Source organism: Pectinophora gossypiella, chromosome 5 (genome assembly GCF_024362695.1).
Source record: "Pectinophora gossypiella chromosome 5, ilPecGoss1.1, whole genome shotgun sequence".
Lineage (NCBI taxonomy): Eukaryota > Metazoa > Arthropoda > Insecta > Lepidoptera > Gelechiidae > Pectinophora > Pectinophora gossypiella.
The window spans coordinates 4,662,333-4,723,269 of record NC_065408.1 but is presented as its reverse complement, the minus strand read 5'-3'; the positions used below and the strand labels follow the sequence as shown (position 1 = coordinate 4,723,269).

The 60,937-nt window shown below is 36.0% G+C and overlaps 5 protein-coding genes and 1 long non-coding RNA gene across 8 annotated transcripts; 2 read left to right on the top strand and 4 right to left on the bottom strand.

Moving 5' to 3' along the window:
- Positions 1-855: 855 nt before the first annotated feature.
- Positions 856-4,091, bottom strand: LOC126366596 (mucin-2-like). The gene is made up of 3 exons (XM_050009760.1): positions 3,993-4,091; positions 3,093-3,614; positions 856-2,998 (listed from the first exon to the last, which is right to left on the bottom strand). Exons 1-3 carry the CDS (start codon positions 4,042-4,044, stop codon positions 1,731-1,733), a joined length of 1,842 nt encoding a protein of 613 aa, XP_049865717.1. The 5' UTR covers positions 4,045-4,091; the 3' UTR covers positions 856-1,730.
- A 5,817-nt stretch (positions 4,092-9,908) lies between these two features.
- Positions 9,909-20,026, bottom strand: LOC126366588 (mucin-2-like). Of its 3 annotated transcripts, XM_050009747.1 has the most exons (6): positions 16,760-16,873; positions 14,026-14,271; positions 13,645-13,827; positions 11,733-12,905; positions 11,368-11,572; positions 9,909-10,061 (listed from the first exon to the last, which is right to left on the bottom strand). In XM_050009747.1, exons 1-5 carry the CDS (start codon positions 16,809-16,811, stop codon positions 11,382-11,384), a joined length of 1,845 nt encoding a protein of 614 aa, XP_049865704.1. In that variant the 5' UTR covers positions 16,812-16,873; the 3' UTR covers positions 9,909-10,061; positions 11,368-11,381. The 3 variants fall into 3 exon arrangements, with proteins under 3 accessions (XP_049865704.1, XP_049865703.1, XP_049865702.1); XM_050009746.1 differs by lacking the exon at positions 16,760-16,873 and adding an exon at positions 20,007-20,026 and having other exon boundaries at positions 13,645-14,271; XM_050009745.1 differs by having other exon boundaries at positions 13,645-14,271.
- LOC126366616 (uncharacterized) lies at positions 19,453-27,963 on the top strand. The gene is made up of 13 exons (XM_050009792.1): positions 19,453-19,555; positions 20,533-20,565; positions 21,203-21,412; positions 21,879-22,091; positions 22,540-22,605; positions 22,717-22,782; positions 22,917-22,982; positions 25,811-25,882; positions 26,088-26,297; positions 26,813-27,022; positions 27,268-27,375; positions 27,491-27,601; positions 27,898-27,963. The coding sequence occupies exons 1-13, from the start codon at positions 19,498-19,500 to the stop codon at positions 27,909-27,911; spliced, it is 1,437 nt and encodes a 478-aa protein (XP_049865749.1). The 5' UTR covers positions 19,453-19,497; the 3' UTR covers positions 27,912-27,963.
- A 1,937-nt stretch (positions 27,964-29,900) lies between these two features.
- On the top strand, positions 29,901-31,128 carry LOC126366677 (uncharacterized). Its single transcript, XR_007566369.1, has 2 exons — positions 29,901-30,034; positions 30,382-31,128. It is a non-coding gene; the product is annotated as an uncharacterized LOC126366677 (long non-coding RNA).
- Positions 31,129-31,561: 433 nt separating this feature from the next.
- Positions 31,562-42,251, bottom strand: LOC126366644 (elongation of very long chain fatty acids protein 4-like). Its single transcript, XM_050009840.1, has 5 exons — positions 41,931-42,251; positions 35,590-35,780; positions 33,792-33,863; positions 32,630-32,926; positions 31,562-32,301 (listed from the first exon to the last, which is right to left on the bottom strand). The coding sequence occupies exons 1-5, from the start codon at positions 41,986-41,988 to the stop codon at positions 32,023-32,025; spliced, it is 897 nt and encodes a 298-aa protein (XP_049865797.1). The 5' UTR covers positions 41,989-42,251; the 3' UTR covers positions 31,562-32,022.
- Positions 42,252-46,743: 4,492 nt separating this feature from the next.
- Positions 46,744-57,553, bottom strand: LOC126366929 (uncharacterized). The gene is made up of 11 exons (XM_050010273.1): positions 57,239-57,553; positions 56,905-57,092; positions 56,652-56,729; positions 55,345-55,434; positions 54,315-54,524; positions 53,513-53,681; positions 51,462-51,649; positions 50,398-50,478; positions 49,412-49,501; positions 48,307-48,516; positions 46,744-46,917 (listed from the first exon to the last, which is right to left on the bottom strand). The coding sequence occupies exons 1-11, from the start codon at positions 57,315-57,317 to the stop codon at positions 46,750-46,752; spliced, it is 1,551 nt and encodes a 516-aa protein (XP_049866230.1). The 5' UTR covers positions 57,318-57,553; the 3' UTR covers positions 46,744-46,749.
- Between the last annotated feature and the right edge of the window lie 3,384 nt (positions 57,554-60,937).

Genomic DNA, 60,937 nt, shown 5'->3' with positions numbered 1-60,937 from the left:
CAAGCTATCAGTTTGAGAAATCCCAAGGACAAAGAGATAATACAACCGTAAATATCCTTTTCTATAAAATGAAATAACTCTTTCGACGATGCAGTTCACGATTCACGTTTCGGGTAGGAACAGGAATATGCTGCATTCGTTAGCACATGACGTAGCAAAATGCGAAGATTGGACCTTCCTTTGTCGTGTTACTTAATACATACCTACTTAGCTAATAAGAATCTACATCCAAATATGTTTTCACTACCACAGTTGGCTCGACCACAATAGACGGCGATACGGCTCACCACCTATCACGTTGGTCTAACAGAAAGTTCCATGAGGTGTAGGTACTTAGTTCGTCTTACGGTGGATGTACCTCTGACAACCCTATTTGGATATAGTCGTGAGCTGATGTTGTTGATGTTGTATTTAATTGTGCTTGATTGAGATGTATTTTTAATAATAAGGGAAACATCTTAATAGTAATGAAGGTGACTAAATAAAGTATTTATACAAAAATATTCATATTTTAAGTGTAACTAATTTACTCTGCAAGTAAAATAACTGTTAAACCAGTAAGGTAAGTAAACGCATTTAAAAAAAATATTTTTAAAGTTGATAAGTTGAAGCGTATAGAAATTGATTAACTTTGGCAGTAGTTTTAATAATATGACTATAAAATAATAAAATGTAATTATTATTTATAAAAAAGTAATCTATTCTCCAGATATTACGTAGATTAATATATTCAGCATAACTGGAGAAGCATAATGTACGTATCATTATTTATGATCTTCTGTATAGTCATTACCAGGTGTGCAAACATGCGTAATTTACGAAGAATCAGTAAAATAACCAATAAAAATGATTAAATGTGTATATAAATAAATAATTTATTTTCTACAATGCATAGATTAACTTAAGAATAAGTAAGCACATTACAAAGGATATCTACGAGTGAAGACTGGCGTCTGAGATAAGTCAGATCCTGTTTTTCGCGAACACCAGTTTATTTTTTCAAATAGTATTAATATAATTTCTTACGTACGGTCCCGAGCATTAATATGTTATACACTTTGGTACCATGTCACATTAACTTTTTTGACAAATTGAACTGTAAGTCTCACAAAATGTCAAATATGTTAGTGCGACAGAGTCCCAACGTGGGTACATTATATTGCTCATGACTGTACACACATATTCAAATTCACGCCAATAGCCAAAAGCTAAATCTTATTAGTGATATTTATGAGGATAAAAACTACCTATTTCTCCCATCAGGTGTCGCTACTGTTGAGTGTTCTTAAATTTTGATAGTTCCCTTTACTATTTGGGTAGATAAACATTGTTATTGTTATATTTGTACCCATTGTGTTTAGCTGCAAAATCATAGTGTTATATTTATTCCATAGAGATCGCAAAGAAGAGACCTTAGATTTTTTTTCAATCAATACAACCTTTTTCTAATGAATGGTTGGTTTTCTTTTTCGTAATTCATCCTTTAGACGGGATACACTGCACATAGGTCCACATTTATAGCAATTTTTACTTAACCTGAATTTTAACTGGATAGTATGGATAATTGACTAAATTTAAGAACACTCAAGAGTACTGCCGCCTACATTTGACGCTACAGTTTCTATCCTCATCGTATTACCTTCAACTACCCGATGATATTGAAACTTTTCGAACCATCTACCACCTTTTCAATAAAATAAAATAAAAATCATTATCGTGAGGTAGATTAATTACTCGTCTTCATAAAAAAAGTCTGGTAGTTGCTCTGCTAAATCAGAAGGCAATATCATTCGAATAGCAGGTGGAACCGGAGAACGTGTTCTTGGTTTAGATGTAGTCGTTGCAGTTGCGTTATCCTTCGGAGTTGTCGTTGGTATGGGACGAGCCCTAGGGGTTATAGGGGTTCTTGAACGCGCTGGTGTAGTTGAAGAAACCGCAGCAGTTGTTTCTTCAGGTGTTGTCGTAGATGTAGGTGTAGATATCGTAGTTGTAGCGTTAGCTGGTGTTGTCGTTGGTGTGTTAGGGGTAGTTGTAGGAGACGTTGTCGTAGAGTTAGCTGGTGTTGTCGTTGGTTTGTTAGGGGTAGTTGTAGGCGACGTTGTCGTAGCATTAGCTGGTGTTGTCGTTGGTGTGTTAGGGGTAGTTGTAGGCGACGTTGTCGTAGCATTAGCTGGTGTTGTCGTTGGTGTGTTAGGGGTAGTTGTAGTAGAGGTCGTTGTCGTAGGGCTATCTGTAGTTGCCGTCGAGTTGTTGGGAGCGGGAGTAGAATCAGGATCGCGCAACTCATCCAAAGCATCAGCGAGTTTCTTTAACGCATCTTGAGCTGCTTTAGAAGCGTCTTCTGCTTCTTTGGCTTTATCTTCAGCGTCTTTTTTAGCTGCATTTACAGCTGCTAAAGCAACATTTACGTCTGGATTTGACGAAAGAGGTGAAACTGTTGTAGTAGTGCTGTTTACAGTTTCTAGAGAACTAACCGTGGTAGTGTTAGAAAGTTCAACAGTAGTTATTGGCGAAGAAGAATTTGTTGGATTCGGTGTTGGAGCTGCAGTTGTAGCAGTTGTTTCATTTGCAATCGCAAGTTGTAGGGCTGCTTTGTTGATAGCAGCAATCAAATTTTTTTGCGCTGTTTGTGCAGCATTGTCGGCTGCCGCTTCTTTTTTAATGGCATCGTTAGCTGCATTGATCAAAGGAATCAAAAATTGGGGTAAAGTAGGTATAGGTACAATTGGAACCGGAGTGACCTGGGGAGGTGATGTGGGATTAGTAACAGGAGATCCAACAATTGGTTGGATTTTTATGACTGGGACATTTGGATTTAAACGAACAAGATTTCCACCTGATTGGCTTGGATTGGCAGATCTGACGACGGCGTTTGCTTGTGCAACAGCAGATTGGACTGGGAGATTATGTGCAATTGAAGAAATTTTGATTCCATATTTACTCAAATCATCTCTAGAAGCATGTATCACATGTACATTTGACGGATATTGATATTGCCCTGAAAACAAAATGAAAATTAGTAAAGGAGTACATCAAAAGCATTATCTTATAATGTTCGGGTGACAAACTTACAGCATAGAAATCAATATTACCTAGCAGTTGCTGGACATTGTTAACTGGATACTGTACTCGAGGTGTTAAATATTGTTGTGTGTTGTAGATTTTATTGGCCGGCCATTGATATTGACCGCCACCACTATTTGCGTTGGCTACTGCTGTGGCAGTTGCTCCCTGTTGCTGATACTTAACAACAGGACGAACTTGCTTCCACATATTTCCTGCGGTAGCTTGTGCATTTGCTCTTGCCTCTGATTGCTGTTGATAATTATTCACAGCAAGATTTTGTTGTTGCTGATTATTCAAATAGTTTTGTACATTACTTTGAACACCATTTGCAGTTTGAGCATAATTATTGGCCGTGTACTCATTTTGTAATTGTTGCCAATTATTTTGATAATTCGTCGGTGAGACACTAGCTTGAGCGTAAGATGTTTGTGCTTGGCGAGGTATGTTTTGCCATTCACTCAATTGCTCCAAAACTGGATTATTTTGAGGGTATGATGATCCATAGTTTGTACTCTGCGCGGCAGAGTAACTCTGGCTTGGCAAGGACACTGAAAATATAGAAATAAAAGATTTACGCATTAAATACCGGCACTAATATGCGCTGATAAGGAGAATATATATATATTTTTTTGTATTTGTAATATTTTTATTTGTTTGAAGAAATTAATATAACATAAACATTATTATAATAAATAATTTTGCACGTCAAAAACTTCTTTGAAACGTGATAGATAATGTGAATAAAAATGCCCAAATGTTTGTTTTTAAAAATACTAAATTCATTTATAAAACTTTCTTAATAATATTTGTAATTAATATAAAACACTAAATGTTCTGGAATACACACTTCGTCAAAAATACTTCACTCAAATTTAATAACTCTTAGTAAAATAATAATAAACTAATTGATTTGCGTAAAAACTTACCTGCCAGCTGCAAATAGAGACTTAAAACCCAGAAGGCTGTTACTCTTTTCATTTTTGCACTCACAACTGATAAAATTCATGGATGCTTTTACATTTAAGGTGCCATTGGAAATAAGCCTGGGTGTATCAATAAAGCTGTGTCAATAATCATCCTATATTATCTTATAGTTACATTCATGACGTCAGTAACTACGCAGATCGATTTCTGCACATAAAGTAAAATAAGTAATTTTGCAAAAATTACCCACAATATTTACTTCACTTTTTGCTAATTATAGAGATAATTAGGTACGTAACTATTATAAGAACGCAACCAACTTTTCAATATATTTTTTTTCTATGATGAAGAAAGAAAATTATATGTTTTATTAAACCCCTTTTTTTTTGTAAATACGTTATTTATAAAAATATTTTAATGGTTTCTGGTATGGAACTCTCCAATCCCAATTCGTACAAACTGGACGGGTTCAATTCTTCAGGAGTTTGAGGAGTAAGTTTCAATGTCAATAAAAGTAAGTACTTGAAATTTTGTATAACGGCATAAAAAAGGCACATTTTAATACCTCAAAGTCATTATTCATACTTGCATTATAACATACTCTATCGAATGTGATAAAACTTATATAAAAATTCCATGATGCCTGTCAATTTGAGTTATGTATTGTGAACGGTTAGATATAGTGACTGTTTCAACATTTCTGACAAGCTTCTTATCGTAGAAGCGGAGGTTCGTGTTGCTCTATGCTATCGTACAGTTCAATAAGGTGGTGGTGAAAATGTGATTGCTAAAGATCGCTTACAGTAGTTTAATGATACATGTAGCGACATCTAGTGCACAAGTATAGAATCAACTTCAATCCGTAGAAACTCAAACCTATTAGATTAAGTAACAGTCGTCGTAGTATTACTCGTAATTGACAGATGGCACTAGTGTCGAATTTGAGAGAAGCGTTTCGGCATGAAAGTTTCACCTTCTTTTGTGGCTTAGGTCAATCCTACTATTGATATAATATACTCTTCTCCCTACCCATCCGGGGACATGGGCACGATGCTTTGTTTTGTTGATATATTTAAAAATAATGACCTGAAAAAAATATATCTGAAGCTGGAATAAACTAAATGAAATATAAATTTATTTACGCCACTCTGTGTATCATTCATTATGTGTATCAGTCATATTGTAATAGGTAATGAGGTTATTCTAAGTATAACCTTGAGAGACCTTAGAGAGAGTCTACTACGTAAAAGTATACTTAACAAAGTATTGATATTTTAATATCTTGCAAATAGATGCATCCACAAACATTTTTAACAAAGTGATTTGTCACGGCTTGTAACCTTCTGTAACAAAAGACCGACCATGAAGTAAACATGGATGATAAACTCACATCCATAGTTCCTAATGAGGTGGCCAGAGCCCTACAAAGTCACATTTAATCAGAAAAAAACTTATTGTAGCCTAATTAGATAATTATGATGAACTGCATAGTCACTGATTAAGTAATCATGTTGAACCAATTCATCTTAAAAACAATATTGCTATTTAGACATTTGATCCGCCAGGTTTATTCATTCATTCAATCCGTCCCTTTCCTTTTCAGCGGATAAGAAAATGACAGTTATAACTTTAAATAAAATGAAGAGGTGTCTGCAGGAGTCGGGTTAATTTTATTTACAGCAAATCTACAATAAGTCACGTCTAAAAACATGTTATCTTAGTCTTCTTCTATCGTGTGGGTTGTGAGGCCCCTGATATGACTCATGTAACGACTACGTACATACGTAAGTAGCAACCGGGACTAACGGCTTAACGTGTCTTCCGAAGCACGGATCGTCTTACTTTCGGAGAATCAGGGATCACTAAGTGATTTTTGTGATATGTCCCCACCGGGATTTGAACCCAGGATCACTGGACCACGGAGGCAGTTAATTGACTTAGTGAGTTTCTGATCTTATTTAAGGGTAGATGTAGTGACGTGCTTTGATTAGTTTCTCGCTCGCACCTATGCAAGAGCCCATGCTAACATTAGCTAAAGGTATCGCCGTCGACGGATACATCTGGGAGGATATCATCATCATCGTCATCATGACTAAGGTAAACGCTCCTATTACCGCCAGGTTAAGCTATGCTCTGATTACCTCTCAGAAATTAAGTACTTCTGTATTTGCTAGTGCAGCTTAATTATTTTATTTGTATTGTTATGACTGTCTTCTGCTAAATACATCAAGAATTTTTAATTTTGAGTGAATATTTTGGATAAAAAATAATTTTATGTCCGAAAACTCACTTGCCTCTATTACCGCCACATGAATTGCGGTTTCTTTCTATTACCGCCTTTGCTGCATCGAATACCGCCAACGAGATATCTAACCAACTATTCAGGTACAATAAAATACTTTATTTAAAAAATAGGTTGTTTTAATACCGTATTTTTACCACTGTTAATGTAGTTAATAGATACATAAATTGGGAAGGCACTGTCTCTCAAAATACAGGTTCACCTAGTTTGAAAGACAGCGTTCCATCCAACAAAAACTGTAAACGAACTGTTTTCAATAATGATCATCATCAACAGCCGTATGACGCCCACTGCTGGGCATAGGCCTCCCCCAAGGATCTCCACAACGATCGGTCCTGTGCTGCCCGCATCCAGCGGCTTCCCGCCACCTTCACCAGATCGTCGGTCCACCTTGTAGCGGGCCTACCCACTGAGCGTCGTCCGACACGTGGTCGCCACTCTAGAACCTTTCCGCCCCAGCGGCCATCGGTTCTCCTCGCTATGTGTCCTGCCCACTGCCACTTCAGTTTTGCAATTCTCCGAGCTATGTCGGTGACTTTAGTTCTTCTGCGGATCTCCTCATTTCTGATTCGATCAAGCAGGGAAATACCAAGCATAGCTCTCTCCATTGCCCGCTGAGCGACACCGAGCCTCCTCGCGAGACCCATAGTAAGCGGCCACGTCTCACTGCCGTAGGTCATCACTGGCAACACGCGCTGGTCAAAGACTTTCGTCTTGAGACACTGGTATTTTTGACGAGAAGATATTCCGCAGCTTTCCGAACGCTGCCCATCCGAGTTGGATCCGACGAGAGATCTCTTTCTCGAAGTTGGACTTACCTAACTGGATTATTTGTCCTAGGTAAATGTACTGGTCTACAACTTCGAATGTAACGTTCCCAACCTGAACTGGAGTGGGTGCGACATGGTCGTTGGACATAATTTTTGTCCTTGCCATGTTCATGCTAAGACCTACTCGTTGGGATGCGTTACTGAGATGCTCGAGCATAGTGTTCAGGTCTTCCAGGGTCTCAGCCATTAGGACTATATCATCGGCAAATCGAAGGTGCGTCAGGTACTCGCTGTTGATGTTGATGCCAAATCCTTTCCAGTCCAGAAGCTTAAAAATATCCTCCAATGCAGCAGTGAACAGTTTCGGAGAGATGACATCTCCCTATCTCACTCCTCGCTGCAGTTGGATCGGATTAGAGCTCTGGTTCTGTACTCGAACTGACATAGTGGCATTTTGGTAGAGGTCCTTTAGCTTTTCGATGTACCTATGGTCCACTTGGCACCTCTGAAGAGACTGCAACACCGCTCAGGTCTCGATCGAATCAAAGGCTTTCTCATAGTCCACAAACGCCAAGCAAAGTGGCAGATTATACTCTTCGGTCTTGTGTATAACCTGCCGCAGCGTAAGGATGTGGTCTATGGTGCTAAGCCTTTTCAGAAACCGGCTTGTTCGGGAGGCTGGAAGTCGTCAAACCTGCAAGCGAGACGATTTGTAATGACCCTCGAAAACACCTTGTAGACATGGCTCAGAAGCGAGATAGGTCTGTAGTTCTAAAGTAGGGCTTTATCACCTTTCTTGAAGAACAGGATCACCTCGCTTCCGCTCTATGCCCTCGGTTTTGCCCTGAAATATGACGGAATTGAAGAGCCTCTGGAGGGCTTTGAGTATTGGCGTTCCGCCCGCTCTCAGAAGTTCTGCTGTGATTCCGTCATCTCCTGCCGCTTTGTTGTTTATGAGCTGTTTGAGGGCCATCCTAATCTCGTACAGGCTGATGTCCGGGATATCTTCAGTGTAGTGTCGGGTAAGCTTGGCTCGAGGGTCTCGAGCCATGCTTTCGCCTGATGTTTTCGTGGAATATAGCTGTCTATAGAAACTCTCAATCTCCCTCAGGATTTCGAGAGTCGACGAAATGATTCTGTATGAGGAGTTTTCAATAAACTTTATTATTATTGTTATTTTTTTATTAAATGAATTATGACATAAACTACACAAAAATCTTTTGGTTTCATAGATTTATATACATAATAATAATAAATTGACGTCTGTCTCTGTCCGTCCGTCTGTCCATCCGTCTGTCTCTGTCTATCCGTTTGTCTCTGCCGGTCCGTCTGTCTCTGTCCGTCCGTCTGTCTCTGTCCGTCCGTCTGTCTCTGTCCGTCTGTCTGTCTCTGTCTGTCCTTCTGTCTCTGTCTATCCGTCTGTCTCTGTCCGTCCGTCTGTCTCTGCCTGTCCTTCTGTCTCTGTCCGTTCGTCTGTCTCTGTCCGTCCGTCTGTCCCTGTCCGTCCGTCTGTCTCTATCTGTCCGTCCGTTTCGGTCTGTCCGTCCGTCTGTCTCTATCTGTCCGTCCGTCTCTGTCAGTCCGAAGAATAATGCATCACCCTATAAATCATAAGAGGGAATCTATGGTGGCGGTAATAGAAACATGTATGTAATTTCTGTGTTTCAATTTCCGCCACATAAAAATTAGCCTTAAGAAAACAAATAAATATTCAAAATGTGAGCTACGTATGTAATAACCAGTTTCAAAGCATATTTTAATAAATATATAAAGTATTTAAATTAGAAATTCATAATTACTTCAACTACTTGTTCATACATTTCTTAAAAAAATACATTAACTTATATGCAGCACACGATACTTGAATTCCACCAAATGTGTGGCGTTAATAGATTTTAATATAGTTCATGAACCATACTATAAAATAAGATGATAACATTATGAATGATTGGGCATGTTACCTTAAATAACTAAAAAATACAAAAATCATACAAATATCGATCGCCGCCATAGGTGGCGGTAATAGTAACCAAACTGCAAATGTATGCTTCTATCACCGCCACATTTTAAAACTCAAATTAATCATTTAAAACTAACACAAATGTCAAATATAGCATGCTTTCTCAGTTCTTAAACGTATTAACAAGTAGTTATAATTACTAAAATGAAGAAAAATATGTTTCATCGGACACAAAACCTTAAGAAAAATATGTTGTATGCTTATGCATTTCAGTAGTGGCTTGTATGGAGCGCGTTGCTTGCGCGGACACTGCACACTTACAGACCAATCACAAATTAGACTGTTGTTGCCCACGCTCAGGGGTATGTTCGTTGCATGGTCAATTAATACATGTATCTTTTAACATTTGAATCAATTTTCTATCTCAGACACAATTCGAAATATCCGCAATTTAAAAAAGGTGGCGGTAAACGATGTCGATTTTTGGGTGGCGTTAATAGGAGCGTTTACCTTAGCTTGTATAGCACTAGCTCGCGCGTAGAGAAAAAAAAAGAAAGGATCACAAAAAAAAGGATCGACAAATTCTGGTCTTGGGCGGAATTTTTCGATTCTTCCTTTCTTAACCATAAAATTACTGATGCAAGTACGTAGTCGTTACATGGGTCATGTCAGGGGCTTTTGGCGGTTCAATAATGACCCTGACACCAGATAGAAGAAGAATATAAAATTCTTAATAATACCTGTTAATTGTAGCTATTATTTATTATTATATTAACAAAACTATTACAAAATGATTCGAGTATTTATAATTTTGCGTAAGTTAAAGAAGTCAGTTGTAAGTACATAATTCGTTTTCAAGGATAAATTAAATCAAACACACTTTCTAGTTGACTGTTTTATTAAAAAAAAAATAGGTATAATTTTAGGCTATTGTCGAATAAAAATAATGTCGAGTGGCGATTTTGAATAATCCAGAATCTTTCTTATGCCATGGAACAGGATCAGGTACTATAAACAGGCTTTGTTGCACCAGGGTTATCTGTAAAATAATAAGTTTATGTTTGTTTGTAGGATTAAATATATTCCATTTGACACTTTCAAATCGTCTTTTCTCTGGAGTTACTTGGCAATTTAAGGTATTTCTCACATGACGACACCGCGCATTGAAACCGTCGGCAACATCGCATTGATTTGTATGTTATTCCCTGATGCCTAACACACGAATATCGCGTCGCCGTGCGGTGCTTCGCTCTTGACGTGCCGTCTCCGGTAATGTAACCAAAGTGGGAATGTTCCCTTTGTATATACTCATGTCGTTTTTATTTTTAGAACACTGGTTGCTTTTCTTTTTCAAATTGTTCTTCCTTGTACTCTGGTCTTATCTGTCTAAAGGTTAATAATGCTCTTTTTACACAAGTTTTGCGCCTTTTTACTACCGGGAACCGGGAATCTTCCCAAAGAATATTCCCGGAAATGGCACATCACTGTTCACTGCTCCAGTGCGCAATTGCGCATCCAGTGAGCACCAACTAGTAGATAAGTAAAGGTGGAGGTGGTGTAGGTGATATGTCAAATACATACATACATAAACTCACGCCCGTAATCCCTAATGGGGTGGGCAGAGCCACAAGTAATCAAAGACAACTTGCAGCCACTGTTGATACGAAGTCCTAAGCTGGATATGATGAACCTTATGGTGATAAGGGATCAGCCTATCGCCCATACCATTAGTCCATCATGTTAGAGGACACAATCCCTCTGTCGGTTTTTACGACATGCCCGGGAAGACAAGCAGCTGAACGTGTAATAGTTGTAAATTGTTATACGTACGTTGTTGTTGTTGTTGTGTGTGTGTGTTATGTATGTTGTGTTTGAGTGTTTTTATGTGTCATATTTTTGCACACACATATGTGTGTATATTTTTAAGTGTATTTATATTTATTTCTATCTTATTTTGATACCAAAATTATAAAATAGCAAATAATAGAAATTGTTTGTTATAAAAGGACGCCACACACAAAAGCAAGACAACAACATCACTTAGAATTTTCACAAAACAATTACCAAAATAGCATACTTAAATATAAAATAAAATGACCATCAGGTGGTGGTGGGCGTCCTGAAATAAAAGGGCATCATTCAGCACAAGTTGTATTATGCGGAACTTGCCGGGTGAGGCACGAACGAAATTTTATACCTCTAAAATCTATCTGTTTGCGCGCTACACTACAGTTTTAGCTATAAGGCTGACTTTGCCCACTTTTCGTTTTTAGTTCTTTGCACCTGTTTTCTGTTTATATGTGCAATAAAATGTTTATTCATACAAAAGAGAGTGAAAAATATACCTTAAAATAACATGTTATACTAGTCTCGTTTCGGTGACTTCTTCAGCAACAGTTCCGTTAGGATATAGAACGGTTTTTATATCTTTTTCTAATACAGGGTTAATTACGACAAATATAACGCTGTCTGTATCTGTATCATTGCCAAATATTTTCTTCAATAACTCGGAATCTGTTAATTTCACTTCCTCCGGTATCTCAGGTAAATCTGAAAAGAAAAAAATCTATTCTAAAATAGAAATATTTTTTAGTTATTCTAAAAAGTGCTTAAGACTCAAGATAATATCCAAAAATGTATAACGAAAAGAGATAACTTTGGAATTAGCCTGAACATGAAACGTTAAGCAAGTAAAATAAATATAACTTACCGGATTGTTTGTCATTAGATTCTGGTTTTGATGGAGTTATTACTTTAGGATCTTTAGTAGGAGATTTTGAGGGAGGAACGTTGCTTGAAGGAGTAGAAATCAGAGGATTTTTTTTAGGCGTAGGAGTTTTGTTCAAAGGAACTTTAGTAGGGTTGGATGGTAGATTTTTAGACGGAGAAAGAGAAACTGGAGGAGTTTTAGAATTGGGATTTCCACTCAAAGTAGTGTTGGTTGGCAGAGAACTAACTACAGGAGCTTTAGTAGGATTAGTTTTAGTTGAAGGTGCTTTGTTTTTAGTAATATTTGCTGGAGTAGCTTTAGGTTGAGAGGTGTCCACTTGAGGAGTTTTAGAAATAGTTGAATTATTCGAAGGAGCTATTTTCGTAGTGGCATCAGCCAAGGGCACTTTCGCATTGGTAGTTACAGGTGGAACAGGATTATTGGATTTTGGAGACTCTTTTTGTGCTGGGGCTAAAGAAGGGTTTGTGATTGCTGAAGTGACATCAGAAGGTTGTTGAGGTGCAGCGGGAGTTATTATAGCGTTATTTGGGGTAGGTGTTTTGGAAGCATTAGCAACTGGTGGTGATTGAAGATTAGGGAGTGTAGATGTGGTTGTGGGTTGGGATGAGTTGTTTGGTTTTGGTTGTGTTACTGTTGCTACAGCTTGTGTGTAAATATTAGGAATATTGGGTGTAGGTGGATTGACTGGTGCTCCGGGGTTAAGAACTGGTGCTGGGGAAAGGATTGGGTTTGCAGGATTTGGAACTGGATCGGAAGCAGGTACGATGGAAGTTGAGTTCGTTACTGATGGAGGAGCAGTATCTATTTGAGGCACTATATTGTTTTGTGTTAGTGGATTTGTTTCTGGTAATAGATTATTCTGTTGTACGGGGTTGGTTTGTACAGTGTTTGTTTGTGGTACCGGATCCACTTGTGGTATTTGGTTAGTCTGTGGATTGGCATTAGGATCTTCAGTATCCTGGGGAGTCAATAATGTATTAGCATTTACAAGAACATAATTTGGATGTTGCTTCGCTATGTGCTCTAAATGGTCGACGTATTCCATTGAACCATTTGGATGAAGAACTAAGTAACGTTTTTCGTGATTAGCAGGGGCTACTTCTGTATACTGCTTCAATAGGTTGTGCAATTGAGGGTTCGGTATTGGTTGCCCTGAAAAGTATCAAGAAATTAATATAAAGAGTGTAAATCATACCATTAGTACCTATTTATAACAATACAATATTTATAAAAAATCAGTTAAATATGATTGAACTACATAAGTTACGTATGGTTACCTTGTTATAATTTCAATGTTTTGCACATTATTTTGTTTGTATATGAAACTTGCTTTTGCCCCGCGACTTCGTCCGCGTGGCGTGTTATAAAAGAGAGATCTTTGTGTGTGTGGGAGTGCATGTCTCAAGCATCTAACTCATGCAGTTTAGATTTTTTCATTTTTTTTCCCGCTAACTCCCATTTTTCAAAATAAAGCCATAACTAAACTTTATATTTACTAAGGTATGCATGCATGCTAGATTAAAAACATATATTTTACGCGGTTTCGATTTTTTCATACAAATGATTTTTCCCGCTCACTCCCGTTCCCGTGGGAATTCTGCAATATCCTGTTGCAACTAAGCTTTCTGTTAACTAAGGTACCTGCATGCCAAATTTCAAGCGTCTATCTCAAGTGGTTTAGATTTTTTATATAAAAGTTTTCCCGCTAATTCCCACTCCCGTGGGCATTCCGGGCATTCTTTTCTTAGAGCACCTCTACAGTACCTAAGCTACGTCCCTTCCAAATTTCAAGTGCCTACGTTTACCCGTTTACGCTGTGCGTTGATATGTCAGTCAGTCAGTTTCTCCTCTTATTATTTAGATAAAATGAATTATAATTGTAAAGGCTTACCAGGATTAGTAGAGGTATGCTGTTGAATCAAATGATGGTAAAGTTCACGTATTGGATCATTTGATCTTGACGCAGGTTCAGAGTTTGGTTGTGAATTTGCTGCCGCTGCGGCCACCGCTGCTGCTATTTGATTATTTTCAGAATTATCTGTCCACTGAGTTGAGGGGTTTTGACGAGGCAATTCTTGTTCAAGAGGAAGGTATAATGGTGAGTTATTATTTGGTTGGTAAGCATTTTGAACAGGATTCAGATACTGATCAGCCACATTTTGTAGCCTAAGTTGGTTTGCAAATCTTTGAGCATTTCGAATTTGCTCGTTAATCTGTTCTTGAATTTGTACATTTTGCGTTTGGGTTTGCTGTCTAGGTAAGAAATAATTACCGTAACTTTGGCTTTGCTGCATAGGTAATTGGTTTATCAAGTTATGGAATGCAGCATTGGATGGGATTTGTAAGTTGGAGGGGTAAGGAACTCCTCCCAGTGAAGGTGCTGATGGTTGGTAGCCAGCGTTCGAGTAGTGCTGTCTCGATTGTCCAACTGTCGGAGGCTGGGGTTGAGCATAGTTCAGATAGCGCAGTGGCTGTTGAAAGGCTAAATTATTTAATTCTTCTGGGAAAGGGAATGCGTCTGAAACGAAAAATGACTTATATTTAGAATGATACTAATAAATAACAATCTGTGGTAACCCTGTCCAGAGAAAAGAGGTGACTTACATCTTATTGTCACGGGTTCGAATCCTTTTTTTTTACGTGACCTATTGTAGATTTGCCACAGATGGCATTAACTATACTATTTATTTATTTATTTTTATTTTTTTTATTTTTATATAATTTGGAGAACTTACAAACTAATTATACATTAAATGAACTAAATATACATGAGACAATGCTAATAACAAGTTCCCGCCAATAAATGAAAAGGTAGGAGAGAAATTAAAATAAGATAAGAAAAGTGGCTAGAATGATACATAAAGATAATAGCTAACAAGGAAAAGGAAAACAAAACCCTAAGTCAGTTCGAATGCAGGTGGGTTAGTATACTAATCCAATTTAACTTAACCATTATTATTTTATGAGTATAATTATAACATGAGTAAATTTATTGAGTCTCAAAATATTCTTGTGTTAGAATTCGCTTAATAGATGCAATACTAGTGTGGAATAAATCTATGCTGTTAGATGATTCATTAAAAGAGTTGCTCGCACGTATGAGAAACGCATTAGATCTATAGTTAGTTCTCGATCGTTGTATGTGAAGCAATGGACGCTGCCTTAAGCCTAGAGTGTTAGTCCTCAAATATATTGAAGACAGGAGCTCAGGACTGTCGTACGAGCCATTCGCCAGCCCGACCAGGTAACATATATCACTGATCTTTCGCCTTGTGTGTAGGGGTAAGAAATGATAGCGCCTACAGCGATGAGAGTAGTCAGTAGACCTTTGTCTCGATTTAAAATCTAAGTAACGCAGAAACCTCCTCTGAATGCACTCTATTCTATTCCTATAAACGTCGTATTGCGGATTCCATACGAGAGAAGCATACTCGAGATGACTTCGCACAAACGCACAGTAAAGTATCTTTATTGTCTTTAGTAGTTAGTTATTATATTATATCTGTTTTATATATGTATATACTTATCTTGTAATATACTTATTTATGTAATTATCAATAAGTAGTATATAACGTATTTAGTAATATTAGTAGTAAGAATACATTTAGTTTACTTGTTATTCATAGATATTAACTCATTTATTGCGTGATAACACCGGCCCACTGAGTTTCTTTCAGGCTGTCCAAGGTTAGCTGGAAGAAATCCCAATTTGGTATCCCAAATTGCGAGCTTATCAGCTCGCCTATGCTTTATCTAACGATAAATTATATGTAAATTTTCTTTGTATTCTAAAGCAATAAAGAGTATACAAACAAACAAACTAGTTGGCTGGACAAATGGGGAGCGCTGAGAGCTCTCACGCGGTACAAAATTTAAGACAACAGGCCTGAGGGTGCTCAGTTGGGCGCGAAGCTCGGCTCAGGGCGTCGTCTGAGAGGAAGAATATATGAAAGAATTAATCGACCCTAGTGAATGGATAGCGATAAGCGCAGAATGAGGGAATTCGTCGATCACTCCTGCGGGGTTGGTTCGGATCCTGCTTCGGGCTGTAAACTATTGGATTCGAGTTTGACTTTAAAATGTTTGGATCATAGATAATTATAATATTTATATAGCTACAATTGGGTCGTGTACCAGGTTCAAGATAAATTATGAAATTCTGATTACTAAATAAACACAAATGTGAAACTAACGAAAAGCATTTTCTTTATTTTATTTAACTTAGTTTTGAATTTTAATCAAGAAAAACGTAATAATAAGTTCGACATTTTATTACGTTTTTCTATGACGTCACAGTGTGCGTTTTCATACAAATTCCATAGTAATTTCGTGTTTTGACGTTTAGTAAAAAGTAACTGATTTGACTAGTTGGAAACTAGCCTATTATACCTAAACATGAATTGAATAAATCAAATCAAATCAAATCAAATATACTTTATTGCACAGAACTAAAATTTCAACAATCAGACTGTTTGTGAATGTTTGTTGTCGTTTGTTATGTTTATCAGATGTTTGTTAAAGTGAAAGCCGAATCCAATAGTTTAGAGCCCGAGCCGGGATTCGAACCCGTGACAATACAATGTAAGTAAGTAGTTGATATCACGTAATTTGCAGGATGACAAAAGGCTTGCCCTCTAATACACCACGATTAATGAGTATACAATTATTAACTGTTTTCAGACAGTAGTTAAACAGAAACTTTACAAAAAAGGTTATTAAAGTTAGTGATTATTTAGAAGATTTGAATGCATGGGATTAACTGTCTGAGAACTGATATTAGGCAGTAAAATTACTCAATTGCATAAAAATAATTTATGTTTATTTTTTTAAAGAACGTCTAGGGCCCTGTGCCGAGGTTTTTCTTGCAGCTTCTTTTCCCCGACTATACAGCTTGTGAGAAGCTGCAGTAGTTTTAGGCGGATGAGACGTTCGTTATGTAAAAATTGACGATTCAAAGTGTAACTATGTTACCTACTGAATAAAGATATTTTTGAATTTGAACTCACCCCCTGGCCCAAAATAGAAAATCAAAACGCAGAACGTTATAAATCTTTCCATTGTTACAGACACATCGATACTGTTTGGCACAACTGAGTGTCTTGGAGACTTCTATTACAATATAAACGCAAGCGTGTTTAAAAGCAAACAGTTTTTGAAAAAGCTGTTCATACAAAACCTCTATTGTTCTGTGAAGTTTCGTTACAATACCATCATCCTGCTAGAGAAGTAAACATGCGTAGTTTACCAAGTATTTTGTATTTACACTCATTACGTCATAGTATTTGGAGTGGTTGGAAGGGCCTCAATAATAATAAAGTAAAAGTATTCCATGAAATAGTTAATTTGGATCAGGGGGGTTAAAATGGCCACATCGCAGCAATTCACCTAAGAAAGCAATATTGCAATTTGACATTTATTTGCATTGCGCACTTACTTTTATATGCGCAAATGTCAAATTGCAATATTGCTTTCTTAGGTGAATTGCTTCGATGGGGCCATTTTAACTCCCCGGTTTTTTATAGAGCGAGCGAGGTAAATGACATCGTCATTAAGAAAATGTGTTATTTATTTTACTAGCTGTAGGGTTTCACGTGAACGGAGCCGCGTTAAAACTATAAAAGTGTAATACAATCTTTGTCACCCCATTTTAGCTCCTGAACGGTTGGATTTCACAAAATTCCGACTTAGTGAACACCCTTTTGAATACCTACGTCGTAAAAGGAGCCCTTATGCAAAATATAGATTAAAAAAGTGGATATTATAGCAAAAACAAAGCACATTAGAAGCTATTATTAAGTAGGTATAACTTTTATTATTACTTAGTTGACACTTTAACAGATATACCGATGAGAAATGGGAATGTACATAATGTACATTTAGACATTTTTGTTCTACATGTACATAACAATATATAAAATGAACACAAATATTATAACAAACCACAAAATGTTTGTATTTATTATATTACTTTACATTATACTATAGGTATATACCGTTGATATTATTTTGTTTGACTTGTGCGTTTTAATTTACATAAAGTTATAGAAAATTATACATAGTTTATTGATAGTAAAATTACGTGCACTAGATGTTAGCATTGTAGCATAAGGTCTAATCATAAGACAAATTAGTAACTGTCGTTTGGCAACTCCCCGCAACCTCTCTAGAGCATCCAATCCGGAATTTCTAAGTTTCACAACTCCGGAGTTTCGTACGATTTTTAACGATAATTCAACTCCGGATAACACAATATCGTTACTCAAATCCGGAGTTGTAAATCTTCCAATTTTATATAACCTAGACCCGTTCCTGATATTGCAGCTGCTATCGGAAAACTGAATGATGTGCAGTGCACTTGCTTTCCGGGTACAATAAAAGTACCTAGATAGAATTGACAAGTGTGCCAACTACAGGCGCGTGTATTCCCGCCAATACTATTTAATTCTGTATATTTAATGTATATTTCGTTGCGATGACAATTCAGTATAATATTGCAACAAACGCCATCTGTTAAACTTTGTTTAGACGTAGTTCAAACAAATAGCAATAGTAACCATTTTACACAAGGTTTCCTTACAGTTAGTTCCTTTGTCAGGTAGTTTAATCATTTAATTTTTGCACAGGATAAACACACCTTATTTCTAACAGAAATACTTTCTGCACTAACGGCCTCCGTGGTCCAGTGGTTGAGCGTTGTGCTCCCGATCCGGAGGTCCCGGGTTCGAATCCCGGTGGGGACAAATCACAAAAAACACTTTGTGATCCCTAATTTGGTTAGGACATTACAGGCTGATTACCTGATTGGACAAACAGTAACATGATCCGTGCTTCGGAAGGCATGTTAAGCAGTTGGTCCCGGTTTTTACTTACTGATGTAAGTACGTAGTTGTTACATGAGTCATGTCAGGGGCCTATGACAGTTCAGTAATAACTCTGACACCAGGGTTGATGGAGTTGGTAATCCACATCACAATCTAAGCGATAGAAGAAGGAGCACAGTCATAAAAATCGTTTTTTTTTTTTTTTATTTTATAGATAATCGTTATAAACATAAAAATTTTGGAATCACCAGGTGCTCGAGATACAATAAAATCGTTAACTTCGCACAGTTTATTTAGCATAAAGATTACCAAATTACAATGGCCTTAATTACTTTCATTGTTGAATTTGGAATATAGTATTTGGTCTTAATTTGTTATTGAAAATGTTCATCTACAGGCGGTACAGCGACACAGCCACAGAACAGGCACACCCCGGTCATACACATACACACAACTTCGGTCTTCATACACACAACTTCGTTTTACACAGACACCACAGATTGACATTATCAACACGCGCGTCTGTGTGTGTGACGTCTGGGGGCTGCCATTTACAATAGCTCATTTAACCGTCCTTACTTACTTAGGTAGTACTACTAATGGAAATTCGCCCGGGTTATCCATTCATTTACAATTTTTTTCTAAAATTAAGAGCTGTCAGTCATCCGTCCCTTTCCTTTTCGGTGGATAAGAAAATGACAGGTATAACTTAAAATAAAATTAGATGGCGAACGATACTATCGATACTATAGGTGATTTTGGTGACTATCGATTGTTAAACATAAGTTCGGCACAGTACTATGTGTGCACTACGCTTATAGATTCAGGTGTTTATTGCTACTTATATTAACTTCCTATATAATCACTATATGATAATATAGTTATATGATATTATTAGCCAGTCATCGACAAGACACGACCTCATGATGTCGCGTTTTTTGTTGCTACTTCTTTTCCTTGGCGCATCTAACTACGTGTCTGGTACGATTACTGTCAGCTAATTAACATACTTGTCTAATTGAGTTAGTATAGTCATGTTTAAAAGGCTTTATTTAATGTGAGAATGGTGACTTGTGTCGACTATTAGACAATGTTACTTATTTATATTTAACTAGCTGTTACCTGTGACTTCGTTCGCGTGAAGCCCTACTATTAAAACTATAGAAGTTTCATACAAAAATACTTATCACCCCTTTTTATCCCCTTACGGGTTGAATTTTACAAAATCTCATCTTAGTGAGCACTTCCATCCTAAAACGACCTGCATGCAAAATTTGAAACTTCTAACATTTGTGGTTCTGAGATTTCGTGAATAATCAGTAAGCGGTATTTCGCGTATATATACGTATAATTATGTATATATATTTCACATTTTATAAATTTGGTTAATTCACGTTCACATAGATACAAACCAATAAAATAAAATACTTACGCATCCAATAAGTATAATTTGCGTACTATCTATGTAGTTCACTAGACACGAATGGATTGTTTCTGTATTATTTTATTACCTGCGGTTATTACCAATGTTTTGTTTAAAAATGAATAATATTATATATTTTTTTAGAACTCTGGCTTTTTTGCATTTTCTTCTATCGCGTGGGTTGAGAGGTGGATTACCAACCTCATCAACCCTAGTGTCAGGGGGTTATTGTCACATTTTCACATAGCTAGAGTGAGACTTTGTTTCAAATACTGGTAATACTTGGTTCTACTATGTTCGAAGTTTCTAATGATATTATTTTTCGCCATGACCGTATAACATTGTTTCCACAAACACGATAATAAATGTCATATATAAAGAAAAACCAGTTCGCTATTATGACTCAATCGTGTTTGTTGTTATAATTTGACTTCTCTAGTTTTATCACAAAGGTGCTATTTGTTGAAGTTACTTTATGAATGTGGTTTTATCATGGAAAACTGAAATGACTTTTTCATATTATGTTTTTTTTCAGCTAATGACTTGGATACTGCTTCCACAGAAACACGTAAGTTATTTAGATATTTTAGAATTCATATATGTTTTATTTTAATTAAATATCATTTTTAGCTTTTATCACCACTTTTTTATTTGTTTCGACGGCATAATTATATTATACTCTACCGGACCTATCGTTTACATTTTCGATAGCATTACTGGCAGGTAATGCCTGCATGTGGAAAGATTTTGGATGAACCGTAGTCTATGGCACTACTCTTATCTAACCTAACATCTTTAATGCAGAAAGGGACCCTGGAATAAACTGATAAAGATGATGCATGTATCAGAATTATGCAACCGTTCTCCTACGATCAATTCGCCATTGGGCTATTATCGACAGGACGATACATTTAATTCCGTTTCCCCAGCAGTATTTAGTCTTTGGACATTTTGTCGTCAAAAACTTTCATCTACGTTACTTTCCACTACAGGCCTTTCCACCTACAGAATGTTCCATCGATACGTGTACCGTCCTGTCGACGAATAGTCCAATGACGAATGGGTTGTAGAACCGTAGCAGAATCATGTATCAGGGCCCCTTTGATTTCGTACATACGAAATACACAGCAGCAAAAAAAAAATATTGCAACCAATTTGTAATTTAGCATTTTATCAATGCTTTAATATTATACTATTTTTTACAGCTGTTAAATTACAATGTCAGCCAAACGAATATCAAGATGATTGCCCTAGTGACTGCTCTTCAGATGAATGTCCGAAAGGACCAGTAGAATCTCCACCAAGGTATTCTAAGACACCTACCAATAAGGAAGATTGTCCACCACCTAAGTGTAGATGTAATGTAAATCATCGACGAGCCAAAAACGGAACTTGCATTGATATTAGAAAATGTCGTAAGTATTTTTCATTTAAATTAAGTATGTTATTAAGTTAAAAAAGACACTGCAAAAGAAACTGTAGTAACAAGTATGTCAAGATCGAAGCGAATGGAATTCCATAGTATATGCTTACCAAGGTGAAAAATGTAAATGACATCTTCTCTCGTGTGGGTTTTGAAGTGAATTACCAACTTCATCAACCCTGGCTTTAAATGGCTAATCTACTTATTTGTAAGTCCGATCAAAATTAAACCCAGCCATTATAGTAAAGTATCTTTGTTTCGTTTTTTCCTGTTTGTGCAATAAAGTATTTGTTATGTTATGTTATCTAATCATTATTTGCTGTTTAAACGAAAAGTTAAATAAATATAGAAAATAACTTATATTACTTTTCTTTTACTCAAAATGTTTTGATTCTACGAATTGTGCTTACTTGATAGACCAAAATGCCACGTTATGTATCTAAGATTTGCTTCAACAGCACCCTTTGACTGTAGCAAGAAACCAAACGAGGAATATGTTGCGTGCCCTCTTCCTGTTTGCTCCGATTCCTGCGCCCGTGCTACTTCTGATGGCAAGTGTCACATCTTTGGACGCATTGGTATTCTACTTACATGCAACCCTCAATGTCGCTGCATCAAGAATTATTGGCGAAAAGATGGTGTTTGTGTGCCTTATGCTGAATGTGACAAGAGTAAGTATCTCCTTTCCTCAGTTATAGTCGGCTAAGAAGTAGCCTTAGTTGCCAGTCGTACCTGTTCTTGGCTAAGCATACTTACATTTGTCAATACAGACTGTGTCTTAGACTGTCTAAGTGTTAATCTCATCATATCGCAAGTGAGAGAGTTTAATACGGATAACAAAGTGATCGTATAAGCAATCTGTTTTTCCTTTTGAGGTTTGGAACCATAATATCGAACTGGGGGGTTAAAGTGACCACATCGAAGCAATTCATCTAAAAAAGCAATATTGCAATTTGACATTTGCGCAAATAAAAGTAAGTGCGCAATGCAAACAAATGTCAAATAGCAATATTGCTTTCTTAGATGAATTGCGTCGATGGGGCCATTTTAACCCCCCTGTTGTACTTAGTTGTACTTATAACGGTTTAGTTTTTGAATAATTCATTTCTTATGTTTCAGAAGAAACCGTAATTATCGATTCTCCTGCCGTAGATACATCAAAGTCTAAAACTAGTTCCGGCGACGGTAAGTGTAGCAGTAATACATGAAAATTGAAGTTTACATACGTTCTTACATAAATGATACCGACTAATACGTTAAGTAAATAGTATTACTTACGTCAATGTTGTATTTCAGATAATATTGCATCACCCGATACTTCAGCTGTTAAAGAAACAGAATCTGAAACAAAAAGCGATAGTGGTATGTTTTTCATACATGACTCATGTCAACTTGCAGTCGTTTTGGTACAGTATCTTGAGATTAAAAAAAATCTATAGGTTCCGTTAAGTACCGTATTTAAAAAATATAAATGAATGACTAAAACATATTTTCAGAAAATTCTTCGACATCGAATTTGCCTGCGGTGGAAGTATCAAAACGTGAAACATCATCAGATGATGGTAAGATAAAAGAAAAAAGTACTTAATTGAATTAAACCCACTGGTTGCGCCATAGTTATAATTATTTGTTTTCAAATTAGAATTTTGATTGGTATGTTCACTCGACTTACTACTCTCTTCCTCTTCCCGCACATACTTACTGTCGCTGCACGAATAAGAAAGAAGATAACGCTAAAGTTCCGCATTTTGTCGCTTGAAGAAAAAAAGAAAGATGGCGAAACAAAGCACCACACGCCCGCTCTGGTGTTTAATTCCTCAAAGGAGATCATCGGCTCTCCATACTTTGGCCGGCCCAAAATTGAAAGTGCCGGCCAGAGAAAAAAAATGTGTCGAACCTTTCGAGTAGATTGCTCTGAACATTTTTTACTATGACACCAAACGTGTATGACCATTAGTTTGGCTTTAATTGGATTTTAAAAATCTCGATTTTTCATACATTTTGTATAAAAAAATATTATGTCCGTTGGGAAAAAAAGGGATACAGGCGTATTACAAAGGACCGTTAGAACATTTATTAGTATGGTGCCAAACTTCTATGATCATTATTTTGACGTTTATTGGACTTTCCGTTTTGGTTAACATGTTAAAATGCCGGCCATCGAAAAAAATACGTCGAATCTGTCTAATAGTTGCTTGTCAATATTTTTTAGTATGAGAACAAATTATCTATGACCATTATTTTGACTTTTATTGGAATTTACGTTTTAGTTCAAATGTGAAAAGTGCCCACCAGCAAAAATATCATGTAGAGAGTATTGAGTAGAAGCCTATTAACATTTTTTTCTATAGCGCCAAACGTGTACGATCATTAGTTTGGCTTTTAGTTTATTTTAAAAATCTTGATTTCTTATTTATTTTGTTTAAAAATAAAGTGCTTTGGGTAAAAATTGCGGTACGACGGATTACAAAGGACCTTTAGAACATTTAATAATCTGGCGCAAAACATTTTTGACCATTATTTTGACTTTTATTCGTCTCTCTTTCCGTTTTGGTTCAAATGGGAAAATGTCAGCTAGCGAAACAAAATGAGTCAAATCTTTTGGTAAACGACTTGAAACGTATTTTTTTACTATATTACCAAATGTCGACTTTGGCTTTTATTGGACTTTTTAAAAATGTTTATTTTTTTATACATTTTAACAATGACAACAAGTAGAGCTTTCCCAATACCTAGTTATTAGTCAGATAAATACTTTGTGTTTTTGTTTTGTGTGTTGTTAGGTGAACTTCTATATTAATACTATCTGATTATAAATATGACGTTGGCTGTAGTTTTTGCATTCGATTCAACGTTACGGCCTAAGTTTAGGTTGAATTATGGTATTGGTTCACCTTGACCGTAGATAGTCACCACACTCCAGAGATAAGCTTGCCATCTAGTGACGAAATTCGTATTTTGGCATGACGTCTGAAGTAGCTGCTAGGGAAGACAGGAGTCGGGCAGTTGTACTTTGCATGTATGCCGATCACAATGTCTTGATGCTACTCGGCCGATAACATAGTACCTATATGGGTACTATGTTACCGGTCGAGTGAGGTGATATCACCCCACTGTATTTTCCTTGTATACACACTTTTCTTAAAAAAAGTAGCTTCTAAAGCGTGTATCATCATCAGGTGAGGTAGTGGTCAAACGCAAACCTATTTTTAATTTATAAAAATGTGTCAAAAGACGACTATATTACGCCTTTAGAAAGATAGTTCCATTATCACCAGATAAAACTTTTTTTCGCCAAAGTGTAGGTATCTATGAAAACACTAGATTTTTGAAAAATCGAATTAAGTTCAAAATAGTGGTCATAAACGTTTAATGCTTTAGTAATCAATATTCTGACAATCCTTTAAATAACGCGCCCGTTATATTTTATTTTTTTACAAAATAAATCAAAAATCAAGTTTTTTTTAAATCCAACAAAAGCCAAACTAATGGTCATACACGTTTTTGTTATAGTGAATAATGTTTACAGGTATCTTCTCGATAGCTTTGATATGTGTTTTTTGCTGACCGGCACTTTTCACACAGAAACTATTACGTAAAGTCCAACAAAAGTCAAAATAATGGTCATAGACGTTTGGTGCCCTAATAATAAATGGTCTAACGGATAAGTTATAACCGAATATACCAATATTGTTTCGTGGCCGGCACTTCACATTTTCACAAAAAAATTATAAAAATTCATGTTTTTTTAATTCGAATAAAACCGAATATATTGACCCTACAGTTTTGGTGCCATAGTAATAAATGCTCAGACGGATAAGTTCTAAGGATATATACCATTATTATTACTTGGCCGGCATTTTACATTTTGACCAAAAATGTATGAAAAATACAGTTTTTTTAATTAAAATAAAACCGAAGATATTGACCCTACAGCTTTGGTGCCATAGTAATAAATACTCAGATGGATAAGATCTAACGGAATATAGCAAAATTATTTTTTGGCCGGCACTTTGACTTCTGGGCCGAAATCCGATGATCTCCTTTGCTATTATAAAGTTCATACGCTATTATAAATCCAAGTTGCCGCACTGTGTTGTAAGTGTGCTTGATTGAAGTGTATCATCATCAACTAGTGACAGTTTTCGTACCCCGCCGACTGAGGTGAGGACGGACGCCCCGCCGCCACCAGGTACCGTACTTCCGTTTTACTTCTGCAATCTCTTTTTCTTTGTTCCATATCCGCAGTAGATTGCCCAGCGTGACATACTACTCAAATTTCGATTTTGTCGTTCCGTAACGCATATACAGTCCATTAAACATTATGTTTTAATACCCGCCAAACCACCCACAAATACTTCTTTCTACGAATAAATTATACATATTTCAGATTCAAATAATGCTTCTACTTCGAATTCATCTGCATTTGAATCATCCAAACCTGAAACACCAACAAATGACGGTAAGATCTAATATAAAATAGAACTAATAAGTTGTACTGAAACCACCATCTTCTTTCTGATGTGAATAAAATTTTGTTTTAAGATATGAAATACTTGTTTAGAACAGTAGGAGGACAGGTTGATAGTATAATTAATGATGCTGCAATAAAAAAAAATCTATCGTCTAAGACCTCGAATTCACTAAAATGGTATACAATGTTTTAGGAAAATTGAAACTGGAATGTCCTCCCAATGAGGTTCAAGATGACTGCCCCCGTGACTGTGAGCCTGAGTACTGTGCCAAGACCAGAGAGGAAGCTCAGCCCAGGTCTTGTGTGACACCAAACCAAGAAAAATGTCCACCACCTAAATGCAAGTGTGGATTTAATCAACGCCGGCTTGAAAACGGGACTTGTATCTCTGTATATAAATGTCGTAAGTGTTTGAAAACTTAAATTTCAGTGGAATGCATGTTTGTTTAGTTATTATTTGTTACGAATATAAAAGTTCAATATTAACAGATAGAGTACCTAGCTTTAAATATCCTTATCACGATACAGCGTAAACCAAGGGTTCGTTTGTCTACATAAAAAATATTTAAAAGTTAATTGTACATAAATCAAAATAGAGACTACATACAAGACAAACGATTCAGTTTTCTAGCAGAAATCTCTTCCGAAAATGGGGAAAGAGAACGCACTAGAAGGGGCAGAAAAGCGTGTATACAAAAAATAAAACCAATAAATACCACATGTATTATGTTAACAATACTCATACATACAAGCAGTCATAGACTTAGAATTTACTCGCGCGCAAGCAACAGATGCAATAGAGATTATAAGTAAAATGCTAGTTTTCCAAAAAAATCGTTGACGTTTTAATTATATTTTACGTTTACGTTTTCATTACTATTCCTACGATTGAAACTCAATGTAATTTTAAATTTGCAGCTGCTTTCGAATGCAACGGTCCCTACGAAGAGTACGTAGCATGCCCATCATATTGTCCTGGTGAATCTTGTGAGTCTGCTACTATTGATGGCAATTGTTCACCATTGTTTATTTCCCTGATCGTCGTAACATGCCGACAATCCTGTCGCTGCATTAAGAATTATTGGCGCAAGGATGGAGTTTGCGTGCCTTACGCTGAATGTGGAAAGGGTGAGTTATAATAATCCTTCTCTTATTTTTTCTTCTTCTCTTTCAAATACGTTTTTTTCCCTTAGAAGGATTTGTGTTTTGTAGAAACATTTTTATTTTTACAGCACTTTTTTTACAATAGGTACTGCAATTTTGTATGGTCCCTCTTTCATGGTCTTTGCTCTTTCAATTGAACAGTGTCACAATGACTTTATTATTTTAAAATAAAGCGTAACCGTTTTTCCAATATACTTTTTTGTCTGCAGGAAACAAAAAGATGCCTGTAATTGTTAAACCTAATGAAGGCAAGAGACTGACTTTCATACAAACAGATAATAATGACGAAGACACAAGAGACGAACAAATAAATTCAGGTAATGTTAACTAATTTTGCTAGTATAGCTAATATTAGATAGGGCATCCATTGAAGCAGAATTATAAAAATATATCAATAAGCATATCTTATACTTATTTTGTTTTTTTTTACAGCTTCATCATCAAGAACTTCGAAATCATCATCTTCATACTCTTCTTCAAAATCAGCCTCAGAATCTACATATTCTGCATCATATAAATCATCGGAAGATAGCAGTTTCTCTGGTAAGTATATTTATTTCATTTTTATACGAATACATAATATCTTTAGCGTCCTATATTCTTTCTTTATTTTCTGCCTCGTCATTGATTTTTGTCTCATAATCGCAGTCGTCATCTTTACCTATAATTCCGATGACCACTATCCAAACATAGAAGTTCAGCTCAAATGTTCAAGTACTTACATTGTTAAAAGGCTCGATAAGTTGGGCAGTAGCTTGTTTTTATACCTATTATAATAGTTTTCTTCGACAAATGTGCTTCTTGATATTACACTTTTCAGTTGTTTTCTTTTATTTCAGATGACGCTCCATGATTTAGAATACACCAACAAAAAGCAAGGAGTATAATAAAAGTGATTAAGTTGACTCATTTCTTTTTTTTTGTAGCAAGTAATAAAAATAAAAAAAATAAAAATTCCCACTGCACGTTCCACCAAAAAAATAATTAAATGAATCATAAGACACTTCTGGTAAACATTAGTAAGAGTGTCATACTCGTAAACAGCCTATATACGTCCCAACGTTAGGCACACGCCTCCCCTCAATCAACCGGAGGAGGTTTGGAGCATACTGCACCATACTGCTCCACTGCGGGTTGGTGGAGATGTTTTACGGGACCAATGGCTTAACGTGCCCTCAGAAGCACGGAATTATCTTACATTTTCGGTCAATCAGGTGACTCAAGCCTGCAAAGTCCTTAGCAAACAAAGGTCAGCCTCACAAAGTGATTGCGACAATGTCCCCATCGGGAATCGAACCCGGATCTCCTGATCGTGACCCTAACGCTCTAACCACTAGACCACGGAGGCTGTAACACATTAGTATCTTGACCAATAATTATTTTAATGATCTGTGGTGTGCGTTTATAGTGCGATTGAAACATAGACCGCTTGCTTTCCTCCTCACTCCCAGCTTACCGCCATTATAAACTAAAGTAAGACCCAGAGATAGAAATGGTATGGTGCGGGGAGTTACCGTTCTATACGTAGTTATTCTTAATTAACCAAATAAAAAAAAAAATCAAATCAATCAATTAATTCAATGATTTGATTAATTCTATGTCACTGTTTAAAATTTGAAGAGAAATGATAGTTATAAAGACATTATACAACCAGATAGCTGATTTGTACAAGCTGCTCGCATCTCAAGACCATCAAACACAGGTGCAAGATTATTCAGCTACTAGAGGAGTGCGATTTAACTTCATTCCATGCTACTCACCGGTCGAAGCCACTGATAATGCCGTAAGCGTGGCCAATTACTGGTCAGCAAAAATTTAATATCGATCGCCATCGACTCGCAAAGAAGAAGAAGACATTATACAATGTTTTATGCAAAAATGTCTCGACTGTCTATGTATCTAATTTTTGTACGGTAAATAATACAATACAAAAAATAAATGATTTACCTAACAAAGACGAATAATTAAGTAAGTACCTAAATGTATTCAGTTGGTTTAAAAACAATAAAATTTGTAACGAAGTATACAGTATTGACGCAAATTAAAATAACAATTTGAATCCGGCATTTACCGTTGTCGACCTGTTGCTGTGTATTGCACGGAATTAAAAAAATCGTAATGCTGATTATAATATTATTACATTTAATATTTTAATTTCACGCATAAGTGATATTCATCAATTCACGACTGTTATTATAAGAAACTTTGATGTTAGGAGGAGCTGTAGGTTACTATAACATAACTTCACGCTTGTATTCCCGACGGGGTAGGCAGAGGTGCATAGTACATGTACCCACTTCTCGCCAGCTATGCAGCACATGTTACTCCACTGCAGGTTGTTAAAGGTGTTTTTCAATGCTAATACCCGGGACCAACGGCTTAATGTGCCCTCTGAGTACGGAATCATCTTACTTTTCAAATATCGATTCAAAGTCATTAAGTCAAATTTAGTGGTCAGAGCTCAATCTGGGATTCTAATGAGGATAAAAACTGCTTATTTCTCCCATCAGGTAGCGACCCACTGTTGAGACGACCACGTGACAGCTATCTCAATATTCACTGTTCGGAAGAATTTCAGAAAATATACGTATTTTATTTTTTCTTACTTTGCCTGATTTTTCCGCAGCCGGGTTTTAGTTTATAAACTTTTTATTTTTTGCTAAATAAGTTGACTAATTTAATTATTTTAACATTTTATCAAAATGATGAATATTAATATATTTTTTTGAATTCTAATTTACTTAATCTTCTTTGCGTTTTCTTTATTCATGTTTTTTACACCGTTCTATAAATGTTTAAACAGTTGACTTCATATCAAATATAAATGTTTTGTAGTGTTTTGTTGTATTGTTTATATAAGTTCGGTCGCATCGTTTTTTCCTCATTATTTTATTGAACATTCGTTTAAAATGTCGCGTCACTTAAACATTGTGTTTATTGCTGTAGTGTTAGTACATTGTTCGCCTGCATCATGTGGTGAGTATACACAGTGTAATATTTTACGAGAAAATCTAACATTCAGAAAAGCTGCAAGTTGTCTTCTTTCGTACTGTGGTTCAACCCACCGCTATAAGGATGTAATGGGCGAGAGTTATGGCTATTACCTATACAGATTGTCTATACATACTAATTGATAGCCAAGCAAAATTCAATCCAATTTTCAAATAGTTCCACTGAGCGTTGCTTGCCTGTCAATTATTTACACTTTCACCACTTGTAATTTTTTTCTGGTACGAGGTAAGAGTTATTACCTATATTCTTCGCATTATGTAGTTTGAATTCTATTGCGTTTTATTCTCACAAGCTTTCTTTCTTTTTTTCAGGTAAAAAGCCTTTATCATGCCACGCCAACGAAGAATACGGTTGTAGAAAGCTTCCATGTGAGACGGATTCTTGCACTCGTATAACTGCACGTATCATCTGTGAACCTAATACAGTGTGCACGCCAGGATATTACTGCAAGTCACCTTTCTATAGACTTGACAGCGGAGAGTGTGTGCCGTACTGCCAATGTCCACAGGTTGCTAATACCCTCGAGTGTGCCGCATCGGGGCGTTAGTCAAACATAGTCTGACTTCCCAATGGAGTTATCCAAATTACAAACTTAACTTTACTTTTGCTGTTACGTAACTATAACCTGTCTGAATTAGATGATATCAACACCTCAAGTCAAGGACGCTGGGAGTTGAGTAAGTTTGCAATTTGGTAGGTCTTTAATCGTGTCGGACCGCGGTTCGAACCGTCGAAGAGCTTATTTGTAATGGGTCTATTCGGACTGCATTGGGCTCGGTTTGGAGATAGTATTTACTTTAATTTTCATTTTGCCCTATGGTTTGAATCGACCCATTCCAAAAGATATCTGGGGTAATTCGCACCGCTCCAACCACAGCGGTATGAAACGACCCATTCAACAAGAGTAGTAGTCGATTCCGGTCCGAAATGCTCGCGGTCCGAAACGACTTAAGACCCAATTTGGCCCCTGGCAAGTCAGAGTGGTAGATAAGGAGGCAAATACCAACTAAACCTGTTTACCTGCGTTCAAACGTTAATTATACATGTAATATAAATAATGTCAATGTTTTATTTTAATTTTCTGTAGTGTCATCCCATTTTATGCCAGCCGCTCTACGTGTCCAAACCAATTTAATATTTAGTCACTATACCGTCTTTTACACCACCTATGCTTTATAATTCAATACATAATATATATATCTTTGGACTTCAGTACCAGTGGAATAATTATCACCTAGGTCACCTTGCTAGATGCCTGTTACTTTTGTTAAGGCAAATACTATGGTATTGTTCTTCAGTAGATTAAGTGCTACACAAGAAATAACAGGCGCTTACCATAAAAGACCTGGAGCAACAGGTTGGTATAGAAAGAAAGAAACCTGTAAATCATTAACATTTTTTATAGTATTTCTTACTGTAACCGATTTTTTTGTTTTATTTATAGGTAAATGACGTCTGAATCAACATAAAAACAAAAGAAAATAAGCAATATTCTATGAATCATGGTTTATTGCTTTAACGTGCAGCAGCTTTGCTCCTTTCTTCATATTATATCACAGACTGAATCATAAACAGATGAAATCCGATACAAAAATAAATAATTTAATTACTTAACATAAAAAATAAAATGGCCCCGATTCCTGCAGACATATCCTAATTTTATTTTAAGTTATAACTGTCATTTTCTTATCCACCAAAAAGGAAAGGGACGGATGATTGACATCTGTTAATTTTTAAAATTAATGCAACCCGTTTGACGTGTGCTGTCAACTTAATTCTGTCGGGTTATTGGTCAATATAAACTCGTCATGTGTTCCGTAAATTTTATGCCTGTCGATTTCCCTTTCTTTTTCAGGGGATAAGTAAATGACAGGTATAACTTAAAATAAAATTAGATGATGTGTACTGGTGTCAGTACCATTATCTTAAAGGAAATTTAAAAAACCTAAAATTTACAGCGATTTTTCGTGCAACCTGTTGTTGTTACTGATACCGTCAGTGAATTTGACGTCATTTGTTTTAGCACCGTTCGCTTTGCTGTTTTTGTGTGTGTTCTCTTTCTCTGCCTTGTCTGCTTTGTTCTTCAGGTAAGATTTTACGTAGAAATCACCAAAGAGGTATATCATCAGGCAGGTATTACCGAGAACGACATTCATTAAAAACATGGAAGGTGGGCATCCCGACATGAAGTAGTTTGCTGATACTTGCACGATGATCGCCAAGAATTGGATCTGAAAATAGCAAAAGCAAAATGAACTTCAAAATCATATTTTTTCCGAAGGCAAGTTAAGACGTTGGTTCCGGTTACTACTTATTGATGTAAGAATGTAGTCGTTACATGAGTCATATCAGGGGCCTTTGGAGGTTCAATAATAACTTAACCTCACGATAAGAAGAAAAAGAAGAAGGTGCGTAAAATAGATACTTAACCCTTTCACGCACAGAGACCATGGGTCATTGAGGGTTTATAATAGGTAAAATGAGAGTATGACAACTTGGAATCGGAACTTCATTAGTCGTTCTGTCCTTTTAAGTGTTAAGCAAATAAGTTCAACTTACCAATTGCATTGAAGTGATGTACTTCTTCCACCACAAATACTTGGATAGTTCCGGGAAGGTTGACAACGCGTAGTACGAGTACATGACAACATGAACGAACGAGTTGAGAGTCCCAAGGAAGACTATGGTATACGTTGGTTCATACTTCAGAGTGTACCAAGTGCTCATAAGCATTATGGCGTGATGGTACACATGAAGGAAGGTCACTTGGTTATACTTCTTCCGCAGCACGAAGAAGACCGTGTCGAGGAGCTCGGACACCTTCGCTGAGAAGTAGTAGTAGATTCCCGTCGCCAGCTGAAAATAAACAGAAAGAAACTTTTGTTAGACACACAACAGACAGACATAACATTAAGAGCCTATAGGTATACGTCCCACTGCTGATTTTTTTTACATTAAAACGCATCAGTGTAATTAATAATTATAATATGTATTATACTTAACGCGTTTTCCATAAAATGGTACCCGAACACATGACTGAACAAACCAGCACCGCAAACCGAAAGATCATGGGTAAAATTCGGTTTAAACCGAAGAAAAAAAATAAACTAGAGTATAAAATTAGAAAGAGCATTCCAAACTTTCGTATTTTAGCTGAGTGTAAGATTCAGATTGCAACAGACGCGTTTGACAATGTAAACAAACTACACGTATACAAAATGCCATTAATAATTACAATACTGTTCAGGTTTATTGTAAAGTAAACAGAATTAACATAAATTGAATTGTATGGAATATTTTTCGCAATGTCAAAGAGTAAATTTATTTATTGCAAATTCTATTTCTTATTTTATGCAAATTACGGAAAATCTATTATTTGTTTCAGTACCTGTTTATTTTCAATTTTTTTTATATGAATCTTTTTGTGTCATTGTTAACGTAAATAGATACCTATTGTAGATAGCTAAAATAGAAACAGTCAGAATAATTCTAATGGTTGAGCTTTGGGCTCAGGATCTGAAGGTCCCGGGTTCGAGTATACAGGGTATATCCCGGGTTTGTAACATCACCATCGATGTTACTTACAGGGTGTAAGTAACATCGTAACGAAAACTTTGAGGGATGATTCGGGCCATGATTCCTAGTTGATAATCATGAATTTTGCTACGCAAAATTCCACTTGATATTACCCTGTATAAAATAGATAAATATTTAAACTTACTGGTACAATTTTTGCCTTGTCCAACTCACATACAGATGATAGAATGCCGTGTGGTAGAATCAGCTCTAAACCCTGGAAAAAAAGATAAATAACAAATAAATAAATAAAATAAGTTCTGCTTTGATTTAAATTTAAATTTTTGATTCTCGATAAAAATCTCACCAAATCAAATCAATCAAGTATTTGCAATATAGATTTTTCTAGGATTTTTTTCGCATATCTCAACTTGCATAAAATAGTGACAATCGAATAGGACTTTTGTTGAAGATATATTCAACACCTTTCCGCACGAAAATATATTATTCTTCCTTTTACAGCGAAGTATTGGAGTCGCCTGCCTCATATTATTATATACTTTTTCAAGGCTAGAGTTAATAGGAATTAAGTAGGTACGTTCAGACCGCATCGTATTAGGATTATAGCATTGTATTTTTAATTAAAGAACAAAAACGTGTACTGACACCGCAGGAAATATCTGCTTAACCCTTTCACGGACAGAGACCATGGGTCATTGATGGTTCATAAGTAGTATGAGAGTATGACAACTTGGAATATATCGGAACGTCATTGGACGTTCTGTCGTTGAAAGTGTTAATAATAGACACTTATAAAAAATACTGAATTGACCAACATCCTCACAATCTCTGACTACTAACATAAAACAAATACAATTGCGAAAAGATTTGCAAGTAAGTATGAGTATTCTAGATAACTAATATATATACTTACGTGTCAGTTTACTTAACAATTTAGCATGGATAAGCGAAGTCGCTTTGTGATACTCTGATATTAGCTCTAGTTGTCAGCAAATTTAAATATGTGAATAATATACGGAACTTCCTTATAGGTTCCTTTCTTCCTTAGCCGCGTGTCCCGTGGATTAAAAGTGCCATACGTTATTATTGAGGGAAATTCTCTTCAATACAAAATATGTACAAACATACACTCACGCCTATTTCGCAGGGGTAAGTGAAGACTATGGAATTCCGTTTGTTTCGATCCTGACAAACTTCTCTTGCTTCCTCCATATTCATTACTCGTTTCATACACGCACGCCAGTTAAGAGTAAATCTTACTAAACCTTTAAGGACAAAGGAAAACATCTCCCTGTGGGCTAATAGTTGCTCCAGTAAGTTTTTATTAGGAACTTTTTTGTTGTATAATGCTCATAGATAGGTACTAGAGGTTCCAGAATCGTGGTTGAGAACATTATAAAAAGACAAGGTTTTTAATTGCTTCTGCGGCGTGTTTGGTGGAGTAAGCCTTATACCTTTTGATGAGAAGAAGGCCTGTCTTCGACAGTCAGACGTATATGGCTGTTTATGCCTTAGGCAGCCTGTATACGTCACCTAAACCACGTTGCTCCTCTATGGAGGTACTTAGGCTAGCAGCCAACGCATTGGCATTCTAGTTCGACCTAATAAGGACTCCACCAGACTAGAGTACAAAATATTCTATAATTTGAATCGGATCCTATCTTGCCTATTCGATCCCACTGCTGGGCAAAGGCATCTTCTTGATTTTTCCACTCCTTTTAACTTTGACTTTTTTGAATCTAATAATAAATTATAATTCTAATTGTAATTCTAATATGTTTCCTAATAGTTTGATCTGATACTAACATAGTTTAAGAGTTTTTTACTAACACAAGTATGTATGAAAGTTTACTTTTTTCTTATTTTATTTTATTGGCCAGGGCTTACAAGCCTCCTGGCCCGAAAGTTTCTGTTCGTGCAATGATTGTTCTATAGCTGAGATTGGTTATTTGTCATACCCATATGTTATATGGTATACTCACAATGTAAACAATGAAAGCAGACACCAGTACTTGAACAAAGTTGTAGACGACAAGTAAGTTGTTCAAGTTGAATGGCGGCCGCTTCTTCATGTAATCTGGTCCGAGCTTCAACACGAAGAGGAGGTACGCAGACATGATGGAGAGCACGGGCACCGGGGACGACATCAGGAACCACTCGTCGATGAAAGCATCTGGAAATTAGCAAGCGATTCTGGTCACAATTTTTTTTTTCTATAAGATTATAAAAGGTTTACGATGACTACTGTGACATGCGTAGTATGTACAGTCATGAGCAATATGATGTACCTACCTACTTTAGAACCCTGTCGCACTATCATATTTTGACATTTAATAAGACTCACGGTTTAATTTGTCAAAGAAGTTAATGTGACATGGTTTCAAAGTATATACATATTAGTACTCGTGACCGTACGTACAAGCACACTGTGTGACGTTTTAATTTTTTTTTAGTATCAGACCCATACTCGGACCCGTATAGGACTCAAAAAAAATATCCGTTTGAATGTGGAAACGTTTGGTCATAATGGAATTTGTAATATTAGATACTTATCACTATCTTGTTAAAATGTGTTATTTAAAGAAGTGATATCACTTTAATATTAATAGAATAATTTCTAAATAACTACACAAATATAAAAATGCAGGTTTATTTATAGTCGTTGTTAGGTTACGTTACATTCCCGAGAAATGCATTTTCGGAGGTATGTGACCTAACCTGTATTGGGCTGGTTTTCCCTTCGCAGGTTGGAAGATAAGACAAGCAGTCGCTTTTGTAAAAAACCGGACCTGTCAAATTGTCAGGTTAGGTAAGCGGACCTTGTGAAAAACGGGATAATGCTAAGGATGATGATGATATTAGGTTACGTTAAGATTATTCTAGTCGTTCTGTAGTTCTACGAGTACGCTATATCACGTGGATTATGTTTTTTATGATCTTTATATATTGTGATAAGTACTTTATTGTATGCGTATAGTAAAAACCAATATTTCTGTAATGAACCTTTAACCTCTTTGAGTGTGTTGTTTTATTTATAATATATTTAATGTTAGATTGAATGATTTTATTGTCGGCCATAATGACGTAATAATTACCTAAAGGTAAAGTACGTAGTTGAAAGAGGTTAAAAAGCAAATCATCTAAAAAAGCAATATTGCTATTTGATATTTTGTTAATGATAGGATCCGAGCACGCATGAAGACTTTTATGACAGTGGAAAAAGCGAAAGTAGAGTTGTAATAAGTGGAATCCCGTGAATTTATGTGATCCCATTCTGCACAGAGTCCGCTTACCTAACCCGAAGATTTGATAGGTCCGGTTTTTACAGAAGCTGACCTTCCAACGCAACCAAAGCACGGGAATACCAGCCCAATTACAGATTACTTCCGAAAATTTGACTAGTAAATCTGAAGGTTATATTATGATATGATAAGGAAGGGCCTGTCAAGATTTATTGACCTCTAGGTCTCCCAACCATTTCCCAATGGCTAAAATTAGCTTTAAGACATGTTTTCTCCTGGTAGTTGCGGCTTCTGAATACATCCCGCTTAGGGACGGTACCGAAAAGTATCGGTGGTCGAAGGACGTAATATACGATTCCGACGAAGCGCTTTCTCTAGGCAGAGAGGCGCCCAATCAGCTCGCGACAGAAACTCGATACAGACCCCGCTGACGCTTTAATTCGGCGCTTATCGCTATCGTCCTACTAGGGTCGATTAAATCTTTCAAATAATAATCCCCTCAGACCACACTCAGGCTTTGTCTTTGTAGCTAATACCATTTGCGGCAAATCTACCATAAGTCATGTCAAAAAAACCCGTCAAGCTCGCTCCGAGCGCGTGACGCAGAAAGTGTTCCTTCTATTAGTATTATCGTCTTATCAAAAGTGCTTGCTACAACTGATTACTTGAGGCTCTGCCCACCTAATTAGAGATAGCGGATGTATGTTTATGTATATTAGCAGTGATATCGCGTCAATACTTTTAATATTTCAAGGTCAAAAAGATCGTATTAGCATTTTATGCTCTGCCATATTTGCTCACCACTTATTTGCGATAAAAAACGATAGAACTCTTGTATAAATGACCTTCTAGATAATTGTCTTGTCATAAAACTCGTGAGTTATGAAACATTGCTTATATTACAAGTATCATGACTGTTCAGAAATCAGAATTGAAGTTTTATGTACTCTGAGTCAAATCTACTGCATGACATGTCTCAGTAAAATACCCGTGATTTCAAAGCGGTAGGGACAGCCATAGGAATCAGAAAGCAACTTAATTACAGCTACTTTTAAAAAGACCTAATATTTTTGTAGAATTGAGTTTTTGTGTGTAATTGTGGCCTGGCGTTACCTACCTACTAATTATAATAATGAAGGGGCCCCTCGGGATGATTGAGGGGAAGCCTGTGCCCAGCGGTGGGACGTACGGTCACGAGTATCAATATGTCCATTTTGGTACCATGTCACATGATTATTTTTCACAAATTGCACTGCGAGTCTCACTAAATGTCAAATATGTTAGTGCGACAGAGTCCTAAAGTAGGTACATTATATTGCTTATGACTGTACGGTGCTTCTATTCGCTGTACCTAATGTCACTCTGTAATCATCGTATTTCCGAGTACAAATGAATGCTAAATCCCATGTTCATCTTGGGTCAAAGATAAATTATAAAATGCTAATCTAGAAATAGAAGCCAGTCCAAGATGATCAAAAATCAATCTCATATTAATTAACGACTTCTTTATGAATTAAGTAACTAAAAGTACGACGTTTGACCGCTTTTATTGGTAACGTTCGGAGAGTATTTCCATACGAACTCCTAACTTTTTAAAGGTCAAAACGGTTTCGTAAAAAGTATCTCATTTGACTAGGCTGTCAAGCCTATTCTTAAATTTAACGTGTATTAGAATTTGAATTCAGAACGTTTCAGAACTACACTTTATTGTTGGAATTAAAACAAAACAACAAAAAAGAGCCTCGTTCTGAATTCAAATACTCATTTATATTTAGAAATGTGATGGCGAGGGACATTAAAAAATAGAAGCACTGTATAATTACCTACATAGATATGCTGTTAATGTTTATATAGATATATATCCCCATACCTAACGTACTTTAATCGATTATTATGTATAAAACATATAAAAAGTGATGAATCTGCACTAAATGTTGCTCTACCTACCTCGAACTATATAATATGTAGATGAATGATTAAAATCAATGCTGGCGTCATCTACATCTACAACATACTATGATGTACCGTTCTCAGGAATGTTCCCAAACGAATCATCCCGGAAATATCGACAAGTGAACTGTCGATTGTTGTCAAAAACAGTCTTATTGACTGAAACCGACATTTCAGTATTCCGTGCACCGGTAAAATTTATTTCGGAACATTCCCACTTTGGTAACATTCCCAAGAACAGCACATCACTAACATCCATTAGGGAAATGAAAAAATTTAAGAAATAATTATTGAATCTACTCTTTGTTATTGAAACTACAATTGATCGAAGGCATTGATAATCGCTATTGTGTTGTACTCAAAGGGTATGTAATGTTTGTCCATTCAAAACAATCGAAATGAAACAAAACTACAAACAGTTTATGTAGAATCACGCCCTTTATACCTTATGATGTAGGCAGACCTACACGCCGGACACACGGTGCAATGGATATAGGTAAATTTATGAATGGATAGTTTATTGTAGTTTATTGCGATCTTCAGGTTATGTAAGCGGACCTTGTGAAAAACGGAATGGAAGATGGATGAAGTATATTGTAGATAAACCAAAAAAAATATAATATGTAAGATAATACATTTTATCTCCACCAACCGGCAGTGGACAAGCGTGGTGGAGTAAGCTCCATACCCATTCCGATTGATTAAGGGGAGGCCTGTGCCCAGCAGTGGGACGTATATTGACCGTATATGTTATTGTAAACACGTTTCCAACTTAGTTATATAAAGCGTGGTACAACAACAAAGCAAATGAACTAATAATTTGTCCCATTAAGTGTTAAACGACCCTTAATTAGGTTTTACCCATATAATATAAACTTATTATTTCATTTCCGTATCTCGGGCCTAAATAGCACAACCCCAGAAACTTCATACAAACAACCTCGTTATACACAGACACTACACATTGACATTATCATACACGCGCATCTGAGTGTGTGACATCTGACACCATACGATTCAAGTCTAAACTATGTTCGAGGGGTGAGGTAAACGTATCTCAGACGCTGGTGGGGAGCGGAGAGTTTCCGTTCTATACGTAATATTATTCCTTATTCGATGCAAATAGTATAAGGAATGTAGTAATTTGTGCACTTGCGTATGTTAATCGGGCATAATTTATACAAAAATATTCTGCTTACACCTAATTTCCCATTCTTGATTCTATTAAATGACAATCTGTACTAAATGATGAGGTATATTTAATTTAGCGAGAGTTTTTAAACGCTGGCAGAATGCCAAGGCTACTGACATAGAAAAAGGAATAACGTATAGAACGGCAACTCTCCGCTCTCCACCAGTGTCTGAGCTAGGTTTACCTCACCCCCCCTAGACTTAAATCGTATGGTGTCAGACGTCACACACACATCCACGTGTACGATAATGTCAATGTGTAGTATCTGTGTAAAACGAGGTTGTTTGTGTGAGGTGGCCGGGGTGTGCTACTGGGGAACTAAATATAACATAACCTAGTGTCAAGTCCCCTGATGCCTGGCAGCAGCGGTATCAGTACTGTTTGGAGGCCGAGGAAATGGATTCTGGTAGGGCTCTAGCTAGAACATCACCGATTGAGAAATTGGTCGGTGTACTGCGGAACGGAAGGCGATTGGGGCAACCACCATTCTACACGCCCTATCAATGGAGTAATGAAAATGGAGGCGATTACTCCACCGACAAGAGCGCAGCTCTTAAATAAAGTGAGAGAGAGTGTCAAGTCTGTATTCGCCGAAAGGGTAGGTAAAGGTGTACTATGCATACTCCTCGCCAGTTATGTTTAAGTCCCATGCATGCATGTTTGAGTTGCATGCTTGTGTATGGGGCAAGAATCCCGAAAGCCAAGTTTTTTCAATTAATCTACGATCTAAACAAGAATTAAAACTTAAAAAGTCCAATGAATTGGAAAAATCTTAAGTGGCTACTTGAGAGTTGTAACAACAAAATACGAAATATGTCGCGCGACATTTAAAATAATTGAAGAAAAACATGATTCTTTTCTATTATATAAAGCTCTTTTGAGAAAAAAAGTATTTGAAGTATTAAATAAACGTTTGTAATTTTTAAAATACTTATCCGAAAACTGTTGAGTAGCCAGTAGTCTCACTCACTAGTTCATGATGTGCATTATTCGTGATTTTAATTAATACGAAAATAAATGTTAGTAAATATTGAATTATAATTTCTGGGGAGAGAAAGTATTAAATAATATTTATTTTATAAAGTCTAAAATAATATACTGTCTGAAAATAAGGCTACTGAAAAATGTAATGTCATTGTATAAACAATATTGTTTTTCAGTGACGCTTAGGTTTGTCTATATAAATATTTATAGGTAGGCAAGTATCTACATAGTTTAATTAAAAAAAATATTGACTACACTAAACGTCACTGAGAAACTTCCAAATCGGGTAGGCAGAGCCACAAGAAAATACAAATTAACTTTTAATACAAAGTCCTAAGATGAATATATTATGACGAACAGTATGATGACAGTGACTAGAACGACGCTATGATAATGGTTCATCGTGTTAGGAAGGACCTAATCTATAAGTAAATTCGCCACTATATTTGTTTGTGCTATTCTCAAGGATCAATGTACCAATCTTAACATCGATTACCAAGAAACCTTAAAACTTAATCGTAATGAATCTTCATCAAATATTAATCAAGTCATTTACTTTGATTATTTGTTGATTCGTACAAAAGACAAAAAAAAATACATATAATTATAAGATTAGACATATTTTTGGTGTCATAGGCAATGTTGCTCAGAATCGTATCACAAAAATAAACAAAAATAATAGTATTATTTAAAGTATTTGAAGCGAATGAAAACATATTTCGTATTTTTTGTAAATTAATATTTTATAAATATGAAAATATTATAAAGAAAGTCTTATTGGTTTACTGTTACTGCTACAATATAAAAAATATAGTGAAGTACTGAGTGTTTACCTAAATTAATTTCGGAATAAATAATATTTATTTTTGAAATAAAATATTTAGAAAAGCGTAACAACTATCCAACTAATTAAAAACGGCTAAATATCTAATTAAAAAAAAAATGTTTAACTTACCATATCCTTTGCTTTTCCAAATACTGTATTCCACAGTTTCATTTTGGAGAGCGTCCATTTTTAGTCAATATTTATTTTTTCCCCGGTTCCTTGTTGCTCCGACTTGCGGCGAGTTAAGAAGGCGACACAACAATGACCAACTAATTTCATAATACGCTCATGACATTGCCGTCGCAAGTTCACATTTAAGTTCAAGCTGTAAATATATGACGTACGAGTACTCATGCAAAAACCCAATCGACTCGTGTACGCACGCTTAATGAACAAATCGATCGTTTACCAAAAACTCTTCTTTCACTGTACATGGTCTCGCTTTTTGTGGTAAAATGCGCGTTCTTCGGTCCTCACAATATGACATCATGCGTAAAATCAAATATTTATCAGCAGTTTATTTCCTCTTACTACTTCTTGTTCGACGTTTGCACAGCCAATGTTTAAGTTTACGTTAAGGAGCCCCACTTGCGGACGTAAATCACGTTTTGAATTGTAATTACTATTTGCACGCCTATGTATAATAATAATTCGGCAAATAATTTGAGGCATTAGGATATTTTTCGTTTGTACCTTTAGTTTTATGTGTCCATTTACGGAAATTGGTCTTTCTGTCTGTAGGTAGCAATACTTATTAGCGGCCTTCCCCACGGCGCGGTGCAAGTAATTCGTGCGATATTGCAGCAAGTGACGATTTGCGAGGTATAGATTAAACGATAACCTTTTTGGCCAAACTTCTATCGGGGTCAATATTCGTCGGTATTCTTACCTTAAAATTGCACATCCATGGGATATGTAGATAATGGTTCCATGAGGAAAGGAGCCTAATAAACTACCTTGAAATGATGGCGATAATGCTTGCCATGTCAGGGTTCAGAGATTTGTCAACATTTTATAGTTACATCTTCTGCTGTACTTATATGCTCCTACTTATTCACTAGAATGTTGATTAAAAGCAAACTAAGCTGTAACAACAAGACCTGAGAGTGTCATGACATGTTACGCTCGGTGTTCACTTCAGTTCTACAAACTGCACATTAAAATAGCTATAATATTATTTTGCTACGTGTAAATGTTCAGGGTTTCCCAAACAAGACCCACTGGCGGGACGCAACCTATTATGGAGTGAGCCCTGCCTTTATAACGACACACTAACCAACCGAGCCCACGGCCGGTAACAAAGATTTTTGGTCTTTGAAAAGTCCTTTATTCATATTGTTAACGGTTTTAGATTTACTCTGAAATGGCATGCGTATATGAATCAGTTGATGAATGTGGAGGAAGAAAAAGAAGTGTATTAGAATCGAAGCAGTCCGTGGTCTCTCGCGTGAGTTTATGTATGTACAGTCATGAGCAATATAATGTACCCACTTTAGGACTTTGTCGCACTACCATATTTGAAATTTAGAGAGACTTACAGTTAAATTCGTCAAAAAAGTTAATGTGACATGGTACCGAAGTGTATACATATTAATGCTCGTGACCGTACAATCAAAGAACAAAAGCGCAGTCACTGAGCCCAGCGAATTATTTGTAAACAGTGGTGAAATTATGAACCATTAGTTGTCATAATTAAAAAATATCTGTTTTTGTAGGTGTTTTTGGTCTTCTATAGAAACGACATGTAACCATGAGGTCTTGTGCGACCAGTTAATTTATTACTTTGCAAGAAACTGATTGGACTTTTGCAGTTTATCGTATGTCAATGGTTACATGGAAATGTAACCATAGAGGTGGGTTACGAGTTAGTCAATTTGTATTAGTAGATCATACTTTGAGAACCACTGCTCTAAACAGCGCTCAGAACAGTGTAGAATTCTATAGATATTATCGTTGTAGGGCAAAGCACTTACTTAGTACAGTAATTGCGCTAACTAAGTATACAAACTTATTAGGGCATGAGCCCAAGTGCTTGCTTATGTAAGAACACTGACCGCATAAAATTACTAAAGGTATAAGTAAAAATCTTCACACGAAACAAGTTCTTGAAACTTCAATTTCCTTTTGCATTTTATGGTGACTTGATATCTTGCAGCCAAAGTGAAAATGAAATCGAAAAATCTGGTCCGGACGGGACTTGAACCCGCAGATATTGTCAAGTTGGGATAAGCATGTTATCCATGACACCACCGAGTCTTAATTTTAATTCAATTTCAGTTTTCTCTCTCTCTCTCTCTACTTAAGAGGCGCTCTTGTCGGTAGAGTAATCACCATTCCTCTCTTCTTCCCGGCAAAACCTTCACTTCCCGATACGACACGACCTGCACCTTATCTTTTATTTGTTTCATAAATGTTTTCCTAGAACTACCCCTTCCTCTCTTCCCTTCAATTTTTCCTTCTATAATGTTTGTTATTAATGAACCGTGTCGTATCAGGTGGCCAATCATATTTCCTCTCCGGTTCTCTATAGTCTTCAATATGGTTCTCCTTTCTTCAACTCTTTCCAGCACTTTTTCATTTGACACCCATTTGATTTTTTTAAAGTTTTTATTAAATCGGAAATTGTTCTCCTTGAATTAATCATTCACTCAAATCTTTTATATAACACGTATCAGAGATCAGAGTACGAAAAGAGCGAGCGCTTGAGTGCCACATTTAAATAACATCGTACTTATAACCTTTTGCAAATAGGCACAACAAGTCAAAAGCCATCTAACGATTTTTCGTTGTAGTGATGTGGAAGGTCACAACCAAATTATTATTCAAAGAATGATAGTGTTTTAAAAAAAAACAAAGTTTTTTGTTATACCTACTTACATTAGACTGCACTTTTACCATACTAAGTTTAGTCTATTACGTAAATCGTTCAAAATAAAAATCGGTAAAAACCACTATTAGGTAATTGTATTAGAGTTCCCCATTAATTTTTTACTTCTATTAAGTATTACGGTTCTTAGGAAGTTGGACAGACAGACATACAGCGCAGGTTTCGTAGTAAAGCCCCGTCTTGACACGGAAACCAAAAATTTGGAATGTTTAGGAGATAACCTATATCCTTGTATATCCCGGAAGTGCTAGAACACAAGTCAGCCTCGTTAACTCTATTAAAAATGCGCATGAATTATTAATAATAGCAATTTATTTATCTAATGACGTTTCGAATTACCTTTTGTCATTCATTAATCGGTTAATTTACCCGTAGCGTCATAGGTCACCACATTTTTCCAAATCATTCTCATTGTGTGTGTTTTAAAAATTTTAAAACAGAATATTTATGTTCTTAATTTCATATTATGTAAAGGGCTCAGAATTGGTCCTTGAGGGATTCCCCCTCCCCCAGTACTTACCATTAGTTGGTGATTCAAATTTAATTTTACGTCTCAACAAATTGGAAGCTGTTGTTTTAGGCGTTTTTTTTTGCTGATTTGCTTCGGATATTGCTTATCGGAAGGATTGGCTGGAGATTGCGCAAAGTCGAGAGGAGTGGAAAAATCAAGTGGAGACCTTTGCCCAGCAGTGGGATCGAATAGGCTAAAATAAGATAAGATAAGAATATTGACTAAGTAGACAAAAAAAAATGTGATCAAGTCAATCAAATGCTTTTAATAAAACCGACACACACATACATTAAAAAATATTTTATTATTGAACATACAGATATAACTGTTGCTACAGTAATTCCGGCCAAGTAGTTAATGGCATCTGCGGCAAATCTACAATAAGTCACGTCAAAAAAAAGTTGCTTCTTAAATGTAGCAAAATTGGAGGTTCCTATATGCCGCTGTATTGCAGGGTCTATGGAAGGTGCTTTTAGCAGTACAATAACATCGATAAAATCAGAATAAAACAGAAGATGCCAGTCAACCATTAAGATTAGTCTATTTCATTGAATATAACTATACTAACAGGTTACCAGCCCAAGGTATTATTTACTCTTCTTTCTCAATTTCTGTTCTGGTATGATTAGCAGCACGGGATATTATGTTTGGAATATAATATTCATGGAGTGTTGGAACCTGACCAAGCGTCTATTAGAGTTCAATTCAGTAATTATTAACCCATGACGTTAGACGAGACAATATTTTATTTATTATTCAGATTTAGAGTAATTTATTACATGTCTTTGTTAGGTATCTACCTACACATTTCATTGTCAGTTGTGTTGTATGGTATATGTGTGGAAGCGTATTTACAGCTGTTATAAAATTATTAAGATTAATGTTGAACGTTTCATAATAATAATTTACTAAAATTATGTTTTTGTTACGATTGATGTTTCCAACACAGTCTGATGAAAACATCGCAGCATCTAATAATTATTGTATAACATTGTATAAGAAACATTTTGTAACATTTTGTATGGTCATAGGTACTTCGCCCGCGCTGCATTTGCCCGGGTTAATGTTATTTAACAAATTTTATTTTTTGTTGTATAAAATAATTAACTATTTTAAACATTTTTGTAGTGTCTACTATACTCTTTGTCTGCGTCTTTGTTTGATATAAGGTAGAAAAATGACGTTGCGTACATAATTCTAAATTAAGTGACTTAGATAATTGAAATCAAGAGTCGTCAGTCAAGATGCAGTTGATATAAGCGGTTGCCACCCTGATGGATTCATGAGAGCATTGTTTCGATTGCTAATTTTCAGGCGTTTGAGTTGAAAAATTTTAAAGTTTAAGTACATAATTTGTATCTTTTTAAAGAAAATTCCAATTCAATCTTAATACGAAAACTTCTACGTAATTATAGGTACTATAATATATTATATTTTAGTAACACGGTACGAAAATATTTTTAAAGTGGTTTCGATATTATGAATGAGTACAGATTTTTTTACAAATTCATACTCAAATACAGAGAGAAAAGTGAGAAAACGCATTAGTTTTATATTCTTTTATTTTTGTTTTTATAGTTTTTGAAGTAGAATTGGGTGAAGAGAATTAAGAATAGGGTGACATTGGCGGAAAGAAATCCGCTGAAGGCTCCAGAAAATTGACATCTAGGAGTGTAGTACGTCCAGCCGTTGTACAGAAGCATTATTACGAATTGAATCTGAAACAAAGATGAGGAATTGGTTAGTTTCCAAGGTGAAAGCTAAATTATCAAATTCTGATTACTAAATAAAGACAGATCTAAAACTGTTGGAAAACATTTTCTTTTTCTCCTAAACTTATTTATGAATTTAAATCAAGAAAAACGTGATAATAAGTTCGATATTTTGTCACGTTTTTCTATGACGTCACAGTGTACTTTTTCATACAAATTCCATAGGGTCAAAACATGAAATTATTCATGTTTTGACCATTAGCAAAAAGTAACTGATTTGAATAGTTGGGAACTAGCCCATTATACTGAGCGGATAATTTTTCACAAAAATGGTTTATAACAAGGTGTATTCAACTGGATTCAGAAAAGTTATAGGTACCTAGATAAATGGTATTTAAAATAGATTCACAGAATGATTAAACTAAATAAAGTTCGGTACAACACGGTTACTAGATCATTATGTGATTATTTATTACGGACTATCTCAATTGGGAATTAAATTTCAAAATAGCCTAAATTAGGTCTAATATTTTCGCAAACTATGAAAGTGTGGCGGACCCAACTAGTTGGCCACCTAGTTCCGCCCACATGCAACAGATGGCGCCACATTCAATAATGCAGTCTTCAAGCAGTCGTAAAACGCGACATCGAAGTTTACACAACAAGACGCATATGCGTGTGTTGGAGGTTGTATATATACAACCTCCAACACAACACTGTTGGATCGTCGATCCCTAGTCACACTACCAACTAGTGGCTAGCGGGGTACTATGCTCAGTTCGGTACTTACCCCGAAAACATCCTTTGGTGGCAGCACACCCACGCCGCCAAAAAAGTACAATGTACGAGAAGGTTTATGGAGCTGTCTAAATTTAGCCAGTGATAAAATTTTCAATTGTCAGGAAAAAAACAGCTAAAGTACACAGTTAGGCAGTATATGTCGAATAATTTCTGAATCCATCAGTTAGTTATCAGCAAATATAAGTATTGTACTAGCTTTTGCCCGCGACTTCGTCCGCGTGGCGTGTGTCTATATTACGCGGTTTAGATTTTTTCATACAAATGTTTTTTCCCGCTAACTTTCGTTCCCATGGGAATTTTGCAATATCCTGTTGCAACTAAGCTTTAAGTTAACTAAGGTACCTGCATGCCAAATTTCAAGCGTCTAACTTAAGTGGTTTAGATTTTTCATACAAAAGGATTTTCCCGCTAATTCCCGTTCCCGTGGGAATTTCTGGAATTCCTTTCTTAGTGCACCTCTACGGTACCTAAGCTACGTCCTTCCAAATTTCAAGTGCCTACGTTTAGCCGTTTAGGCTGTGCGTTGATATGTCAGTCAGTCAGTTTCCTCTTTTATATATTTAGATATTATAAAAAAAATGTAAAATAAAATACCAATTGCAATTTAGTGACGTATTTCTTCCACCACAAATACTTCTGGAAGGTTGGCCCTAGGCCGGCCAGGAGGTAGTAAGAGTACATGACGGTGTGGACCGTGCAGTTGAGCAGAGCTTGGACTGGTCCGTCGCCTCCTGCCGCGTATTTCAGGTAACTCCACATGTAGACCACCATCAAAGCGTGATGGTATACATGTAGGAAGGTGATCTGTTGAGGTAAATTGCAATGTTACCACGTACAGTCATGAGCAATACAATGTACCCACTTTAGGACTCTGTCGCACTAACATATTTGACATTTAGTGAGACTTACAGTTCAATTTGTCAAAAAAGTTAATGTGACATGGTACCAAAGCATATTAATGCTCGTGATCGTACATACATAATCAAATGCCTATTTTCAACCGGGGTAAGCAGAGACGCCGGGGATGCGGGAGAGGAGAGAATTTTTAAATGATAAGTCCTTCCTCTCTTCCCTTCAACGTTGCTGTGCCCTACAGGGTCCATATTCCTATGCCTATGTAATACCCCCATTGTACTAAATGGAATGCATTAAATAATTGATAATTGAGACTATGGAATTTAATTTGCTTTGATCCTGATACACTTCTCTGGCTTCCTCCACATTCATCAATCGTTCTGTACCCGCACGCCGGTTCAGAGTAGATAATAGTAGTAGTCTCTCCTCCTCTCGTGTGGGTTGTGAGGTGGATTACCAACCTCATCAACCCGAGTGTCAGGGTTTCTGTTGAGCCGCCAAAGGCTGATATGACTCATGTAATGACTACTTACTTACATCAGTAAGTAGTAACCGGAACCAACGGCTTAACGTGCCTTCCGAAGCACGGATCGCAGTATGTTGTATATGTGTGTCAATAGTAGTAGTTATGTAAACACAAACTCAAAAATTTATTTATTTAATTGGTACTCGTAAGTAGCATCGTTACACTTAGAATCGTACAGGCCTATTTCTCTTCTCTTGCTTCTGCCACATTTATTACTCTACGACATCGCAGAATTTGATAAAATGGAATAGATAATATTAAATTAACCACGAAATTAAAAAAGAAACAAAATGAAGTATATGTGAGGGGGTAACTTGCCTGGTTATTTTTCTTCCGAAGTACGAAGAATACTGTGTCAAGAAGTTCTGTCACTTTTGTAAAGAAGAACAGCCAGGTTCCATACAGTAACTGAAAAATAAGTCGTTGCATGTAATATTTATATCTTAGATAATATTGTACACTTGTGTGCGCTTGCGTTTTGCGCGAACGTCTGCGCACCTGACCGCTTTATCATCACACTTATTATGTTAAGAAAAACACGACCATGAAATAAGGGATCAAACAGTTTTTACTGTGGAAGTTGGTGCCGGAGCGCCATCTGGTGGACTTTGAAAAATGGCGGCGCACGCTGAATCTTACGTAGAGTAAACACCACGAAAGAAGTGTCGCGGATTTCAATGGAACTAAGTGTGGAGTAATTGTCACCAGAAGCCGCACTAATTTGTAGGTACCTATTGAAAGGATTTAGATAGCAACAGTTTACCTGCCAAGGGACATAAACATAGCTGGCGATGAGTGGGTAAATAAAATATACAGCTCTGGCCACCCCATTGGGGATACAAGCGTGGTGCTATGTTTTATTTTACCTGCCTATTACCCAGACAGTGATTGCAATCTTCTTTACATTAAAATAAATAAATACAATAGGATTGAATAAAGACCTATGTAGATTTCAGGTAAAGTATAAATACCAATAAATAATAAGAACCGTGGTAGCCCAGTTGGTAGAACGATTCCCTCTCACTTTAAGGTCGCAAGTTCGAATCCAGCACAGACCTAAACCAATGATTGTCGAATTTGTTTTCAAATTCATGTTTGGATCATAAATGATTATCACGTGTTCAGCGGTGAAGGAAAACATCGTGAGGAAACCCATATTCAAGGCGGGCATAGAACTCCAGGCAGGCCGCGGATGAATCGGCCGGAAATCGCGTAAAGTCGAGGGGAGTGGAAAAATCAAGGGCAGGCCTTTGCCCAGCAGTGGGATCGAGTAGGCTAGATAAGATAAATAATAATAAGTTTACCTCAGGGTCCTTAGTATCTACTGAATACCGACATCCAGCGTATATGATTCCATCTTGAAAAATTTTGACTACTCGTACTATCTAAAAATATAATTCGCGATTATAAAATCACAAATACTTACAAAATACAAATATCGAATTAGTCATAAAGCAGAATTGCTCATAGTATATTAGCAGGATAATTATCTTTTTCGTATTCTAAGTGTAAATTTCAACACTGGTTGAAGTTGTTTACCTAACAGATAAATATCTGATATAAATACTTATTTTATTATCTGACCGATAAGTATTTGATACTATACACATACATACATACATACATATAAACTCACGCTTATTTTCCACCGGGGTAAGCAGAGACTATGGAATTCCATTTGCTTCGATTCTGACGCAGTTCACTTACTTCCTTCCTTCTTTCTCATTCATTTACGATTTACAGGCTGATCACCTGATTGCCCGAAAGTAAGATGATCCGTGCTTCGGAAGGCACGTTAAGCCGCAGGTCCCGGTTACTACTTACTGGTGTATGTATGTATAGCCATGTCAGGGGCCTTTGGCGGCTCAATAATAACCCTGACACCACGGTTGATGAGGTTCGTACTCCACCTCACAACCCACACGATAGAAGAAGAAGATTAATTTATGAGACTATTAATCTGTAATGTGTTAGTGGCAGCGCATTAAGGGTCTGTGGGCCCATCCTCAGGCCATCGTCTGAAAGATTATGTTCGGGAGAAGCGATAGCATGTATTAATAATTATTATTTTTCAAGGCCATTTTCAACTTGGGATTTTCAAGGCAAGAGTGAATAGGCACTGTGAATTTGCGTGCTCCACCTCCATCAATCAATAATACTTTATTGCACAACGACATATACAAAGGACATAAACATACAAATAAAAACATAAGCACAATAGGCGGCTTTATTGCTAAACAGCAATTTCTGCCAGGCAACCTTTGGGTGAAAGTCGCCACCTCAGACCACAATATTGCTTTAGCCCAGGTTGGATCGGGGTCAAACACACTCAAATCTTTTAATAAAAAAGAAAAAAATATGTAAGTACCTTATGTATGATAATTCCTGACATAATAATCTGGAAGAGATTGTAGACAATTAATATTTTATCTAATTTCATTGGATGTCTATTCTTCATTATTCTAGGTCCAATTGAAACTATCAGGAAGTAAGTACTCAATATCAGCGTTAGTGGAATTGGATTCGACATAAGAAACATGGCGTCAATCTGAGGATCTGAAAAAGTAATTAAAAACGGTTAAATTTTTCCTACGTGCTTCGAAGTGCACGTAAAATCGTTGCTGCTGGCTATTTTTCAATGTAAATAGTCATGCGTCCAGTATACACCACCTAATTTTATTTTAAGTTAACCTGTCATTTTATTATCCACCGAAAAGGAAAGGGACAGGTAATTGACAGGCATAAATTTTAAGGAACAAACGCCTCTGAACAAATTTAAAACAACACTCTAAAAGTTTGACATTGGCCAATAACCCGGCAGAAATAAGTTGACAGCACACGTCAAACGGTTTGCATACCAGCTAGATACCTATTTGATTCATTGATAGGCTCTATCACTCTGAAATCTCTTGCAAGTGTATTGTCTTACTAGATCAACTCCACCAAACTTAATGAAGCACCGACCAGGAATCCCTGGAATTCTGGAGTAACATGGTGTCGTAGCTGATATGTTTCATGACCGAATAATACCCTGTGCCCGACAGTCTCTTCTTCTCTCTTTAAATCCGTTTATCCCGTGTTGGGATGTAGGGTTTGAATAACGTCTTTTGTAGCCTCTGTAGCTTGGTCCCATGAAATGTCGAGCGTTTTTAACTCTCGGTCAACCAAACGCCACCAGGTCTCTTTGGGCCGCCCCTTTAGCGTTTTCCACGCGCACACCAGGTCAGAGCTCGTGGGTACGGGTGACGTCGGGACGGGTGCCCGGCAGTTGTAGATAATAATTATACTCGCTCAAGTTCGAGACGGTTTACATTGTAGTCTACGTCTTATGCTCCAGTTATTAGGCAGCTAATTTTATGTATTGTTTGTGTGGAAGAAATATATTTACCTTTAGACTTAAATTCCCAAAAGGATTCTTTATCTCCTAACACTTTATTGTCCAACAGCATTCTGGCTGGATTAGTATTAATTTTCTTATCACTTAATTAAATTAATTATAAAAAAAATCAAAATGCAACAATTTTTTCTAGACATGTGACTGACATTCTTACAATCCTGTAATTGAAAAACTATACAGTAGAACCTGTAAATAGGTAGACATAAAGGCCAAATGTTATTTACGCTTTAACTTTGAAATGTAATGAAATATCAGAGAATTTACATCTACTTATAATAAACTTGCTGTTACCCGTGACTTCGTTCGTGTGAAATCCTAATATTAATATTATATGAGTTTCATACAAACTTCCAACCCTGTTAAGAGGGTAACCCCTTAGGTTAGAGTTTTTAAAACCCTTTTTTAACGGATACACCCTATAAGGAGTCTACCTGTCAAATTTAAAGATTGTAAAATAGTTTCCAAGATTTCCTGATTAATAAATGAGTGATATTTCACTTTTAATATGCACATGTAAAAAGATTAGGTTAGTGAAATAATTTTCCGCCACAGTTCGCGAGCCCTTTTCTTTTCTACATCATTTAAATCAGGCTGATTTTCGAGAAAATAACTATCAAACTTCGTCTCAACCATACCAACGTTCATCGGTTTAACGTGAAAGGATAAACAGACAGACAGATAAATATAGACAGAATTGCTTTTGCATTTATAATATTAGTATGGATATCGATTAGTTGTAATTTTAATTATATTTACATTTGCAAAAGAACAGTCGTTTACAAAATAACGCAAACAAATTATTAAATTAGGAATATGTCTTCGTTTGAAAAAACAATAATTTGACAACAGGATAAAAAGAGAAAACAAAAACTGCTTGAGTCTAAAAGCCGTACAGCTTGCTATATTTATATAAGACTTTATTTAAAATAATATTTATTTATTAAATATTAAGATATTTTACACTTAACGCGATACCTACTTAATAGTAAAATATTTAACTTTACAATCATGCCTATTAATTCATTCTTTAGTTTTATTTTTCTTTTTGTAACTACTAACGTAGAAATTGAGGAAGAGAGCTAAGTATACGGTGACGTTAAAAGAAATAATTCCGGTGAAGACTGGAGAGAACCGGCATCTTGGGGAGAAGAATGTCCATACGTTGTAGAAGAGCATTAGTAAGAACTGAATCTGAAAGAGAAAAGGTACGTTTATCATAAACTGATTATTCTTTTCCTACACGATAAAAAAGAACATTGTGATTACCAAATTCATCACCCCTGGTGTCTGTTTAACATAACTTAAGTTTACGACTAGCCAGAGGTACGTCTATCGCAAGATGAACTAAGTACTCACACCTCACCGTAATATGATATAGTCACTAAATATTCCTGAATTAGCTTTTACTTACTTACCACTAAAGTAAATAATGGCCAGATTTATCTTACTATTAGAAAAACGTTCAGTCTGCAATATGCCTAGTCTCATAAAGACATTTTGACTTGTCCTTATCAGGAATCAGGCCCTAGAAATTATCATGAGCCTAGATACTCTAGACAGTACAGGCGTTATGAGACCCTCTACTTACATATTCCAATATATTTAATTTCATTTCATTTAATTTCATCTCATCTCATTTCATCTCCATAACATATACCAGTGACTTCGTTTGCGTGAAACCCTAATAAACTAAGTTTCATACAAACTTTACCACTCTGAGGGACTAAAAGGGGATGGAAGAGTTTGGGGGTCTTAGTGAGCATCTATATCCTAAAAGAAACCCTCATGCAAAATTTGAGACTCCTAGCATTTATTTGTACCTACCAGCTGCAACTCTGTGACGTATTTCTTCCACCACAAGTACTTCTGGAATCTAGGCCCAAGACCAGCGAGGAGGTAGTAAGTATACATAGTGACGTGAACGATGCAATTAAGGAACGCTAAGACGGCTCCATCGCCACCAGCAGCATACTTCAAGTAGCTCCACATGTAGAGGACCATAGAAGCATGGTGAAAGACGTGGAGGAACGTGATCTGGAAAGAAAAAAGAGGTAGATTGGGAGTCGTGTTGAAAATTATTGTCAACTTCCGTTTAAATGCTAAACAATCTTTCCATCGAGAGAGGCGAATGGCGATTTAGTTTGAGTTATAACACACCCTGGACATTTCGTACAATAAACCTCGTTTTACACAGACACTACACATTTACATTATCGTACACGCGCATATCTGTGTGTGACGTTTGTCGTCTATACGATTGAAGACTAAAGTATGACATAGGGGGGTGAGGTAAACCTACCTAAGACGCTGGTGGGGAGCGAAGTATATATGTCCTATACGAAGTATTATTTCTTATTTATGGTTACAGGTAAATTATAATCTACATAAACGCCTGTAGGTCTTATTAGAGCAAATAATAATATTACCTGCATGTTGTTAAAAGTATAGTGAAATATTTACATTATTTTAAGGTAATGTAATACCTGTGTAGGTTACTAAAATACTAACACACACTAACCTGGCACTACACTGCCTTGCGACGCGACGCCTACTGTAGTAGCAGTTATAGTAATATTGGCTGCAGGTCGATTTTGACGATCCCATAGAATAAAGAATATACTTAGCTACGCATAGAACGGTTACTCTCCACACTGCACTAAATCGTATCTCTTATGACTTATTTGAGTCTTAAATGGCCGTAAGCTGCTGATGAGTAAGGGAGAAAGAGCGCGCAGACAGTGTCTCGCTTGCACTAATACGTTAGGTGGCACACGGTAAAAATTACATCATTGTGTGAAGTGGCCGCGATGTGACGATACTTTCGTTTGTTAGTTTAACAAAAATACTTACTTACCTGATTATTTTTCTTTCTTAAAACGAAGAACACCGTATCAAGAAGCTCCGTTATTTTCGTGAAGAAATAAATGTATGTTCCGAATATGAGCTGGAATAATAAATATCATTTTGTAAGTCAAATGAAGGACCAGGATTGATGTGGACGAAAAAAAACAAGAGGGAAGAATGGTGCCAAATTTGGCAAGCAAATTGGTCAAAAAAAATGTCTTGAACTCGTCGTTTTCCTCTTTATGAAAATGAAAGGGGTAAATTTTTAAAAAGTATTATTTACCAAAACCGTATCATATATATAATATTATAGCAACCCGGCCTACCGAACATTGTCTGGGTCGGCGAAACGAACGAGCCTCGCGCGGTCGTATGCCCGCGCGCTTTAATTGTTAAATGAGCATGCCGCGCCACCCCCCGCGCGACCCCGCTATCTGTCACTTTCATTACTTTTTCTTTTCTCTGGACGATTGCGAACCACGCGCACGATATACGCGCCCTTTCTTAATTTGTGTGCCAATCTTGTAAAGGTCTTGTGAAATCGGAATAATTTGTGACAATCACCCCATTAAACGAAAGATTACCCCGAGATCCGACTGTTTTACTTCAACACCTGGCTAGCCACCCCCATAATATATATATATATATATATATATATATATATATATATATATATATACGTATGAAGAATAGCATTTGCATCTGTTATCATAATTTTGTAAGTGCGAATTACGTAAATGTTTTAATTTGAGTCGGTAAATATTGAATTCACGAATATAATTAGGGAGTAATACATTATATTATGATAAAACAGTAACACGCCTGTGTCTTCAAAGAGAAAGGCAGAGGTGTATAGTATATACACCTACTCCTCGCTAGCTATGTTTAAGTCCCACGTAATAGGGGGCGAGCCTGTTGCCATTAACCGTACACAAATCCTACAAACCACGTGACATACTTGTCTATGGTTTAAAAATGAATTCTAACTCAAAAGTCGAATTGATTGGGTTAGGGCCCTTATGAACACATATTTTCCTACCATAGTTGGCAATACCATAGTTGTTTTAAGTTTACGCGGTTATTATCATAATTAAAGCACATAATAACGGGTTCTTACCGCGTTTAAATGGGGATATGAGACAAACAAGCGGCAGAGAAAGAGGGTAGACAGATCATGATCATGGCACTTGCAACAGTGTCGAAATATCGGGAGTCTCATATCCCCATTTAAACGCGGTAAGAACCCGTTATTATGTGCTTTAATTATAATACCATAGTTTCTACATTGTAATATACTTAATTATAAATGGTACTTACCATGGGATCCTTTGTATCCATAGGGTAATGGCAGCCACCATGTAGAAATCCATCTTTAAATATACCTACGCTTACAATCTGAAACAACATGACAGTAATATTTTATAGTAAGTATTTTGATCCACCGCTGCCCTCATCCACAACGTTCCAATAATTATTTTTGTGAATATTTATAAGAATATTTAATATTTTTTTAAATTTTGCAAAGAATGCGAAATGTTTACGTTACGAAACGGTATGATTTAAGCCTTACCTGGTAACAAAGTGATGCAGACACAAGAATTTGCAGGGCGTTGTAGACAAGTAATATTTTTTCCAATTTAAATGGAGCCCTGTTCTTCATTAGACGAGGTCCAACAGCGACCATTAAAAAGTATGCACAAATTATTATCAATACCGGTACAGGACTTGACATCAGGAAATAGGAGTCGATAGATGGATCTGCAAAAGAAGAGATACAATTTATGGAGGTTATTAGAACTTGTGGCATGAAACACAACGCGACGAATACACCACCACTGAATTCGTCATATATAATTGTATATATTTAAATATAATACATAATTAATATATGTTTACGTATTTACATTTGTATAATAGATACAGCGTAAGTATAATAACATTATGTAACCGTCGCCTGACCATTGGTACGTAGGTAGGTACCATGCACTGTATCTATATACACTTCTTCTTCTTCTTCTATCGTGTGGGTTGTGAGGTGGATGACCAACCTCACAACCAACAACCAACCAACAACAACACTGTATCTATTGACTAAAGCCCGTGGCCTAAAACCCCTCACCTAACCTATTCGCTAACCCAAAATTACTCAATTAATAATATGGGGAACTAAAATATTCGTAAATATTAACAAAGGCAATAATTAAATAACTAACAAAATGCAAGAGACAATAGGAAAATTAAAGTAAAGTTGCTGACGTAAAATAACGGGATGCATTGGAGTTAAAACAATTAAAAGAGGAAAATCATAATGACGACGATGTTCCCGTTTACAGAGATAAGCCTGCTTACGCGAATTATCTGGGAATTGTTTCGGTCATGTTATTGAAGGAAGTTATAAACGTTGGTGATATAAAAGACGTAATATACCATCCTGACGATAATCGCTATAGCAATGATGCTAATTTTAGCAACTTACAAATTTCTAGTTTCACTAAAACATCACTAGCTGCTGCCCGCATATAGACAGAAAGAGAGAGAAAAAGTTAGATAGGTAAGAAACTCTACTTTCTCAAGCGTTAAATTTCATCTTCTTCTTTTTCTATTATGTGGGTTGTGATATCGATTATAACCTCTACAACCTTGGTGTCAGGATTATTGTTGAGTCTCCAAAGGCCCCAGTAGTAACCGGGACCAACGGCTTTTGGAACCATATGTTTCGATGATTTCCTTCGTCACATAACTTCAAAATTAATTCAAATTCAGTGTTAGCAGTTCAACCCAAAATTCAAACCCGCAATCTTCTGAATAAAAGACTCGCGTGGTGACCTTTTGACATATCTAATTGGTTACCTATCGGAAACCAGCAAGTGGTCAAAGGTCAGACCCTAAATAATTTAACTACTGTTACCAAAGTGAGAATGTTCCCGTTGTAAAAACTTTTTAATAGTAAAGACACTTTCCTGTTATTACTGGCTGCTTTCATTTTTTTAATTGTTTTTTTTTTGTACTCTGATCCTATCTACAGGCTAGCTGATAAAGCTCTTCCTTTTGCGCCTTTTGTACTGCCGGGAATTACTGAAATTAACGTACCTTTCCCTTTGAATTCCCAAAACGATGTTTCTTTTTCCATCGGTAACATTTGTACTGCTGAAGTCATCTTGCTTTTGAGATCTCCAAACACCTTAAACAATAAAAAAAATATTCAAATTCTAATTAATTATTTTTTTATGGTGACATGTTTAATTTGCGTATTAAAAAGAGAGATTTGACATGAAGCAATTTTGTTTGCTTTATAATTGAAATTAATAATTGTAATAAGTAAGAAATAATGTATGCCTCTCTATAAGGTTCACAGAATACCAGCGTTATGGTTCAAACTGAGCCGTTTGTTAGGAGACATCCTTTTATATTAGACGGTCCTCGTAATTGCTTACGTATTAGCAAATCAAATATTTATTTCAGATTTCTTGTGAAGTTCAGGTAAATTAAGGGTAAATATATATTTTACCGAAAATGTCACGTAAAATGAATTTTCGTAAAATAAATCATTTCTAAAAAATAAATGAATATCAATATCTTTGACTCGTGGAGATCCTTGGGGGAGGCCTATGCCCAGCAGTGGGCGTCGTACGGCTGATGATGATGATGATGATCTCATAATTCTATTAAACGTACAACATTGTCAAGCAAGCTCTATACAAACTTTATATCAACAAAATTCAAATGGTAGGTGCTATTTTTATTATTATATTTACTTTTTATAGATATTTAATTAGAACTGCAAACGAAATATATAAACATTTATTAATAACAAGACGTAAATAAATTATTTAATACACAACACTTGACATTAGAAAATGGTATTCCACTTATAAACATTGTATAATCAAACTTATCACACGAACTCACAAATACCATTTGCACTAAATCTGATTAAAATCAACTCACTTTAAATTCGAAAATGTCTAAAAGATGTCAAGTTACACCGTTGTTGGTGATCAAAGTCTCACTAAGGTAACTAAAATTAGCCACTGATTTAAGTAGAATTTAGACGAACTCATTAAAATAATACGATCCTTACTACAATTCGGGTCAAGAAGCAAGTTCAGTTAAAGAATCGCGTCGGCCGCTGAAATACAAATTACTAAGGTTACGTTTTGAAATCGGACATCACCGGGGTTAATTTAGGGCTGGCAATAATATGATAAATATAATAAAAACTAAAATAAAAAAATATTGGTGCTATATCTAATTTTATTTTAAGTTATGCCTGTCATTTAATTTTGTCATCTGCTGGAAAAGAAAAGTACGGGTAATCGACAGGCATTAAAATGGAACACATGTCAATTTTAGGCAGAAATCTTAAAATACCCATAATTTTACTTTTTCATTGCAATTAATTAACATTTTATTTTTGCTTGTAAAAAATGAGGGACTTTTCAGGCTACATTCCCCAAAAAAATATTTAACGTGATTATTATCTATTTTCTCATTGCTCGAGTACATAATTATTGTAATGGCAGGAGCAGACATAAAAATAAATTCATATTATTATTATTATTTAATTTAATTGTATTTAATTTACTATTGAAATAATGATAATTTTATTATCTATAATATCTAATCCGAATGTTATTTAATAACAATTATTATTATTATTAATTAATTTAATTATTATTTGTACAGAATTATGTTGCTACCTATATTGCTTCTCTTTGTTTTGATCAGAATAATAATGGGTGGAAGATTTGTTGTCCCTGGGCGTTATAACAAGGGTCATCATTTATACCCAAAAACAAAGATAAAAAATACATTTGTCTGTTATCCATGAAATTAAAAGATTAAACGAAGGCAACTCTATACAGCTCTATCTATATTTTTTTTGGGAAACGTAGCCTGGAAAGGCGCTTATTAGCTTAATGACCTCTGATTGTTTGACTCCCGTAGGATACATACCGAATACTATCACTATACTTTGTGATACTGTCCTTAATTTGTTATGTTAGGATATTGCTGGCTGAAGTTTTATTGCCCAAATTTGTAAGAAACTTCCGTAGGCAAAAGTTCAGTCACTGAGCCCAGCGAATTATTTGTAAACAGTGGTGAAATTATGAATCATTAGTTGTCAGAATTATATTTTTTGGTCTATCACAGAAACGACATGTAATCAGGAGGTATTAAGTGCAATAAGTTAATTTATTACTTTGCAAGAAATTGATTGGACTTTTGCAGCTTATCGTACTTACTTTGACTCTTTTCCTAGCCCTATACCCCTAATTAAGTTAGTTTACACACATTACACATTGGCATCGCATCACAGTACAGTGCTTCTATCTTCGGCAATAATCGTTCTTCCGATCCGTAGTAGCCCAGTTAGGTTCGAATTTTCGAATTTGTTTTCGAATTCATGTTTGGATTATAAATGATTACCACGTGCTCAGCGGTGAAGGAAATCATCGTGAAGAAATCTACATTCCCGAGAAATGCATTTCGGAGGTATGCAACATAACTTGTATTGGGCTGGTATTCCCTTCGCGGGTTGGAAGGTCAGAAAGGCAGTCGCTTCTGTAAAAAACCGGACCTGTCAAATGTTCAGGGTAGGT

What these genes read in the sequence shown, in the direction of transcription:
- LOC126366616 (XM_050009792.1), top strand. Translation starts at nt 19,498, where the DNA reads ATGATGTCGCGTTTTTTGTTGCTACTTCTTTTCCTTGGCGCATCTAAC. An exon ending in TTACGCTGAATGTGGAAAGG is followed by an intron (nt 27,023 to 27,267) that starts GTGAGTTATAAT and finishes TTTTGTCTGCAG; the next exon opens with GAAACAAAAAGATGCCTGTA. An exon ending in AGACGAACAAATAAATTCAG is followed by an intron (nt 27,376 to 27,490) that starts GTAATGTTAACT and finishes TTTTTTTTACAG; the next exon opens with CTTCATCATCAAGAACTTCG.
- LOC126366644 (XM_050009840.1), bottom strand. Translation starts at nt 41,988, where the DNA reads ATGGACGCTCTCCAAAATGAAACTGTGGAATACAGTATTTGGAAAAGC. An exon ending in TTGGAAAAGCAAAGGATATG is followed by an intron (nt 35,781 to 41,930) that starts GTAAGTTAAACA and finishes GCTAATTTCCAG; the next exon opens with ATGCTTTCATCGACGAGTGG. An exon ending in ACAAGGCAAAAATTGTACCA is followed by an intron (nt 32,927 to 33,791) that starts GTAAGTTTAAAT and finishes GTTTATTTTCAG; the next exon opens with CTGGCGACGGGAATCTACTA.
- LOC126366929 (XM_050010273.1), bottom strand. Translation starts at nt 57,317, where the DNA reads ATGGTACCTACCTACGTACCAATGGTCAGGCGACGGTTACATAATGTT. An exon ending in CAGGAATTATCATACATAAG is followed by an intron (nt 50,479 to 51,461) that starts GTACTTACATAT and finishes TTATATTTTTAG; the next exon opens with ATAGTACGAGTAGTCAAAAT. An exon ending in TTCGGAAGAAAAATAACCAG is followed by an intron (nt 48,517 to 49,411) that starts GCAAGTTACCCC and finishes TTACCTCAACAG; the next exon opens with ATCACCTTCCTACATGTATA.
- LOC126366588 (XM_050009745.1), bottom strand. Translation starts at nt 16,811, where the DNA reads ATGGAAAGATTTATAACGTTCTGCGTTTTGATTTTCTATTTTGGGCCA. An exon ending in TTTCTATTTTGGGCCAGGGG is followed by an intron (nt 14,272 to 16,759) that starts GTGAGTTCAAAT and finishes TTTTCGTTTCAG; the next exon opens with ACGCATTCCCTTTCCCAGAA. An exon ending in ATCTAATGACAAACAATCCG is followed by an intron (nt 11,573 to 11,732) that starts GTAAGTTATATT and finishes TTTTCTTTTCAG; the next exon opens with ATTTACCTGAGATACCGGAG.
- LOC126366596 (XM_050009760.1), bottom strand. Translation starts at nt 4,044, where the DNA reads ATGAAAAGAGTAACAGCCTTCTGGGTTTTAAGTCTCTATTTGCAGCTG. An exon ending in TCTCTATTTGCAGCTGGCAG is followed by an intron (nt 3,615 to 3,992) that starts GTAAGTTTTTAC and finishes CTATATTTTCAG; the next exon opens with TGTCCTTGCCAAGCCAGAGT. An exon ending in CAATGTCCAGCAACTGCTAG is followed by an intron (nt 2,999 to 3,092) that starts GTAATATTGATT and finishes TTTTGTTTTCAG; the next exon opens with GGCAATATCAATATCCGTCA.